The sequence below is a fragment of the Lycium barbarum genome, chromosome 1, assembly GCF_019175385.1.
Source record: "Lycium barbarum isolate Lr01 chromosome 1, ASM1917538v2, whole genome shotgun sequence".
NCBI lineage: Eukaryota > Viridiplantae > Streptophyta > Magnoliopsida > Solanales > Solanaceae > Lycium > Lycium barbarum.
In genome coordinates this window covers 151,225,416-151,297,504 of record NC_083337.1, presented here as the reverse complement: position 1 = coordinate 151,297,504, position 72,089 = coordinate 151,225,416, and the positions used below count along the sequence as shown (strand labels likewise).

The 72,089-nt window shown below is 37.6% G+C and overlaps 3 protein-coding genes across 12 annotated transcripts; 1 reads left to right on the top strand and 2 right to left on the bottom strand.

The window, feature by feature from the left end:
• Nucleotides 1-19,225: 19,225 nt before the first annotated feature.
• Nucleotides 19,226-22,789, bottom strand: LOC132644266 (disease resistance protein Roq1-like). Of its 3 annotated transcripts, none has more exons than XM_060360858.1 (3): nucleotides 22,617-22,789; nucleotides 20,793-22,511; nucleotides 19,226-19,572 (listed from the first exon to the last, which is right to left on the bottom strand). In XM_060360858.1, exons 1-2 carry the CDS (start codon nucleotides 22,656-22,658, stop codon nucleotides 20,841-20,843), a joined length of 1,713 nt encoding a protein of 570 aa, XP_060216841.1. In that variant the 5' UTR covers nucleotides 22,659-22,789; the 3' UTR covers nucleotides 19,226-19,572; nucleotides 20,793-20,840. The 3 variants fall into 3 exon arrangements, with proteins under 3 accessions (XP_060216841.1, XP_060216844.1, XP_060216836.1); XM_060360861.1 differs by having other exon boundaries at nucleotides 19,226-22,305; nucleotides 22,409-22,511; nucleotides 22,617-22,636; XM_060360853.1 differs by having other exon boundaries at nucleotides 19,226-22,511.
• Nucleotides 22,790-27,833: 5,044 nt separating this feature from the next.
• On the bottom strand, nucleotides 27,834-30,113 carry LOC132616237 (disease resistance protein RPP2B-like). Its single transcript, XM_060330860.1, has 2 exons — nucleotides 29,661-30,113; nucleotides 27,834-28,319 (listed from the first exon to the last, which is right to left on the bottom strand). The coding sequence occupies exons 1-2, from the start codon at nucleotides 29,835-29,837 to the stop codon at nucleotides 28,188-28,190; spliced, it is 309 nt and encodes a 102-aa protein (XP_060186843.1). The 5' UTR covers nucleotides 29,838-30,113; the 3' UTR covers nucleotides 27,834-28,187.
• Nucleotides 30,114-38,164: 8,051 nt separating this feature from the next.
• LOC132644236 (TMV resistance protein N-like) lies at nucleotides 38,165-69,468 on the top strand. Of its 8 annotated transcripts, none has more exons than XM_060360833.1 (8): nucleotides 38,165-38,655; nucleotides 50,402-51,476; nucleotides 51,954-52,329; nucleotides 52,743-53,001; nucleotides 54,041-55,127; nucleotides 57,977-58,270; nucleotides 58,364-59,987; nucleotides 69,208-69,468. In XM_060360833.1, the coding sequence occupies exons 1-7, from the start codon at nucleotides 38,204-38,206 to the stop codon at nucleotides 59,966-59,968; spliced, it is 5,148 nt and encodes a 1,715-aa protein (XP_060216816.1). In that variant the 5' UTR covers nucleotides 38,165-38,203; the 3' UTR covers nucleotides 59,969-59,987; nucleotides 69,208-69,468. The 8 variants fall into 8 exon arrangements, with proteins under 8 accessions (XP_060216816.1, XP_060216794.1, XP_060216807.1 ...); XM_060360811.1 differs by having other exon boundaries at nucleotides 52,728-53,001; XM_060360824.1 differs by lacking the exon at nucleotides 69,208-69,468 and adding an exon at nucleotides 64,589-68,977 and having other exon boundaries at nucleotides 52,728-53,001.
• Nucleotides 69,469-72,089: the final 2,621 nt, after the last annotated feature.

The window sequence follows — 72,089 nt, the reverse complement described above, 5'->3', positions numbered from 1 at the left end:
CGCCGCCCTACCGGCAACTGATCCCCTAAGAACTCGCAACTCCGTCACATTGTCTCGGACCCAAAGCCAGAAGGAGCCGGAGGCACCAAATGACGGCATTAATTTGCGTTTGATTTTCGAAATGTTGCAGGAACAAAGAGCGGCAATCGCCGAGCAAGGGATGGCGATTGCCCGGTTGCAGAGCGGGCAGGGGGAGCCTGGGCCGGAAAAGGCCAAGGGAACAGCGGAAATCAAGAGAAGCAGGCCGCGGACAGTCGAGAGCAATGATTCCGGAGTCGGTTCTTCCACCGAGGTACTAAAGATGCTTGAAACCTTGGCGAAACGAGTGGACTCTACCGAAAAAAGGGTAGAGACTTACAATTCTCGGGTAGATCAGATACCGGGGGCTCCCCCTTTGCTGAAGGGGGCTAACTCGAAAAAATATATTCAAAGGCCTTTTCCCCCGAGTGCAGCACCCAAGTTGATCCCGAAGAGATTCAAGATGCCGGACATTCAGAAATACGACGGCACCACGGACCCGCATGAGCACGTGACCTCGTACACCTGTGCTATCAAGGGTAATGATATGGAAGAAGATGAGATAGAGTCAGTACTGTTGAAAAAATTCGGGGAGACTCTGTCAAATGGGGCGTTGACGTGGTACGACCATCTGCCCGAGCATTCGATCACTTCTTTTGAGATGCTCGCCGATGCCTTTGTGAAAGCCCACGCCGGTGCAATAAAGGTGCAGGCCCGTAAGGCTGACATTTTCCGGATAACCCAAAGGGGCGGCGAGTTATTACGGGAATTCGTCACCCGGTTCCAGAGGGAACGAATGGAGCTACCCCCGGTGCCGGAAGAGTGGGCCGCACAGGCCTTCACAAAGGGCCTCAACATGCTAAGTTCGGTGGCCTCGGCAAAATTGAAAGAGAGCTTGCTGGAATACGAGGCCGTAACATGGGCCGACGTCCACAATCGGTATGAGTCAAAGATTCGGGTGGAGGATGATCAATTCGAGTTCTCTCCGGTAAGGACCAAAATAAGTAGAGGTTTCGAGCAGCCAAGGAAGGGATACGAGGCCATGTCTGAATCATCGAAAAAAAGGTTTCGGCCATATCCCTATCCGGATAAGCAAAGTTTCAGGTCGGAAAAGGCAATAGAGAGCCCGAGCCATTTCTCAGGACGGGGCAGCAAACGAGTGGAGCGGCCATCGAACAGTCGGGGACTCTCGTTTAGGAGCGATGCCGGAAGTTCCGCCGGCAATAAAGTTCCTCCAAAAATTTCAGAATACAACTTCAACGTTAGTACTTCAGGACTTCTCTCGGGTATTGGACGTGTCCCCGATGTGAGGTGGCCTAAACTATTGAGGTCGGATTCGGGTCAGCGAGATCCGGGTGTAGTGTGCGACTATCACGGGACCCACGGGCATCGAACCGAAGATTGCCGTCAATTGAGAGACGAGGTAGCCCGGTTATTGAAAAATGGTCACCTCCGAGATCTGCTGAGCGACCGGGCCAAAAATCACTATAAGGAAAGGGATTCTTTTCAAAGGTCCGAGCCTGTCGAACCCCAGCATACGATCAACATGATAGTGGGCGGGACAGACGCCCCTCGAGGGCCGGTAATGAAACGGACGAAGATCTCTATTGTTCGTGAAAAGCGCACCCGAGGCCATTCGGCCGAGGGATCCATCTTCTTTAATGACGAAGACGCAGAGGACATCGTTCAACCCCACAATGACGCATTGGTAATCTCTATACTAGTCTTTAAAACTAAGGTTAAACGTATTCTGATTGACCCAGGTAGCTCGGCCAACATCATCCGATGGAGGGTGGTTGAACAGCTAGGACTGCTCGGCCAGATCGCACCAGTGGCCCGGGTGCTAAGCGGGTTCAATATGGCGAGCGAAACCACAAAGGGGGAAATCTCATTGCCTGTAAATGTGGGTGGCACCATTCAGCAAACGATGTTCTATGTGATCGAGGGGGACATGAAATATAATGCATTATTGGGCAGACCTTGGATACATAGCATGAGGGCGGTGCCCTCAACACTACATCAGCTATTGAAATTCCCCACGCCGGAAGGAGTGAAAACCGTCCGGGGCGAGCAGCCCGCTGCAAGGGAAATGTTTGCAGTAGAAGAAGCGGCACCTCGGCCCGAGGGGCCGGAAAGGAAAAGTGCAACCGGAGGAGAGATTCCCAAATAGCAATCAAAGTGCGCCGGGTTGAACCCGGTACATAAGGAGGAAGATTACGAGGTACCCAGATCGTTCGTCATGCCAGATGACTCGGATGCAACTCAGTCAACTGTGGAGGAATTGGAGCAGATCATCCTGTTCGAATATCTCCCGGACAGAAAGGTATACCTGGGCACGGGGCTCACCCCGGAGCTCAGGCGTCGATTAATTGAATTTCTTCGTGCTAACGCCGATTGCTTTGCATGGTCGCATATAGATATGACAGGTATATCACCAGAAATAGCAACTCACAAGCTCAGCCTGGATGGGAAGTTTACTCCGGTGAAACAGAAAAGGAGACCCATGGCAGAGGCTAAACACGCATTTGTGAAGGACGAGGTAACAAAACTTTTGAAGATAGGATCCATCCGAGAGGTAAAGTACCCGGACTGGCTGGCCAACGTTGTGGTAGTACCCAAAAAAGGTAACAAACTTCGAATGTGTGTCGACTTCAAAGATTTAAACAAGGCATGCCGAAGGACTCGTTTCCGTTGCCTCATATCGACAGAATGATCGATGCGACGGCCGAGCATGAGATGTTGAGTTTTCTCGACGCTTACTCCGGGTATAACCAGATCCGGATGTACCCGGAGGATCAAGAGAAAACATCCTTCATCACCCGGTACGGGACCTACTATTATAACGTCATGCCTTTCGGACTAAAAAATGCCGGTGCAACTTACCAACGCCTAGTTAATGAAATGTTCGAAGAACAGATAGGGAAAACAATGGAGGTTTACGTTGACGATATGGTTGTTAAGTCCCTGGAAACAGAGGACTATTTAAAGCATTTGCAGGAAACCTTCAATGTGCTTCGCAAATACAACATGAAGCTTAACTCGGAGAAGTGTGCATTCCGTGTAAGATCTGGCAGATTCCTAGGTTTCATGGTGTCAAACCGAGGGATCGAAATCAACCCGGACAAGATCAAAGCCATCGAAGATATCGAGGTAGTGAACAGCATAAAGGGGGTTCAGAAACTCACCGGGAGAATCGCAGCACTAAGTCGCTTCATATCGAGATCCTCGGACAGGAGTCACCGGTTCTTCTCCTTGCTCAGAAAGAAGAATGATTTTATCTGGACACCGGAGTGCCAAGAAGCTCTGCAGGATCTGAAGAAGTACTTGTCTAACCCCCCTCTACTGCACACGCCGAAGGCAGGTGAGACACTATTTCTGTACCTAGCGGTCTCCAAAGTTGCGGTAAGCGGCGTTTTGGTCCGAGAAGAAATAGGTACGCAAGTCCCTATCTATTACGTGAGTAGAACATTGGGGGATGCGGAGACCCGTTACCCCCATCTGGAAAAGTTGGCGTTGGCACTAGTAAGCGCCTCCAGAAAGCTTAAGCCTTACTGTCAAAGCCATCCCATATGTGTAGTAACTACTTATCCTTTGAAAAACATCATGCATAAACCCGAGTTGTCGGGTAGGCTAACGAAGTGGGCTGTAGAGGTCAGCGGCTACGACCTCGAATACAGACCCCGAACGGCCATCAAATCCCAAATCTTAGCCGATTTCATAGCAGACTTCGCCCCAGCCATGGTCCCCGAGGTCGAAAAAGAGTTCCTGCTGACCTCGGGAAAGGCCACGGGCATTTGGTCTCTGTATACGGACGGGGCTTCGAACCTTAGAGGTTCCGGGCTTGGTATTGTCCTTAGGGCCCCGGCCGGTGATGTCATTCGACATTCCATCAAAACTATCAAGCTAACTAACAATGAAGCCGAGTATGAGGCTATGATTGCAGGATTAGAATTGGCCCGGAGTATGGGGGCAGAAACTATCGAGGCAAAGTGCGACTCGCTTTTGGTCGCAAACCAGGTGAATGGCACGTTTGAAGTCAAGGATGAACGGATGCAGAGGTATCTCGAGAAAACCAGAGTGATACTTCACCGATTTAAAAAATGGACCCTGCAGCATATACCGAGAGAACAGAACTGTGAGGCCGATGCATTGGCAAATTTGGGATCTGCGGTCGAAGGGGTCGAAATCAACTCCGGAGAAACGGTGCTACTGACAAGAACGACCATAGAAAGCGGACACGCTGAAATATACTCGACAAGTCTGACTTGGGATTGGCGCAACAAATACATTGACTACTTGCGTGATGATAAGCATTCAAGCGACCCGAAGGAGTCGCGTTCGTTACGAACAAAGGCAGCCCGATTTTGCTTAGTGGACGGCCAATTATACCGACGCTCTTTCCACGGACCCTTGGCTAAAGGTTTGGGCCCTGGGGAAACGGAGTATGTGATGAGGGAAGTACATGAAGGGACCTGTGGCAATCACTCTGGTGCGGAAGCTCTGGTCCGGAAGCTGATCAGGGCCGGGTATTACTGGAATCAGATGGATGAAGACACGAGAAACTTCGTCCGAAAATGTGACGGGTGTCAGAGGCATGCCCCGATGGTTCACCGGCCCGGGGAGTCGTTGCATTCAGTGGTCTCACCTTGGCCGTTCATGAAATGGGGAATGGACATCGTGGGTCCGTTACCCCGGGCACCAGGTAAGGCACGCTTTATTTTATTTATGACTGACTACGTTTCTAAATGGGTCGAAGCGCAGGCCTTTGAAAAAATCAGAGAAAAGAAGGTTATCGACTTCGTTTGGGACCACATCGTCTTCCGTTTCGGCATTCCAGCCGAAATAACTTGTGATAACGGTCCTCAGTTCATGGGTAGTAAGGTCAACAGTTTCCTCGAGGGGTTGAAGATCAAGAAGATTGTGTCGACCCCATATCACCCGTGTGCAAACGGACAGGCGGAATCCACTAACAAGACAATAATCCAAAGTCTAAGGAAGCGGCTGGAAGCATCGAAGCACCGTTGGAGAGAAGTGTTGCCCGAGGTATTATGGGCTTACCGAACCACGACCAAGTCCAGCACGGGCGAGACCCCTTTCTCGTTGGTATACGGGACCGAAGCCCTTATCCCCGTCGAGGTTGGCGAGCCGACTCTCCGTTTCAGGTATGCAACCGAGGAGTTAAACGGGGAGGCCATGGTCGTAAGGCTCGACCTGGCAGATGAGATGCGCGAAATAACATTGGTCCGAATTGCGGCTCAAAAGCAGAGGATGGAAAGGTACTACAATCGGAGAGCCAACTTTCGGCATTTCCGGGTTGGGGACTTGGTACTTCGAAAAGTCACTTTGCATACAAAAAACCCAAACGAGGGAAAGCTAGGACCAAACTGGGAAGGGCCGTACAAGGTGACCGGTGTAACAGGCAAAGGATCGTACCAGCTGGAGTCCATGGATAGACAATGCCTACGCAACAACTGGAACATAGCCCATCTGAAAAGATATTACTGCTAAGGTATGATCCTCTCATATACCTTCTGTTAACCGTATTGTCTTTTTGCAGGAAATCGAACACGACACAAAAATAGAAACTTAGGACTGAAAGCACGTGTTGCACTCTTTTCCTTAAGTGCGGTTTTGTCCCAAAATGGGTTTTCCGCCGAGGTTTTTAATGAGGCAACGAGTACAACGTGCTACGCAATAAAGGCCAAGGGCCAGAACTCGGACACCCGAGGTTGCATCTTCCGAGTGAGGGCTTGGTAACACTCACCCGACCTCGAAGCTCGGATCAGTGTTAAGGGGCCACAGTACCCACATCGAGGCATGGCACGATAAAGAGAAACAAGGGAAGAAATTCAGCATTTGCCACGGCAAAAGCATAGGCCGGCCACCGGCCTCCGACTTCGATGTAAGGACCAAACGATCATAATGAATCGTGTCCCATTCAACATTTGCCACGGCAAAAGCATAGGCCGGCCACCGGCCTCCGACTTCGATGTAAGGGCCAAACGATCGCAATGAATCGTGTCCCATTTAGTGTTTGCTATGGCAAAGATACAAGGAATGAAAATTCTCCGATATGTACGAACACTTGTAATACAAAAGTCATTACAAAAACAATATTTTGGCAGTGCTCAAGTTGTACGCCCAAAAAACTGGGCGAAGTGAGGTCATCTCAAATCGGCCATAAAGATAAGTCCCACGGGCAGAATTAATCAACGACCACGGATCATCTTGTCCGAAATTCGGACCAATAGTTCAAGACAGAATAAAAACAAGCAATCAAACGAAGACACAAGAGAAGTGTAACTTTCGTATACGCAAAGGATACTTTTATAAAGAGTACATTTACATCAAAAATAAAAAAGATCCTATGCTACTCAGCACGGCTAGAGTCACAATAATCGGACTCGGTTCGTTCGGAGTCATCCGAGTCGGACCCAAGGGCACGGTTGGCCTCCTCCTCCATCTCCTTGGCCTGGGTAATCAGGGCCGGAAGATCGGATAATCCGCGATCGGCCTCTTCAAGGGTGAGCCACCGAGACTTCCACTTCTCATATTCGGCAACAATGGCAGTATGGGCCTCGGCCGTCTCCACGCTTTTCCAGGCTTCTTCCAAGTCGGCCTCAACCTTAGCCAACTTAGCCTCTAGCTCAGCTCGGCCTGCCACAGCGATAGTCCTCATGTGGACAGCAGCTTCTAGCTCGGCCTTAAGAACGTCGTTGGCACTCACCGCCTCCTCCAGCTCGGCTTTTAAGCCCTCACTCATCCGAGACCGCTCCTCGGCCTTCTCTTCGAAAACTTTCATGCGTTTTTCGTACAGGGCGGTATCAGATTCCAGTTGCCGATTCCTCTCGGCCAAGATAGTCGCATCGGCTTTCACCAAGTCAAGTTCCCCTCGGAGTTGAGAGACAGTGGTCTCCAACTCGTCCAGCCTTGATGAAAACTGAGCTTTGTCTCGGCTGAGGCAAATCTTATCAGCCTCGAGGCTTCGGTTATAATCAGTCATGGCGGCCAACTCATTTTTTAAACGACAACTTTCGTCCTTAGCCGCATCGAGTTCGGGACGAAGGTTGGCGAGAACGGCGGCCTGGCTCAACTCTTCCTCTTTCTCTCGGAGGAGGTGCTTGTATTTCTCCGTTTCTCGGCCCTGGACGTCTAGTTGGCCTCGGAGATCATCCATCTCGTGTTGGGCACGGATGAAGGCTTCGTTCACAAGTACTACACTCTGCAAGGAAAGCAAACATAAGGAATCAAAACCAAAATGAGCGCAAAATCTGATTGATATGCAAAGATGGCTGTAAGTTCTACCCGGTTGCCCGCGTGCATGCCTTCGTTCATGAGGCATTGCCAAGTGACCCCGGTCATTTTGCGCTTATCCGAGTCGGAAACAAGAGGACACAAATAACTTGCCACTCCTACCGGACGTGATAGAAAGCCACAATCCTCGGGGACGGTGACTACGGCCGATCTGGTCTTTCTCGGCTCAACGCTCGGGGCTGGGAAGATGGTCACCAGGTTATCCCTAGAGCCAGATTCTGACTGTCGGTTGGCCGACCTCGTGACCCGAGGAATTGGAAGATGGCCAAAACCCGCAGCTTCACCGGTAGCCGGAGGAGTGGCTGAAAACATATCTTCGAAGTCTGCAACCCTCGGGGCAGGGGTAGACGAACTCGGTATAGACTCAATATTCCTGGCGAGGGCCGGGGGCTCGGAAGTAGAAACCGATTCGTGGCCGGGCGATGGACGAGCCTGAGTGGGGGCTTCGGTCTCCGGAACTGGAACGGTCCCTTGATCGGTTGCAGAAACAGCCGTTTCCCCGACTCCTTTTCTCCTTTGCAGGGGAGTATCTTCCGAAGAAGTTTCACCTGAAATGTCAACGAAGTCAACCGACCGAAGAGGGGCCGGGGAAAGGATTTCTTCCGCGCTTGAAAGAAGAGCGGGAATTAAGATACCTTCATTCATAGAAGGCAAGGGCGGTTCGGAGGCAGTCTCCTCGGGTACTGGGGCCGCTAACGGTGCCGGGTCTACCCTCCGAACAATGATGTCGGACTCTAGCTCCTCCCTCGGTGGCCGGGCAACACTCCTTGCTTTCTTTCGTTTGGACGGTTGGCCCTTTTCGGGGGGTCGTTTCCTTTTGGCGGCTTCGGCGAGAACGCGAGCGGAACCCGCCATGTCGAACGCGGACGCCGGTGCAGGGGAAGCAGCCCCCGACTCCGATCTAGATGCCATCGAACCCTTCGGCAAGCCTGAATGACAAAAGCATAGGCAGGTTAAGGAAATTGACGGCCTCGAATGGCTAAAGAGGCAACGTGATCAAAGGGAAGCCAAATATTACCATGATTTTGAGCGATCCATCGACCGCGTGATAAGTGGGCCCAAGTCCGGTCCTCATAGGGAAGCTGGTTGAGGAGCGCCGTGACCCACTCAGTCAGATCTCGAATAACCGGGGGAACAAATCCATTTGCTGTAAAGTAGCGAAAGGGTGGTGAGAAAACAATACCGTAAGCAACTAAACATATGATGACGATTACTCAAAGGATCGAACTTACGTTTGTCGTTCCATTTCTCCGGAAAAGGTTGATAGGAGGCCGGGATTATGTCCTCGGATTTTACCCGGACGTAGCGTTCCAACCACCCCGTGTCCCGGTCTTCGTCCATCTTCGAGAAGAACGGGTTCCGGCTGCGCTTGGCTAATCTTATGACACCACCCCGGAATATCCTCGGGGAATACAAACGTATTAGGTGGCCCAATGAGAATTCCTTCTCAGCCCTGATGGCCAGCAACCGGAGGCAGGCAACGACCCTCCAAACAGTTGGTCCGATCTGAGCCAAAGTTACGCCATAAGGCCGGCACATATCCAGTATGACCGGATCAACCGGGGGGTGGAGCTTAAGGGTGAAGGGGTAAGTGTACACGTACAAAAACCCCTCCCGGTGGTCGGTTATGGATTCATCTGGCCCGGGTGCGAAAACCCTTACCGGGCGTGTGTCCCACCCGCAGTCTGTCCGGACTGTGTCGAGCCTGTCCTCGGTTATAGAGGAAGGATATCGCCTCACGTCGTATCCCCGGTCTGAAACGACGGAGGGTTTTTCTACCTCCAGGTCTTTGTTGAAGTTAAATTTTGCCGGTATAATATCCGAGGCCGCAGTTTCGGGATTACCCTTTTGTTTGACCGGGGATACGGCCTCGGCCCTCGGGGACGAGATTGAAGGAACGTCTGTAGAAGTGGTTTCAGACATGATTGAAAGAAAAGGAGAAAATGGCGTAAAGGAAACGAAGGAAGTGACGATTTGAAGAAGCAAAGAAGCAATTGACGAGAGTAGTGACAAAGCTAATTCCCTTTCCTTTTTTTTTTTTTTTTTTGTATTGGTAAGAGAAGGTTTGGCAACGAATTTGTGAACGGAAAGGATGGTTTTTGACGCACAGAAGGAAGAAGAAAAGGGAGAGCAAACCAGAAAAGTGAAAAATGAGGAAAAGAGGGGCTTTATATAGGCGTAAGGGAGGAACGGTTATCGAGGGCGGCCAATCGAGGATCGCCACGTGTTGCGACATTAATGCGAAACGACGTGTAAAAGGCGGTTGACAGGAACGAACAAACCAGAATTGGACACGTGGGCGACAAAAAGGAAGTCGAAACGCAGCCGTTCCCGCCAAAATAAAGTGATAAGAATTGGCCGACCGGGTGGCCGGATGTACGATTCATTCACTTCCCATCACTCCGATAGATCGTTGGTCCGGGAAGCGTGGGGCTATCTGTATACGGTGAAAACCGGATGAGGGCCAATCCGGGGTAACCGTGGCTCGGAGGAGGAAAAGGAGGGAAAGTTCGTGTATAAGCATCGGGTTTCCGGATAAGCATTCGGATCAAAGCCGAGCGGAAGCATCATCGGTCCCGGTTTTTAAGCCACCGAAGGTTCGGATCTCTTTCCGGGGGGTTACCGCCGGTGGTCCGGTACCCGTGAGTCCGTTGGTCCGTTATGACCGTTACTGGGGCGCAGCAGTGGTGTCACATCATGGTCGGCTACCAACTATGCGTGTGTCAGACGGCGCCGTCAGTCAGATCCCATCACATCCATACAAGGGCTGTCCTTTTATTATTATTTTATTAATTCATATTGAGGAAGGCCCATGGGTCCATCACTATAAATAGGGCATTCCCTCCTCCCGTTGGGGGTTGGTTGATCTTTTATTCAAAAGAACACTTGTAACACAATACATATATATATATACAGTTCTTGCAATCTCAATATTGATATTTTCCATTGTAAGTTTGTCATCTATATCATATTTCTTCAATCAAATTGGCCATACGCGGAGTCATCTGTCACTTGCGCTCCTTGCACGCTTATCAATAAGCATTCTCATCCACGGTTTGTAATAAACATTGGGACTCAAGCACATATCCTATACTCACACACAAATTCAATTGATTACCGAATCCGGGGTAAACACAGATGATACAATGTGATTTCTGGCCAAACTCTATCAGAACGTGTACGAACACATACTCCCTCGGATCCTAAATATTAATCGTTTTGATAAATTGAATTTGTTTACAGAAATTTAATTTAAAAAAAGCGTTTTTTTTGAAAAAAAAATAAAATCATGTTAACACTTATTCCTCTAATAGTTAGCGGATGGTTACTGTGAGCTAAGTGTGATATGTAAGAGAGATATGGTATATAAAATCTTTAGACGTATACTCTTCAACTTAAAGTCACTAAACATCTTTCTTAAAGGCGTGCAGAAACTTAAATAATGAATTGGCGAGATGCTTAGTTTGTACTAACTACTCCATTTAAATAAAAACTAAAGCCGAAGCTTTGAGAAGGATAATTACGATAATATTTTTTCCTCGTTTCAGATAAACACAATTAAGAGGATCTAATTATTCCACCTTTAGTAATAAAATGGCTACGTACTAAATATCTAACTGTTTGCGTCAAGTTTCAACGTTACCACATTATACGTCTCAGCTTGTATTCATTATATATCGAAAATGTTTCGCTTTTGTTCTTAGAATTTCATAGAAACACAACCAGTTAGTTACCTAAAAACACGATAGTGGTCTTCTTATCATATTATACTATCGGATAAGTAATGTTGACCTTTCCCTATCTTTTTCCCTGTTAACTATTAACAGATCAACCCTTTTAAACAAAATTCAAAAGAGTAAAAAGTGTATTTTAAAAAGAGAACCGTTATTGCTAAACCTGAAATGTTCATATGTGTATGAAGGCGCACAACTAGATCGAGTGAATGAGAACAAGGTTGGTAAAAGGTCACATCATTGTACTGAATTGTTATATACATGATTACTAAAAACTCCCCCATGGCCATGGATTGATATGCTAAGAAAGGATACAACGATTATGGTGAGATGGAAAGTATTCTTTCACCGTTAATTAAAGGTCTAAAATTCTAGTCTTGAGTATGAAATCGTCTTTTTTTATTTTTATTTTTTATAACCGTGATATTCGGGTCAGTTTACACGCACATCGACTGATTGTGTTCTCCGAACTAGTTTGAGCATGAAGTCGTCTTTATGAGAAATATTTTATTTTTAATATGAAACTTCCCCATAAGAATTCAAATTTAATGGAGCCTAAGTATATATCGAATATAGGTGGAAAATAAAAAAAAGAAAAAGATTACTAAGGAAGGGACAAATGAAAAGAGAGAAGACAGACAAATTAAAGGACAGATGGGCAGTGGTTGGTAAGTAAGTGAGCTTACATATTGTACAACAACCTATGGCTCTTCTCATCAATTCCTGGGGTCTACAACCTCTTTAATAAGGGGTTCTCCTTTAATAGTAAGTCCTTCACATCATAATTTTACTTCGACCCTCAAAGGTTTAGATAATGTACAAAATATATATTCTTGTACGTTAGCAAAAGCAAGTTACACTATAGTAATACACTTGTAAGTATACAATAAAAATCTAAGTTCTGACGCTTATTGTGTTTTATTTAACAATAAAAGTATTATGATCCCTATGTTTTATTAAGAAAATAAGATCGGACAACTTAATTCACTTGCTTATTCACGTGTTATATTTATCAATAAAAATCTAAGTTCTGATGCTTGAAACATGTTATGATTACAATAAGATGAGGACTTATATCTTGCTTATTTTATTTGTACTAAATGAAAGTTTGACTCTTAATGATTCAGATCTTAACTATGAAATGTGTTTGTTTTTTTACACGTATATCTTAATCATTCAAATAAATCAGTAAGGCAAATAACAAAGTCTTGATTTACTTTATTGGGAAAATATGAGGGACTAACTCTAAGCAAAACAAAGCATGGAAGATCAAGCTACTCTTTTTCATATACATAAAGGACCAAAACCAAACAAAACAAAATATGTAAGAGCATGGTTGCTTTATAAGACAAACACGCTTAAGGAACTAAATATAGTCTAATATTGTAATTTTCAGTACTATAAAGGTAGATCAATGTAATTATCAAAGACTTCAAGGGGGATAAAGAAAATGTACTAGTATTTTTTTCTCTTTTGAGATTTTATTGATGACAAAGTCAAGAATGGACATGATTATAGTGAATGTCGTTTCTTTGGTTGAGATGAAATAGTGCAATGGATAGAAGACGTTTTCTTCTAGAACATGGCCCATAAAAAGGGCAAAGAGCCCATGTTACTCATACCTACCAACTTGGCTGCTTCTGCTTTCTTCCTCTTTAATGAAAAGGATTGTGAAATTAAATTTGTGTGTGTGTCAACCCTTCTGGATAAGCTTTTTCACCTAAAGTTCCATATGTTTTGTCCTACTATCTTCTAAACCTGTTAACCGGTTTGAACCGGACCGGTAACCGGTTAACAAATCGGCCGGTTTGCCGGTTAAAAATTCGAAACCGGAACCGATCCGGTTCTAACACATCCAAAACTTTTTTTTTTGTTTTTTGTATAGTATATATATATATATTATAGTATTTATTAGTATATTGTAGGTATATTTACATATGTTATATAAGTTTATAAGTAAAATTTATATATTTACTGACTAACAGGCTAACAGCAAGTCAGCAATGCAGCACACATATATATATATATATATATTTAAGTATACTATATATAGCAGCCCAACGGCTACAATTAAAAATATTTTTTTTTTGTTTTTAATTCGACCGGTTTTACCGGTTTAACCGGTTCCGGTTCCAAAAAAAATAGAAACCGGAACCGGTAGTTAATATACGGTTAACCGGAACCGGTTAACCGGTTCAACGGGTTCCGGTTTTTTATATATATATATGTTTAAGTATACTATATATATAGCAGCCCAACGGCTACAATTAATTTTTTTTTTTAATTCGACCGGTTTAACCGGTCCGGTACCGGTTTTACTGGTTCCGGTTCCAAAAAAATAGAAACCGGAACCGGTAGTTAATATACGGTTAACCGGTTCAACGGGTTCCGATTCCAGTTTTACCGGTCCGGTTACCGGTTTGAACCGGTTAACCCAAACCGATTGACGGGTTTACTATCTTCCATTGGATAATGAAACTAAAAGGGGTTGATGGGTTGGTTGTTATATCTTCCGTCCCATTTTATGTAAAGGTCTTACCGTGCATTAAAACCCTTTTTTTCTTTAATTACGATTTTATAAAAAAAAAGTATTTTAAATTATTAGTTATGTTGAATTGTAGTATTTATTCATGTAATTTTCAAATATGTAAATTTTGTTTTAAATTCTTTTAAAGAATTTATAATCAAAATTAAGTACTTTGACCCTCGTATTCCTAATCCCCGCATATAAATTGGGATAGAGAGAATGAATAATTTAAGATAGGAAAAGAAGAAAAATAGTTTTTTCTTTTCTTGTGGAATTGATTTTACATTGAAATTTGTTAAGTCGATGAGTGATTGACATGTACACAAGTAGGTCCGTTAGTTTTGTTTGTCTTGTAATGTCCATAATTGGTTGGGCCTGATTGAAAAAAGAAAAAAGAAATCTACAAGATATTGTTGGGGTTGATGCATTTTTGAAAAGTTTGGGGAGTCATTTTTTTTTTAAATTTTGTTTTTTCCCTCCCAATTTAATTATGTATGCACTATTAAATGAAGTGGACAAGCTACCAATATTTAGTGGAAGCTTAAATAGTTTTACACTTTTGGAGAAATTTTAGACTCTAGTTAACGTCGGATGAACTGGCCATGTATGGGGAAATATAGGGATTTATTATTTAATTTGATGCAACCGTTTACCAAATTAATTAATTTATATTATTAATCATGTATAGAAATTTAACATCTTCCATATTTATAGCTCACTGATGCAATTTCACTGCATACAGTTATGTATATTTAGAATTTGAAATTTATGGGTTTTGAAATTTATTTTATGTACATATTTAGTGGGTTTCTCAACAAATATACAAAATTTGAACCAAAAGTATTAAGTTATGCTGAATCAAAACTTCCCATGTTGGCTCCCTACTTATACCTAAATGAGTGAGTTTTGTTAAATCCGTACTTCTCACGGTAGTTCTCTACTTATAGTTAATTTGTGAGTAACAAATTTTGTCAATGTTATAGAGATAAAAAAAAAAGGTGAAATGTAGTTGAAGAAACTTTACTGAATACACTCTTTAAAGTGGACCGTCCTACTAAGTGCATATAATTTTTTATTTGTTGTTCAATTATATAAGTTGTTATTGTTTTATTCCCAAACCACAAGCTAGGCCATCTTGGTCTATTGATATGATCTCGAGCAGAGCACTTATCTATAGCTTCATTCAGTTATCTTTAATTTTTGCCCTTTGCCTAATACCCCAAGATTTTTGGGTTCCAACACCAGCTCAGTAAAAAAAAATAAAAAAAATCGAAAGGCAGAGATTGGTATGCCTCAGGTAGAGTTTTGCATTCAAAACTATGCGAGGCCTAACTTTGGTTTGCAAAACTATGCCCGGGGCCTAACTTTGGCTTGCAAAACTCTGTCTTGCGAATCTAAACTCTATCTTGCGATTTTTTTTTTTGACTAACCGAGGGTTTGAACCCGAAACCAGGGATTTTTAGCGAAGGCAAAAAGTTAAAGATTTCAAATTTGTGGGGCAAAAATTAAAGACCACCCCAAAATAAGGGCATTCGTGTGAATTGCCCGTTATTTTCATCCGGTGTTTCGGTAGCTGGATTGAATTTCCCGATTAATTCGATTTCGAGACCGCAAGGCCAGTTAAAGAGGGAAGCACTCCCTAACTAGCAAGATCGTTTTGTTTTGAGGCTTGAACCCAAATATCTAGTTAAGGGAGGATGATGCCTAATTTTTACCTATAATAAATTTATAGGTTAATTTTTTTTAAGAAAAATATTGAGCAGAAAAAATAAAGCCTCCCGTTAAAGTTGGCTTTAGGTCACCGATCTTATTGAGCCGCACCTGGCTTCATTAAACATAGGGTTGCCTTCTTTTGGAGTATCTTGAATATCATATAATCCATATTTTAAAATACATTAGTTGTGTGGATATTACAAGACACTTTTGTTTATAGATGCAAAGTAAATTGAAGGATAACTAATATCAAGAAATTCAAATTCTTGTGACATAATTTAATGAGTAGGTACAATTTTGAGCTACCAATGAAGTTTCCATTTATCAGTAGCTTCCATAATGCATCAAAATATTTATGAGAAGAATATTTTTATGTGGTGTTTAAGAGATATGTCTGGAAAGGATGGAACAATGAAATGACAGGATTTGTCTTTTTTTGGTTAACTAATTTTTGTTAGATTGAAGAAGGTAAGCGTCCAATGTCCTCTAATAAATATTCTTCTTACCTTCTATTATTGATTTATTTGAGTTTGAAGAGCTTTCATTTTCTAGATATGCGTTTTCTTACTATGTCGTGTATGAATTATTCACGTGACGTTCTAGATCTTTTGAGGTTTGTTATTTAAGTAGCATTAGAATATAACATAAAATGCATTTACCTCTACTATATCAAAAGCAAATCGCATAAAAATTGTGATTAATTCTTATGTAATGAAATTACCGAGGATGAATATCATATGTCAGTTAATGTCACTACTCACTATGTCGAATAATTAAGTACGTAGTACTTAGGTTTTCTTAAATCGAGATTATTGATCATTGGAGAGTCGAAGTTATACTAAAATTCTTTCTTTCTTTTGTTCTTTTTCGAATAATCAGTTGTTTGTATATAATGGAAGAGAGAAGAAGAATCTCTTCCATGTGAAAGAGAATTTCATCATAATTTTTGTTTTATAAAGAAGAAAATAAATTAAATTATCAGCTTTCAATTTTATGGCATATAGGTCAAGAAATTAGTTTCGCCGCATGTTCACTTTAAGGGCAATTTTTGGCCTTGTTTAATATTTTGAAGCAAATACAGATAATCGTCAGAATTTGTGCTCTTGATCCGTGAATAATTGAACTCCGACTTCTGGCGTGGAAATTATTTTTGCACAACAATTTTTAATGGAATCAAAAGTTAAATAACGGCTTAAAATGATCCTATTTGTATAACCCACCCATAGTTCAGCTTAGATATGATCCGATCTGGCCCAAATGCAAGCCATTTTTTTGCACGGATTGACGTTCAAAGGGGTTGGTCTTTAATTTTTAACCTTCGCTTAAAAAAGTGGTCGAAAATGTCCGTAGGTTTTAGGTTCGAACCTTCACTCAGTTAAAAAAAAAATAAAAAAAAATCGCAAGATAAGGCTTTGCAAAAATTCTGCCTGAAGGCAAAAGTAATTTCGCAAGGCATAATTTTTTTTTTAAATTTTGCTGGAATTCTACAAAAGTTATTTCTGCCCGAATAGGCCTAATTTTGCTACGAAATTCTGCCTTGCAAATTTTTTTTTTTTTAATTTTACGCGAAGGAGAAAAATTTAATACCACCAATTTGAGGGGCAAAAATTAAAGACCACCCAAGAATAAGGACAATCATGCAAATTATCCATTTGAAGCAACATATATTGTGAAACTTTGGCCGACTGGCCTGTTCTGGCAAATGACTCTCTTTTTATTTCTCTTGCAACATATGTATCTTTTAGATACGCCCTAAAGATTCCTTTTGACAAAATTGAAAATCTTATAAGAAAATGTTAAACCATGATCTTAAATTTTGTAAGAAAATGCTCTGTCTGTATTTGATACAAAAATGCTGTTGCTGAGGTTCAGATTTGAGTCGAAAATTGATGGGGAAAGTAGTTATCCAAGTCAGTTGGCAAGAGCATTGCTTTCACATTTCGTTTTCATTCATATGTGGTACTATGCGCGTGAATCAGATAAATCACGATGCAATAAAGCTCTCTACTACTGCATTGTAATTTCATAGAGTAAAGACCAGGGGTATTCGAACGAAATCGTAAAACTGAATTAAACCAATAAATTAAGTCAAACCGGCAAGAAAAAAGAAACCAATTTAGTTTAGTTTGGTGATAAGTTTTAAAAACTCCGTTATATTTGGTTTGATATTGAAGAGAAAACAAACGGACCAAACCGACAAATATACAATTTTTTGGCACACATCCTCATAAATGATTAATAAAAACACGGTATTAGCAAATGATTAGTTTTATAAACCGAATTATCCAGATGCTGCGTAATTTAGAATAAGAAAATTTGGTTGCTGTAGAAATACTTTTTGCTACATCAGGAGATCAGAGAAAAGGGAAGGTAAAAATTAAACTGATACCTAATTGTGTGAAAAACTTGTTCCACTACCAGTAGGCTTTATGCACTGGCAAACCATGAAAGAAAAGAAAAAAGATTCCTCACACTGGAGACACTATTATTAATATCAACCACAGAATCCTAGCATCATAATTGAAACATATATAGAGAGTGAAACAAAGACTGGGGATTACACCACCAAAAGTACATGTTCTGCAAATGTTTTTCAGATTAAACTCATAACTCTTTAGAGAAATATGGCTATGTACTTCATCTCAACTATCACCACACGTTGCTAATTAATGTCTTAAGCCATATGGATGTTGAGAACATACAAAAAAACCTCTATGACAGAGAAGACATAAAATCTGTTACTGCTCATCCACTTTCCAGCAAATAACATGGCATGGCATGTATTGTAAATGATAACTCTAAGTCTCTAGTCTCTACCGCATTTACCCACACAACTACACAAGGCTACTGCCTAAATTCTAAAAAGGTCCAAGACGCCCCCGAGAAATGCTTACAACAAATTCACCCAGACTCTGATGCAAGCTTTCATCCATTTTCTTATCAATATGTAAAAACCATGTAGAGGAAAAGAAGAATAGTGAAGCTAAGAGCATATGGCTTGCCTAGTGCGGGTTATCTCTCTTGTGTGGTTTGCAGGCTGTTACACAGGAGCGGGGTTTACCATGTGCGCACCCAAAGGGTAGCGGCTGCGGGTTCCCTTGTCATTAAAAAAAAAAAAAAAAAAAAAAGATAGTGAAGCTAAGAGGGAAGTGGACCAAACTGAAGACGGCTAACAGTAAACAATTTTGTAATTTTCAGTAATAACTTATTACAAACTTCTTCCTTCTCTTTTTCCCTTCTTAAATTGCTAGCTGTGACATTCTCTAAACAAAGGTCTTTGAACTCCCAGAAATTGCTTGAAATAAATATCACAAGATTTTCCCCGTACCAAATATTTCTTCACATTATCCATAGACACAACAGACTCCCCAATCATTTGCAATGCCTCAAACAACTAAAACAGATTTGGATTTGTGATTTTCCACATCTCAGAACCCTGCCACACACTATAAAATGGAATATACGCAATGCACATATAGAAACTGTGAATGCATGAAGCTGTGCCCATTTTACATTTTTTCTCCGTGACTAATTTAGTTCCATGTGATCTTTGCATATCAATTTAGTTTTGAGGAAATTCATGTTTAAGTGTGTGTATAATTGTTTGTGCAACCGGCAACTTCTTTTGACAAAGAGAGACAGAGAGAATGATGTGAGCTATAGATAGAACCTAGCGATGATTCTAGATTCTTCTGTTTTCCTCTCACTTGATGTTATGTCAATCCTCTAGAATCCTAGCCTTAAATGCTAGCTATGGTCATGGTTTCCTTCAGAACTACAGATGGTGCAATATCAATCTTATAGTGGCTTCTTAAACAGTGAAAAATCCAATCATATTACTGCACGGAGATGTTACTTAGTCTTTAAGTTAACAATCTGCCGAAACAAACAATATAATCATCATATACTTGTCTTAAAATGAATTAAAAATATACATAAAATATACTCTGTAAACATCAGCACTATGTTAGTGCTATTTAATTGATTAAAAAACTTAAGTTTCGGATCAAAATAAGCATGCAAAGTTTTACAGCTAAAGCTAATTCTTTTTTGATGACCAAGAAATCCTCCAGGGCCAGCCACACACGATCCCAAACTTCGTGGATAATAGGCCTACAACTCTACCAGTGTCCACTTAAATGCCAGGTTTTATGTTTGCAGCAGAGATCAAATCCATGAGATGCGTCTAACACACACATCACTTGTTGCACTCTTACCACTAGACCAATGCACTAGGCGCAGAACTGATGCTAATTCACGTGATAACTATATAACATCAAAACAAATAAGCAAATTCAGGCAGAATATTGTACTATTTAAAATCCTTAATTTCCAAATGGAATTAACGCGTTTATCAATTTCTTCTTGAGATAAGTGATACGAGACGCAAACTGGGACACCAATCAGACAGCAAAATTAGAACCAAAAATGCCCAATACTCGGTGCCAGTGTAAGTTGCACTGTACAATCAATCTGCTAACCAGGAATCTAAACCCCTAGCAGAAGCAAAATCAGGCAGCGATTAAGAGATGATCGGGGAAAAAATCACGATTAAGAGATGATCGGCATTCCACGAACGATGATAAAAGGTAGACAAATGGTAGCATAACTTGCTTTGGCTTCAAAGGAAGTACACAATGAAAAGTGATTCTTGCACTGAATAGGGAAAAGAACCTATTCTTCGTCACCAAAGGAGGTATGGTGTTGTAAATCTCCCGGACATCATCAACAAAACTTTATCGGCAAAACAAGGACAAAAAAAAATTAAGGTATAGAGGAGGGCTCCGATGTCATAGAGGAATGGTTGCGGGAGAGAGAAGTGGCACCTGCCACCCGAACGAGGAAAGAAAGAAGAAAAACAGTGGTTGGGAAGGCTGTGTAGGGCCTCCTGCTAGCAGGCGGAAGCTACTTAAGTCTCTACTAAGATCGTAAAGACTCTGGTACCACATAAAACTAGGAACCCTTTTTATTTTTGCCAATGAATAGTATAGAAGCAGAACTCCTTATATAGGAGTCTTAGGCTATTTATGACATGATAGATAATCACTCTCTGTGCTTAAAATGAAAAGTAAATTTTCTATTAATTAAAAGCAATATATCCTAAGATATCCTATAGAATATATAATATTTTTCCATACGTGATTCTAGACAGTAGACACATCTCTTAACATTCAACGGATACTTTCTAGTTTCCCTTAACACAGATAGCAACTATGGCACATTGAACATCCTTTTATCACTAAGATGTCTTGTGCAAGGCAGACTTTATTTAATGCTTTCCCTACGGGCACCTTAGTTTTCCACAACATTTTCCATATTCAACTTTAATTTTTAGTTTATGCTACTTATATTTCTATTAACCTTTTAATTTTCACATAATAATATCTTTTAATACTTAATTTAACCTAATTCTTCATCGCATTCAAAGTCTAATGTACTCGAAAAACTTGCTTTACATTAGAAATAATAAGCGTTTATCATGTTACCTTAAATTTGAACTCTTGGTAATCCCTTGAAGACACCGGCTTGTGGAGCTACTTCAGTCGGGCCTCAAGCGCAGGTGCCATAGGGTCATCGCTTAGATAGGGGTCGAAAGTTGTGCAACCGGTATAAGCTTGAACCATTTCTCTAAATGATAGCCTATCTTCAACTGTCACTGTTATTGTTTCTGATCGACCAATTCTCGTTTTGACTTGACTCAACTTCTTGTAAATCAAATGAACTCCCCATTGTCTCGTCAATTTCCCTTGGATAGATGCCTCGTATAGGCCATACTGGTTAAAATCTCTAACTTCTGTGTCAGACAACTGCAGCAAAGAATGCAATGGTATGTAGACAAAGCAAATACACCAGCTATAATCTCTACTCGTGGTACTGACTTTACATTCTCTCTCCAGCACTTTAAGCTCTTCAGGATGATTATTGCATATCAATTTGGCTTTGATTAAAGTATGGTCATACTTCCCTAATAGCCCTAAATTAGGATCGTGGACACCTGCCCCCATGCGAGTGACACAGCATATAGCAAAGCCCTCGAACCTATTATCATACCAATCCTGAGGCAGTTTAAGCAAGATTTTTTCCTCAATACTCTGATGTTTAAACCATGTCGGAATTGCACATTCAGGAAAGATAATAGAGTAAGTCATCCAATCACCTATACTATTTGAAAGAAACAACCTGAGAATCTGATCCAAAGCTGAGTTATCAGTGCTCTTCTCTGTATAATGTTGTTGGTTATAACTATAGTTGGTGAATGAGACCAAATGCAACGACGGGTATATCGACAAAGCTAGAATACTTTCTTTGGCCAGAAAATCTTCTGCATACAATTCCTTTATTCTTCGAGGAAGTTTCTTAAGTTCATGACAGTGAGTAATGTTGAGACATTGAAGTCGATGAAGTAGACTAATGCTATCAGGTAGATAAATAAACTTGTTTCTGCTCAGGTTAAGTTCCAATAAAGAAGTCAAGCACAAAAGAGCATTAACCTCGTCACCAGATAAATTGCATCCACTGAGATCCAAACTTTTCAATCCCTTCAAACCATGAAATGCACAATAGAATATCATACCTGTAGCAAATTGAGACTTTATCTCCCGTCTGCTTTGTAATGAAAGGATTTTAAGTTTGCTTAAATTTTCCATAGAATCCGGTAGCCGCCAAATGGCAGTGTTTCCAGCATAGAGCTCCTCCAACTCTTCTAGGTCGCCTAGGCTTTCTGGAAAAGTTGCCAGATTTGAGCAGCCTTTAAGAATCAAAACTTTCAGTTTTCTCATCTTGCTAATACTGGCTGGAAGTCTTACAAGATTTTTACATGAATGCAAATCAAGCAAGCTGATGCCAAATAGCCGTCCTATTGATGATGGAAGTTCCCGAATTGCAGTACATCCCAAAAGAAGCTCTGATAGCAATTCCATATTCCCCTGAATTTCTGGAAGAGCTTCTAATTTCTCGCAACTAGACAGGTTGAGGCTCTCAAGAGATTCCATTTGAATACTGCACAGTAAGAACTTGAGATTTTTACAGTTCTTCATATTCAGAGAAATAAGCTTTTTGAGATTGCCAATGGATGGATGAACCTCAACCAAACTTAAACAACCTTTCAGTACAATCCTCTGCAGATTTGGAATATCAGAAAAATTGGGTGTTCGGAGTAAATGCTCTGAAAAACTTAAATTGAGAACTGTCAACTTGTCAAATTCCTGCACACAAAAAGGTAGAAGAATAAAAACATCAGCTTTAACTAACTCTTTCAGTAAAAGAAAATTCAATGCTTGAACACTCTCAAGAAAGAGATCAAGGAATACCTTTGGTTCTTTGCAAATTTCAACAAGAGAACTAAAAGTCATGTTGAGCCCAACAAGGTTTCGTGGTTGAAAACTTGCTGGTAAAGATTCAAAATTGTAGTAAGACCAATCAAGCCATTTCAAGCCACTTGGGAGATATTCAATAGTGTCAGAAACTGATTCATAACGTCAGACCTCCTTGTGGGGTCCAGTCCCCTATCCCATATTTTTAAGGATTTTTCTTCTTTTGACAAAATCACATTGGTAGCAATTGTGGAATTGGACAACAAGCTAATTCTTTTGTTCACATTTTTGTGATGTAAGCGCTTACCTCATCATAGGCGTGATGTAAGCGCTTACCTCATCATAGTCGTGATGTAAGCGCTTATCTCATCATAGGAAATTCATTCCTATAAATAGGCAGCTTATAGTTCATTTGTAACACACCAAAATCTCAGACAGTACATCTGAGTGAGAGCAAAGTGAGGTATTCCATAGACTGTAAGAAAATAGTCTGTGAAGAAAAATAGAGTGTGAGTGATATTGTAGTGAGGTGGGAAAAATCAAATGAGTGTTTTTCTTTTTTGAGTGTGTAGTAGTCTTTGGAGTATTTATACTCGTGACTACACAGTGTAAAATTCCTTACTATAGTGATATCAGCTGCTCCTCTTGGCCGTGGTTTTTCCCTTATTCAGAAGGGTTTCCACGTAAAATTTTGGTGTCATTATTGCTGCATTTTATTCTTGCTGATTTAACCATAACTTAGTGTTCCGCGTTTATCACTAATACCGTGAATATTATTTTTGCGGGTCTATTTTATTCCCAACAAGTGGTATCAGAGCCAAGGTTCTGTCTGCGTATGCTCTGTGGTTGCAGCACAGTCTGAACTTCCAAATCAGAAAAAAATTACTTTGGTCTTCGAATAAAATAGTATTTGTATTTGTGATAAACAATGGAAGCCAACACTAGTAGAATGGTTATTTTGAGTGACGTAAATTATGCCATTTGGAAGGGCAAAATGGAAGATTTGCTCTATGTCAAGAATTTTCATCAACCTGTCTTTGGAAATAAAAAGCCTGATAATAAATCAGATGAAGAGTGGAATTTGTTGCATCGGCAGGTTTGCGGCTTTATTAGACAGTGGGTTGACGATAATGTGTTGAACCATATTTCTGGAGAGACACATGCTCGGACCCTATGGGAGCATCTTGAAAGTTTGTATGCTCGAAAAACTGGTAACAACAAGATGTTTCTGATAAAGCAAATGTTGAGTTTAAAATACCACGATGGTTCCGCAATGACAGATCATCTGAATATTTTTCAGGGGATCATGAACCAGTTATCTGCTATGGGCATTAATTTTGATGAAGAAATTCAAGGCTTGTTTCTACTTGGTTCCCTACCAGATTCTTGGGAAATTATTAGAACTTCATTATCAAATTCTGCTCCGGATGGTGTGATCTCTATGGATCTTGCCAAGAGCAGTCTTTTAAATGAAGAGATGAGAAAAAATCTCAAGGTTCCTCCTCATCAGATGTCTTGGTGACTGACACTAGGGGGAGAGGCAAGAATCGTGGTTCTCAAAATAGAGAACATCATAGAAGCAAATCCAGAAGCAGACTTAAAGATATTGATTGCTATCATTGCGGGAAAAAAGGGCACACAAAGAAGTTCTGCCAGATTTTGAAAAAGGAAAATAGAGATAAGGAGGAAAAGAAAGAAGATGGCAATCGTGTTGCCGCTGTCACTACAGAAGATCTTGTTACTGTCCTTGATGCGGATCTGATAAACATTGCTTGTGATGAGTCAAGCTGGGTTGTGGACAGTGGTGCCGCATCTCATGTGACATCAAGGAAGGAATTTTTCTCATCCTATACTCCGGGTGACTTTGGAACTTTGAGTATGGGTAATGAGACTATATCTAGGGTGGCTGGTGTTGGAACGATTTGTTTGAAAACTAGTACTGGAACTAAACTAGTTTTAAACAATGTAAAGCATGCACCTGATGTTCGTTTGCACTTGATCTCTGTTGGTGTTTTGGATGATGAGGGATATGTCAGTACCAATGGTGCTGGAAAGTGGAAGCTTACTAAAGGTTCCATGATTGTGGCTCGTGGCGAAAAGCGTCGTGGTCTATACTGGACTACGGCCTCTACCTGTGTTGATATGGCGAATGCAGTTGAGAGCAATAGCTCTTCAACGTTATGGCATAAGAGGCTTAGCCACATTAGCGAGAAAGGACTAAATGTTCTGGCCAAAAATAAATTATTGTCAAATTTCGAAAGTGCTAAATTAGAAAAGTGTGAGCACTGCTTGACTGGAAAACAAAATAGAGTTTCTTTCAAGTCTCATCCTCCTTCAAGAAAGACAGAGTTGCTTGAGTTGGTGCATTCAGATTTATGTGGTCCAATGAAGACAAGGACTTTGGGTGATGCACTTTATTTTACTACCTTTATTGATGATTGCTCAAGGAAACTTTGGGTCTACGTCTTAAAGACTAAAGACCAAGTGTTGGGTGTCTTTAAGCAGTTTCAGGCCTCAGTTGAAAGAGAAACTGGAAAGAAGCTGAAGTGTATTCGTACTGATAACGGTGGTGAATATTGTGGATCGTTTGACGAATACTGCAAGCAACAGGATATCAGACACCATAAGACTCCTCCTAAGACTCCTCAGCTTAATGGTTTAGCAGAGAGGATGAACAGGACCTTGATGGAAAGAGTCAGATGTTTGCTTTCTAAAGCAAAGTTGCCGAATTCCTTTTGGGGTGAGGCATTGTTGACCGCCGCACATGTTATTAATCTATCCCCTGCGGTTGCTTTGCAAAGTGATGTTCCAAACAGAGTCTGGTATGGCAAGGATGTTTCCTATGACCACTTAAAAGTGTTTGGTTGCAAAGCTTTTGTACATGTGCCTAAAGATGAGAGGTCAAAATTAACTGCCAAGACAAGGCAGTGCATCTTCATTGGTTATGGCCTTGATGAGTTTGGTTACAGGCTATATGATCCAACTGAGAAGAAGGTCGTGAGAAGCCGTGATGTTATCTTCATGGAGGATCAAACCATTGAAGATATTAACAAAGCGGAGAAGATAAAATCTTCAAGTTCTGAAGGTTTAGTTAATCTTGATCAAGTTCTTCATACAAATGTTGATGACGTTGGTGGGCTCGATGACGATGGTGATGCCCAGAATCATGTTCCAGATCAGCATGTTGATGATGATAACGATGCTGCTATTGATAAGGTAGATGCTCATACTCATGAAGTCGTGGATGAGTCAGATATTCCACTTAGAAGGTCTACTAGACAGTATGTTCCTTCTTCCCGTTATTCACCTAATGAGTATGTATTACTCACTGATGGGGGAGAACCTGAATGTTATGAGGAGGCCATGAAAGATGAGCACAAGGATCAATGGATTGAAGCCATGCAAGATGAGATGAAATCTCTGCGTGAGAACCATACTTATGAGTTGGTAAAATTGCCTAAGGGCATGAGAGCTTTGAAGAACAAGTGGGTGCTCAAAGTTAAAGCCGAAGAACACAGTTTGAAGCCCAGATACAAAGCTAGATTGGTTGTTAAGGGATTTGGTCAAAGGAAAGGTATTGAATTTGACGAAATCTTTTCTCCTGTCGTGAAAATGTCCTCCATTCGAACAGTTCTTGGTTTGACTGCTAGTCTTGATTTGGAGATTGAGCAGATGGATGTGAAGACTGATTTTCTTCACGGTGACTTAGAAGAGGAGATTTATATGGAACAACCTGAGGGCTTCAAGGCAAAAGGTAAAGAAAATCTTGTATGCAAACTCAAGAAGAGTCTATATGGATTGAAGCAAGCTCCCAGACAGTGGTACAAGAAGTTTGAGTCTGTTATGGGGGAGCAAGGCTACAAGAAGACTTCTTCAAATCACTGTGTGTTTGTACAAAGATTTTCTGATGATGACTTTATCATCCTTCTGCTATATGTGGATGATATGTTGATTGTAGGCAAAAATGCTTCCAGGATTGATGAGTTGAAGAAACAATTGAGTAAGTCTTTTGCAATGAAAGACTTGGGTCATGCTAAGCAGATTTTGGGCATGAGAATTACTCGTTCGAGAGATGAAAATAAGCTTTATTTGTCGCAGAAAAAATACATAGAACGTGTACTAGAGCGCTTCAATATGAAGAGTGCTAAGTGGGTTAGCACACCTCTTCCTGGTCATCTGAAATTGAGCAAAAAGATGTGTCCTACAACAACAGAGGAAAAAGAGAGAATGGCCAAGATTCCTTATTCCTCTACCGTCGGAAGTTTAATGTATGCAATGGTATGCACTCGACCAGATATTGCTCATGCAGTCGGTGTTGTTAGCAGATTTCTCGAAAATCCAGGGAAAGAGCATTGGGAAGCTGTGAAGTGGATACTCAGGTATCTAAGAGGAAGCTCAGATGAATGCTTGTGTTTTGGAGGATCAAATCCAATTTTGAAGGGATATACAGATTCTGATATGGCAGGTGACCTTGATAACAGAAAATCCACTACTGGATATTTGTTTACTTTTTCAAGGGGAGCTATATCATGGCAGTCGAAGTTGCAGAAGTGTGTCGCACTGTCTACAACGGAAGCAAAGTATATTGCGGCTACTGAAGCTGGCAAAGAGATGATATGGCTCAAGAGATTCCTTCAAGAACTCGGATTGCAGCAAATGGAGTATGTTGTCTATTGTGACAGTCAAAGTGCAATAGACTTGAGCAAGAACTCCATGTACCATGCGAGAACAAAACACATCGATGTCAGATATCATTGGATTCGTGAGCAATTGGAAAGCGAATTGTTCCAAGTCAAGAAGATTCACACGAATGAAAATCCTGCAGATATGCTGACCAAGGCGGTACCGAGAGACAAGTTCGAATCGTGCAAAGAACTTGTCGGCATGCACTCAAATTAGAAGCCAGTGTACCCTCCTTCAGGTGAATGGGACTGGAGGGGGAGATTTGTGGGGTCCAGTCCCCTATCCCATATTTTTAAGGAAGGAAGATTTTTCTTCCTTTGACAAAATCACATTGGTAGCAATTGTGGAATTGGACAACAAACTAATTCTTTTGTTCACATTTTCGTGATGTAAGCGCTTACCTCATCATAGGCGTGATGTAAGCGCTTACCTCATCATAGTCGTGATGTAAGCGCTTATCTCATCATAGGAAATTCATTCCTATAAATAGGCAGCTTATAGTTCATTTGTAACACACCAAAATCTCAGACAATACATCTGAGTGAGAGCAAAGTGAGGTATTCCATAGACTGTAAGAAAATAGTCTGTGAAGAAAAATAGAGTGTGAGTGATATTGTAGTGAGGTGGGAAAAATCAAAGGAGTGTTTTTCTTTTTTGAGTGTGTAGTGGTCTTTGGAGTATTTATACTCGTAACTACACAGTGTAAAATTCCTTACTATAGTGATATCAGCTGCTCCTCTTGGCCGTGGTTTTTCCCTTATTCAGAAGAGTTTCCACGTAAAATCTTGGTGTCATTATTGCTGCATTTATTCTTGCTGATTTAACCATAACTTAGTGTTCCGCGTTTATCACTAATACCGTGAATATTATTTTTGCGGGTTTATTTTATTCCCAACACTCCTCCCCTTTGACAATGAGTAACCTAAGACAAGGCATATTTCTGAAAGCTTTGCTCCACTTGCATATAAATTGGTCTGAGCCAATTGGAACCATTATGCCTCTAACCGACTCTGTCCACTGAAAAGAAAAGAAAAGAACGAAAAGAAAAGAAAAGAAATATGTAAACTGGAATTCACATCAAAGAGCAAGACCCTATTCTTCTTTGACAAAGCATTATGGCGTCAGGGAAACACCAACTGATTTTGATCGGGCTTCCATTCGAAATTCAATCAAATTGTTGTTGTTGTTGTTGCTTTCTATTATCATATTACTCAGTTATTTCCTAACCAAAGATGCACTCCAATGAACTTAAGATTCTATGCCCCTACATTTGAAAAAGCCCTTTCCTAAATACCTAAAATTTTCATGCTTCCTCAACTTGAAACCAGTAGCAGAAAATGCTAAGTGCATACATGCAAACTTTAAAGGAAAATTCATTCAAAAGTTCTCCATGTAGTAGCATCTAAGAATTGTTCAACCACAAAAAACCAAAGCTATAGTGAAACTTATCAAAGGATATTTTTCCATTCTATTTAAAATATAGTACATCAAATTCTAGAAATCCTATATTATGCTTCAACTATTAGTTCCTCATTAATTTCTCTTCTAAAAGGGATAAAACTTTGCAATAATCTAATTAACAAGAAAAGTGTTCTTCTCAAAATAGTACCAAATGACATCAGTCAAATTAGTTCTCAGACAAATAACAATATTACTGAACAAGACGCGGCGCCAAATTACTTGGAATGTAAAAGTTAATTGACATCACTATTTACAAATATTAAAGAAAGTGCTCACTAAACTGTACTTCCATTGAGACAAATTAATAAAATGAACAGACATCTACAAAGCGATATGAGAAATAACCATATGACTAAAATCACTAAAAGTTTGTGGAGTTGAATTGTGTTAACACAGAAAATGCACGTTAATTTTACTTTGTTCATTTTATTGGCACTGCTTTGAATTTCCTGTCCTTGTCTGACCTTTTTTGTCATGCTTTCTCTTGAGCCGAGGGTCTTTCGGAAATAGTCTCTCTACCTTCCAAGGTAGGGGTAAGGTTTGCATACACTTTACCCTCGCAAAATCCCACAATGTGGGATTTCACTGGGTATTTTGTGTTGTTGTATTTATTCTATTGGCAGGAGATGTTAATACTCAAACAAATGAGAGATCCATGTGTGCAAAATAGCAGGAACATGCACATTTAGAGTTACAAGAGCATGCTTGTTGCCAAGATGTTGCAATTGATTCAATAAGAAAACACCCCGTAACATGAAGCTTACGTGAAGAAAATGTTCTAGCCCTAAAATGTTGTACATTTCGATGTCTCTTGCCTAGTTTTTAGGATCCCCGAAAGAATGCAAAAGAAAATGACAAATCTCAAGCATCCTCAAAATGATTAGAGGAAATACATACCTGATTTGTGGAAAAAACAGTTTCTATATCTTTTTCATGCCATATTCGACTATGATTCCATGGTCTGTCCTGATCAACATCACGTGCCACTTGCTGACCCATTTGTTCTATCAAATCATGCATCTCAACCCTTCCTTCCGAGATATAAACAAGTGACTTTTTAGTAAGGACATCCATTCCAATCTCTGATTTGAAACCAAAACTATTTAGTATTGTTATCACGTCATCTCTCCGTTTCCCCCTGAAGAAGCATGCAATATCAAGAAATATATTCTTGTCTTCATAGGCCAATCCATCTACACTTAAGCTGAGCTGCGTAATGACTTCTTCGTATCCAGTATCTTTGAGTCTATCCAATGCGCTTCTCCACTCAGTTATGCCTCGTTTGTAGAGAAAAGAACCCAAGATCGTAAGAGCTAAGGGTAAGCCTTTAGTATAATCTACTACAGACTTAGAGAGCCCGTTTGGATTGGCTTATAAGTTGCTTATAAGTTGTTTTCAGCTTTTTTTAGTGTTTGGCTGGCCAGCTTAAAATCATTTTGTGCTTAAAATAAGCTCAAAAAAATAATTGGGCCCATTTGACTTAACTTATCTAAAGCAGCTTATAAGCTGAAAACAGCTTATAAGCCAAAAAAAATAAGTTAGACTACCCCAACTTATTTTTTTTATAGGCATAAGCCCATCCAAACAGGCTATTAGAGAGTTTTAAAAACTCTTTATCCGGAGTCCTTTTCTGAAAGGCGTGCCAACTAAAAAGTTCAAGAGCCTCACATTTAGCCAATTCAGGGACAGAATATTCTTCCATTTGGTCCGGTCCACTTGCTATCAAATCTTTAATCTCTTCCTCTTCGCCTTCCTCCGCTTCTAAGTTTTGGTTGCGTCGCTCCGATCTAATCCAATCGTGAATGCACACTAGTACTTGTAAGCTAAAGCCGGATAATGAGTATCTATGATCTTCAATTTATTGTCTTCCTTGGCTAAATGCACTCTGAAGCCACGGTTGATACTTGAACCGTAAGAATATCTCAAGCCATTCTTGAGAGTATCAGATGACTTGCCTTGTATTTCTTCCACCATGCTAAGATGTCCAACTCATCTAGTTCCTTGATATTCACATTTGGCTGCATCAAATAAATGTGATATTCATCAAAGTTTACACTACAAGAAGGAATTGGATGTGAATGTAAAACTTTTAAACCCGACAAGCCCTTTTTGCTACTTTGAGAAGTAGTAGGGCGTGGAGCAACGAGTGTAGCACGTTCTTCCAAATTAGAATAATGAGTAAAAACTTTTCTAAACTCGTCATCAATAGCGAGTTCGGCTTCAGCTAAAGATGGTTGAACTCCCTCTTTAATTTCTAAAAATGTATAAATTTGATCAACTAATGTTTTAGTATAAGTCACTTTTAAACAAGGATTTAAAAGAGAACCCAATATAAATAAAGTTGGGATGGAAAAAAATACTTCTTAAATTTTGTTGTCATATCAAAAATAGCCGCTTGATAATCGGGTTTATATTTATACTCTTGTAAAACTTTAGCTATTTCTGCTAAGTAGGCTAAAATTCTGGTTACCGTGGGATAGAATTGTTTAGAAAAAACAGAGTTGCAGTATAAAAAATTTCTAAGAGTTCAACACATTCCTTAACATCTTCCCAATCCGTAAAATTTAACCAATCATCACTATTAATATTATATTTGTTGTGAACTTGTTGTATGAGAATCCTATACTCAAATGATTGTTGTAGCATAATGTAAGTGTAGTTTCACCTAATATCAATTTCTACTTGACTTTTTCTAGGTCTAGGTTATTTTCCACACAACAATTCTTAAAATCTCTAAGTCTTCCCCTATTAGCATTACAAAAAAGAAACGCAACCGCCTCTCTAACTTTTTGAATAGAATCGTCAAAACGCACAAGACCATCTTTAACAATTAAATTTAAAATGTGACAACTACATCTTACATGAAAAATATTTTTTAGTTGAGGGTTTAATTCTCTTTTTAAAAGACCAATCGCCTTTGTATTATTAGAAGCATTATCTAAAGCAATACAAAGTGTTTTTCTATAAATGTTAAAACATCTCATAATAGTAGACATTGAATCCGCTAAAAAATTTCCATCGTGACGACCTTTTCCTTCATCATATAAAAAAGATATAACTCCTTTTTGCGTAACCCAATTGTCATCAACCCAATGACATGTAATAGCAAAAAAAATTAACTTGTTAAGACTAAGACCCAAATCAGCGGTAAGAGAAACATTACAATTTAAAGAATTAAATACATGGCGCAAATAAAATCTATATTTTTTATACAAATCTATAACATCCGCTCTACAAGTACTTCTAGGAATACCCTCAAATAACGGATTATAACAATGTTGAATGTAAGTAACAAACCCCAAACCTGAAGGAAAGGAAAATGGTAAACAATCATAAGCTACCATTTTAGCTATTTCTACACGCTCTTTTTTCTTATCATACTTAAAAATTTTACCGGTTCGTGGGTCTATCGTCATTTGAATACCCCCCACATTTGAACCCATTTTATCTCCCCAAACATCCATATGTTTCTTTTTCATATGAGCATTTAGTGTACCCGTTCCACCATCCTTACTAGTTTTTTACTTAAAAGTAAATACTTGCCCACATAGGGTACATTTAGCTGTTTGGCTTTCCCTATCCTTAGTCATAAATTTTTAAATTTTAGCGGTTGGCTTACGAGTTCTACGCGGTTTGTCTTGTGTATGTGATTGTGCAGGACATGTATCTCCTATGGGATTTTCGAGGGCTTGTGTTTCATCATCATCATCAATTTCATTAAAAGTGTCGATATAATATTGTTGCATTGCCTCATGACCTAAAAGTGGATTATTTCCACCAACATCAATACCTAAATTAGGTGTTTCTTCCACAAATGTTTCCTCATTAAGCCCACGCCTAACAATACCACTACTATCGACACCACGTTTAAATCTCTTCGCCATTATTAAATAGAATTAATTTAAATCACACTCAAATAAATCACAAGAAAATAAATTGCAACAAATTAAATTGCGTAAATTAAATTGCGAAAAATAAAGATAGAGTTGGAACGAATGTACCAAATTGCCGGACTAATTTCCAACAAAGTGAAGGCGGCTAGAATTGCAAATCTACCAAAGCTACTTCGAATTGTTGCAAAATCACCAACTCCACCAACAATATTATAATTGCAAAATTAATAATTGAAACTATAATAAGACTTTATAATATTTATTTGAGAGAAATTTAAAGTGGATAATTGTTGCAAAGTAACTATAATTGAGAGATTGAGATTTGAGAGAAAGAGAAGAGTGAATTGGTGTGGATTAAAATGGAAATGGAGAGGGGTTTATATAGGGGTGAGGGATGAGTTAAAGTGTTAAAAAAAAGTTTGGGGGGTTGGGGGGCAAAAAATGGGTTTGGGACCGTTTGGCAACGGCCATTTTTGCAAATGGACCGTTGCCCAACTGTCCATTGGGCTGCCCCAACGGCTCTATTTAAAAAAAAAAAATCCACTGGTTTTACCGGTTCCGATTTTACGGATTTAACTGGTTCTGGTTCCAAAAAAATTAAAACCGGACCGGTATATAATAAACGATTAACCGATTCCGGTTCCGGTTTTACCAACCGGTTGACGGGTTTAACAACTGCATACAGTTCTTCTATTTTTCTTATAATAATCTTTTGTCATGTTGACCCTTCAGATGTGAGGGACCAAAGAAGCAACACCTGGCAAATCTAAAGGGCACTGCTGATTTGCAAAAGGTAAAGATGTGGAGGGAGGGTCTCACTCAATCAGCAAGTATATCAGGATGGGATGTGCTTAATACAGCTAATGAGTAAGTAGAAAGCTAAATTATTCGTTCTTCGATGGACTTGCTCTGCAACTTTTTTATTCATTTCTGAAATAGATTGATTTATTCGATAATTCGGCGTTGGCACATGGTCAATGTGATCAAAAGAATTCAATAGTAGGTGCAAATCGTGTTCTTCATTTACTTCAATGAAGATGTCTCTTTTAAAAAAAATCAAGAATGAGGATGTCACTTAGGGAATATAAAGTTAGTATTGAATCTGTGTGGATATGCTTATACGCATAGCTGAATTATGCCAATTGCAAAATATGACTAGAGCAAGACATCACTAAGTAATAAACATTGTGAGAAATACTACGTCCGCTCATTTTTACTTGTCATGTATTGACTTGACAAGCCTATTAAGGAGCAAAAAAAAAAAAAAAAAAAAGAATGACAGTTTTACTATATCGCCTCTAATTATTGTTAAGTAACCTAATGATTGAAATTGATAAAACATACTTTAAAAGTTGTGTAGCCAGTAAGAATTTCATGAACTTGCCAACCCAATAATTAATAATAAGGGTAAAATAGGTATGAAATAGTAAATTATCTCTTGATTTTCTTAACTGGACAAGTTAAAATGGATAACTATTTTTAGTATACATGACAAGTAAAAATGGAGTAATAATTTTCCCCAACAACTTGAATACATGAAAGCAGAGAGTCCTACCGAGTCTATTTTTGGTGTTTGGTCCCTTCACAACAACCCTTTTGTTTTGCAATACAGACTCTCATCAGATACTTGTAAATCTCTCTTGCCTCAAGTTTCGGTTTTCTTGTAATGTCTAAAATGTTTAACTCTTTTTATTCATCACAGGAATGAACCAGAACACACTGAGCTAACGGTCTATCAGATTTTTAATAGTCTAGACCATCCAGTTTCAGCCGTCCGAAAACTACAGGGATTGTATGTACATGTCAATATCATTATTCCTAAAGGTTATGCCATTAAGTTGTTTTGATATTCAGATTCAACAGCGTCAAGCTACTTTGCTTTCTAATTTGAATTGCTTGTGATTCTAAGGACACCCCAATAGGTAAAAATTAAAGTTATAATTCAAATTGCATTGTGAGTTCCATTTCCAACGTCCTCTAGCAAAAAGTAAACATGATGTTGCATCATATATTATCATATATTATACTAAAAGTGGAAAGCTTTTACCTTTAAAGTTAAATTACGATTTTGCCCCTATAATAAAATAATAAAACATCTAATTAAATATTAGATAGTAATATTTTAGTTACATGAAGATTGATTACACGTTTATTAGTAGTAATTCCAGCAATTTGTTATGTTCAAAGAATATGGAGAAGCTAAGGAGTTGCAAAAAGTAATTTAATATTGACCAAATTCATATGATTGTATATGAATGGTCATTTCTTCATTAATTATGAATTAAAATTTCTAAGAACATGTAGGATTAATTGGATAAATTGTGTCAACTTCAAATAATTTCATGGGGGTTTTATCATATCATATCATCATACTATTCTAAGTTCTCAATGTGAAAAAATCCTAAGTTGAAAAGTTGAATTATCAAAATGTCCACTGAAATTGAGGGATGCTTTTAACCTTTAGTCATGAACTATTCCTTCATTACTCACGAAGAAAATTGTAAAAACACTTCTTAAAAAAATACCATTAAATTATATTTAATTCTTATTAATTATCATAGAAATTGCAGATCAACTTTAAAATTTTAACCAAATTCAATGAAAGCATTTAATCTGGCACATGTTTAAATAATTACGTTGCTGTCAAAGAACTCAAAGGCCATAGGCCATAATCAATACAGAAATTGGACATCAAATGAAAAATAAATGAATGTCCTTGTATGTTATCTTAATCCTCTTTTTTTTATTATTTTTTTTTATTTTTTTTTAATATATTACCATCCTCATATTTTCTTGAATTGTCCATTCTTTCTATAAAAAAAAAAATCCATTCATCCGAATTTTAAAAAAACGTTTATGACAATCAATGCACTTGATACTAATTTATTATAATACTTTTTCTCTTTCTATTAATTTACTCATAAGTTACAAATTATTGCTTCCTATAAATACTAAAGCATAATACATCATTGCATACTAAAGTTACCTTTTCTCTCCTCATTCTAAACTCTCTGCATGTAAGGTTTTCTCTCCTTTTTTTTTTGTGCCTTTTTACGTTGTTGGTATTTTTTCTCTATTACACAATTTATCTTTTGTATTTTCATCTTTGACTCTTCTCTAACTAATCCTATGGTGAGGCTTTTGACGTAATGATTAATCGAGTTTGTCTTTAAAAATACAGTTTTTTTGCATTTTAAAATGTGAACAAAAATACGTGTAGGTTGAGTCGGAAGGTAAATCATACAAGACAGTGAAAAATTATAAAATGAAGGTAAGTATCTTTTGAGGTATTTTTTTATGCATGTTGTGGTAAAATCTCTTTTATTTCCTTTGTTATGTTTGTTCTTAAATGATTTTGACTTTCTGGTAGGTGATGGCAGCATAATACGGAAAGAAATTAACTTTTGTAGAGCTTGGAAAGAAAAAGAACATGTGTATATATTGTCACTCTTTTCGTATGTTGCAGGCTTATAATTATAATAGTAAATCAAATAATTTTCTCTTTTGTTAGAGATAAATTGACTGTTTTAGGTTGTAGGGGGTGATTGTACTATATTACTACATTGGATTTCATCTATTTACCAAAAAAAAAAAAGAGAGAGAGAATTGAGAAAGTATAATTATCTCTACTTGCTCACAAAACAAATGACTAAGTTGAAAAAATGTGATTATTTATCTCATCACAAAATCATCGATATTGCTAACCTTTCATATCCCTTATCGTAAATCATTAATATCAATTACTTAATTTCTTCAATGATACTAATTTGCATCATTGAATATAATGGAGAATGAAGATTGATTTCAAGTATATTAAATCATATTTTCTCGAAACCAATTAGCGATTCTTAAATTTTCGAAATCATTTCTTATCCTTTCGGTTGGTAGTACGTCAGTCGGATTTTTCTAGGTTGGAAATAGGGAAATGCGGTAGAATGAAGATAGACCTACAGTTATAGATAGTGAGTTCCTAGGTTGAAAAATATGGAAGTGTGATGAATTGAAGCTTCAAACATCTACAGCAAAACACACTATTGTACTACTAATACATACTTTTTTATACAATATTTAAAATTATTAACTTAAAATACACGTGCAACCAGCACTACTCTAACACAAAATGATAAAAGAGAACTTCATCTATTGGTAAATAGGAGATTGACAAGCTCTTGGAATTGCTTTTTTCTCTTCCGCTCCTTCATTTTTCATACATTTGTTGCAAACTTTTAATTAAGGAGCTTGAATCTCAATATTTTATTTGGTGGAGAATTTGAGGTTGTTTGAGTTGAAATATGAGCTATGATTCTAAAGAAGAAGATGAATTTTCTGCATATATAACTATGTATTCCCGTTTATTCCTTGTGTATCTCCTTTATATCTTTGTTAGAAAATTTTCAACTCGATTTTAAATAGATTATTGACTCCAAACAAGTCCAAATCACTTCCAATCTTCCTCAGAATTTGTATATTGCACGTCTCTGTGTCTTTTAACGGATCCAACTATACCAATTAAAAAACATCATTTTTAAATGTTGTATGTCATTAGTAATTTTTTAGTGGAAAAATGGTTAAATGATAAAAATGGTTTTTAAACTTTTTGTACCGTTCTTATTAACTAACAGAAAATTGTTTTACCAAAAAAAAAAAATTGTTAAAGATTAATTAATTGATACAAGAAATTGCCACATGTTTATCCTTTTATTCGTTCGTCCCAAAAAAACTCGTCATTTTTTTCTCGAGATCAAACTAAATGAATTTTAATCAATGTTTTAATTTTTTTTTACCATACTGATATGAGAAAAATTGCAACTTATGATAATTCTCGTATAGTTTTCAAAAATTTAAATTTTAAATATATTAAATTAATCTAATTTAATTTTGCTCTAAAAATTAGTTAATGAACTTTTAACTTTCAAAAAACAAAGCTCATACGTACTTTGGGACGGAGGGAGTTATAATTTAGTCCGCCTCCATTTTCTCTTCATAAGAAAAAAATATTTTCCATCCCTTTTTCTTTTCTCTTTGTTTTTCTCCTCTCTTTCTTTTTTTGGTAAACCATTTTTGCTTTCCCCTTTTTAATTCTTAGCAGCCATTATAATTACACATGTTTTACCGCGCAACGAGAAGGGCAAAGCTTCCTTAATTTCGAGGTTACAAAAGTCAGCCTGTACCAATTTCCCCCTAATTTGTTATGACCCATCATTATGTACTTATTCATCCTTTCTTCTAAATGCAAGTTAACATAAAAGAGATGGTAAATCATGAGAATCAATTGGCAAAATTCTACTAGATACGTCAAAGATGTCTGCTGCATTAGGATAGGAATTGTATTACAGGGACTAAAACTAGAATAAATCAAAAGGACTAAAATTGTTACTTGCCCCAAACGAAAAATAAAAAATAGGGGTAAAGTTGACCCATCGGGTCTTCTGCGTTTACTTTCACTCAATAGATAAATGATTGTCAGAGAGTTACACTTTCCTGGAGATTTCCAAATTGCAACATCTTCTTCTTTCACATATTTTCGCAGATAACCAACATTTCCCCATGGCTTCCCAAATTCAATCAGTCAAAAGATGGAAATATGATGCATTCCTGAATTTTAGACAGGAAGACTTCGAGGGAAGCTTTGTTACCGATCTTTACAAACGTTTGGAAGACATGAGAATCCATGCATTCAAACACGATGGAAAACAATCTTCAACAGAAATCTTAGAAGCCATCAAGGAATCAAGAATTGCCATTACTATATTCTCTAGGAACTATGCTGAATCCAGCTGGTGCTTGGAAGAACTCGCTACGATCATGGAGTACGTTGACAACGAGGGACAGGAATCCTTCTTGCTCTTCTATAAAGTTGAACCATCATATGTATTGCGGCAAATACGCACCTTTCCAGCCACTATTGATTGGAAGAAGCGGCTCAAGTGGATGGAGGCAGCCCACAAGGCGGGATTAAAAGTAGATTGTTACCCTCCCCAACTCCAACTTATCCATTGGTGAGTACTAGCTCAAATAAATTAGTTCAGTTAGATAGCCTCTGAGTAGTGGCGTAGTGGTCAAAAAATTGGACGGACAACTTTTGGAACCATAGTTCCAACTATAGCAGAGATGTCACTAGGTAGATGAATTCGTTCCATCTACCTAAGTTTGGATGGGCCTACGGGTGTCAAATGGGCGTGTTGGGCTGAATTTGGGCGGGTTAACATGGGTAATAAATGGATCAGTTACTCACCCAAAAATTACTTGGGCTAGTTCTCCAAACAATTTCTTTTTCTTTTTTGATAAGCGGGTCATGACCCAAACCGTTCAATTCTGAATAAATTTTAATTTCTTCATTTGTTTTTTTATATAAGGCATCATTACCCCCTTGAACTATATCCGAAGTTGTTATGACACACTTTTTCTTTTCCTGAATCCTATTACCCCTAATTTTTTTTTTAAAATGAAATAATTACCCCCTAACGCTGATGTGGCAAGAAAGAACACTAACGTGGCAAGGATGGTGTGTTCCACTCTCTTTGGGAGAGTAACAAGCATAAAAATGTGGAAAAGTTATTTTTTTTCTTAAAAATCTATATTTTCTTTAAATATGAAAAACTGAATTGTTTTTGATAAATATGAAAAATCCGTTTTTTTTAGAAATCTGGTTTTCCAAATTTAGTTTAAAAAACAGGTTTTCCACATTTTTAAAAAATAATTTATTTTTCAAAATTTTTATAAAATTCAGTCTTTTCACATTTTGATAAGAAAAACGCTTTTTCAGTTTTTTTTTTAATAATCTATATTTTATTTGAAAAATAAAAGTGTCCTAAGAAAATGAAATCACGAAAATCAAGATTTTTTAAGACATTTTAAAAAAATAATCAAGTTTTCCATATTTTAAAAAAATCCATTTTTCCATATTTTAAAAAAATCCATGTTTTCAATTTTGTTTTTTTAAAAAAATCAAATTTTCAGATCTTTTAAATATGCATTTTTTATTTTTTTAAAAAATAAATTATGTTTTTCATTTTTTTTAAAAAAAAACAATAAATATATGTGTGGCAAGGAGAGTGTATGTCAATCTCCTATATGAGAGTGGACATTAGCGTTTAGGGGGGGTAATTATTTCATTTTTAAAAAGTTTAGAGGGGTAATAGCACCCAAAAAAAGGTAAAGTGTGTCCTAGCAACTTCGGGTATAGTTCAGAGGGGTAATGATGCCTTATCCATCTTTTAGTACCAAATAAATTGTTTCTTTTAGTACCAAATAAATTGTTTTCTTTCTTTATTATTATTAAATTGTGTGATCATCTCATCTAAAAGCTTAAACTATTAGAGAGAACATTATTTAATTATATTCTCAACACGCCCCTCACATGTAAGCCTGATTCTTTTTTCATGGGTCAAGCACATGAAAATTCCTTTTGATAATGGGTGGCAGTGAGATTCGATGCTAGGACCTCTACCTGCTCTGTTACCATGAGAAATTAGGAGAAGAGAAGAGAATTTGAGAATTAGTTGCTTGATTATCCCCTCAAGCTAATTGGATTATATAGCTGTTACAAAGAATGTAAATAATGAAAGAAATTAATAAAAATGTTACACAATCTCCTAATTGCCTAATTATAGGGATTTGGGAATATTCCATATACATCTAATTATACGATATATTCTCATATTTTGCCATATCTATCTAATTATATACCATATTTGACGCTCCCCCTCACGCTGGAGCGTCTAAGTCATATGCCCCTAGGTTGCCATATCTATCTAATTATATACCATATTTGACGCTCCCCCTCACGCTGGAGCGTATAAGTCATATGCCCCTAGGTTGCCACATATGTAGTTAATTCTGGATCCTCGGAGAAAATATTTGCCAATTGGTCTTTTGAGTTGACAAAACTCGTGGCGATGTATCCAAACTCAATCTTCTTTCGAATGAAGTGACAATCTATCTCAATGTGTTTCATTCTTTCGTGAAAGACGACATTAGAAGTGATATGTAGTGCAACTTGGTTATCACAAATTATCGGTTCAACTCCTCCCATCTTGAATTCCGGGAGAAGTTGTGTCAACCATATTTCTCGTGGTTTAATTTGGGCTGCATATCAGCCCGACTTTTTATGGGCTAAAATCGTTTGGGCTGAACTAACAGCCCAAACTTGAACGGGTTGGGCGGGTCATGCTTTTATGGGGTGATTTTGCCACCCCTAAGTGGGCCTACAATAAATCCAACTGTTATATTGGGAATATTTCAAGATCTCCGTTCTATTTTACCACCTCTTAACACCACTCAGCCAATTATGCTATTTTTTATCAGTAAAATTATGGATATGGCATTAAAGTCTTCTTTTTTATCAGTAATACAAAGGATATGTGCTATTGAAGGCTTTGGACCAAAACACCCTTTAGATGAATCCCCTGACTGGTTATGGGGTGGGGACAGATGCAGATCCATGATTTGAATTTTATACGTTCAAGTTTGAGATTCTATCACAAGTATTTGATTTACTGGGGTCAAAATCAATTATTTACATGGTATACTCAACTATTACCTTCTCAAAAGAGAATACATGGTATACTCAATAATAAAGCAGGCATCCAACAAAAACTAATTCCTACATTCAATTTCTTTACTACTAATCTCTAGATTGGAATCCCTGCATTACGACTCCCTACATAACTTGCCTTTGAACCAAAAGACCCCTTAGTTAATGATTCATATCTCATAAGCTAATAATTTATTTTACCCATGTATATGTTTGTATTCATGTCATGCCGCAAAACCACATGACCGGCATTTCATACATTACCCGCACCAAGCGAACCAATTACATATCATATATCTCGACCACATGCATTTAGAATTATAATCATTACAATTTCGAAAATTATGCATGAAACCACTCATTCAGATTAAATCCATCCGTTCATATAGGAATGCAAATATTCAAAAATAATAAAGTTCCATTCATGCATGCCATATGAGTAACCATAAATATAATCTAAAAGAATAACTGTCTATGAAACCTCTACACATGGAACGAAATAGTCAACCGAGACATATCTTAGTGATCCAAAAGAATAACTAACTATCCTCCATGAAAGCAAAATGGGCCTCACCAACGGTCAACTGTGGAGTGTGGAGCTATCCCAATCCGCCTGCTCGTCATGAGTCACACCAGTGCTTCAAATAAAAAATGGGATGGTGACCGAAATGAAGCTCCACATGCCTTATATTCATCATAGACTTTTTCTCCAAGAAGTAGGACAAGTATTGACGAAAGCATAAATAATGCAATAACATTTGATATAAAACAGTAAACATTTATATTGAATCACAATTTCAATATTAGAATGAAAAGTCAAGTGAATTCATTTCAAAATCACCATTAATTCATAGGCTTCAAAACATAAACATTCAAGCTTATACATTAACCCGGAGTGCTATATAGACACCAACATCTGAGTAGTCACACCATAACAACATCATCATAACTGGCAAAGGGAGTCGGTAGTCCAGCAAATAAGGGGGACACAACGGGAAGAAACGTTTTGGGATTTCCAGAATTGGGAGGTGAATGAGTTTCAAAGGATGCTAGCTCTACTCCATTAGCTTTGTGAGCCAGTAGATAGACCGAGATGTTGAGATGGAAATAGGGGAACTGTAGATTTTTAGCAAGAACAAAAAGCTTCTTGTATTTCTGAATAATTATACAACCCATAAGAATGGCTACTTATACATGAGTTCTAAGACTAAATAAGAAAAGACAATATTACACAATCAATTCCTAATCAATTACATTAATACAATATATTCCTAAAATTAAGCTATCAATCTTAATCATCAATTTCAAATCAACATCTCAGTCTTAATCATTAATATCAAATCAACACTCCCCCTCAAGTTGGTGCAAAGATGTCTCACATGCCCAACTTGCAAACCAGTGTATGAAAAGTCCGTTTGTTGAGGCCTTTGGTAAACACATTAGCTAGTTGTTTTTCCGATGACACGTGGAACAAACTCAAGACACCACTCGTGACATTTTCTTTGATGAAGTGTCGATCAATTTCAACATGCTTGGTTCAGTCATGCTGGACTGGATTTCGAGCTATACTGATTGCAGCCTTGTTGTCACAATACAAGGAAAGTTTCTTTTTTTTTTAGACAATCTCAATTCTTCTAGAGTCTTTTGTAACCACAAAAGTTCACAAACACCCTGGGCCATAGCTCTATATTCTGCCTCTGCACTTGATTTAGCAACTACACTTTGCTTCTTGTTTCTCCAAGTGACCAAGTTTCCTGTTACGAGTGTGCAGTAACCGGATATACACCTTCTGTCATCTAGAGATCCAGCCCAATCTGCATCTGTAAAGGCTTCTATTTGGAGGTGACCATGCCTAGAGTAAAGTAGACCTTTTCCTGGAGCATACTTCAGATACCACAACATGTGAAAGACAGCTTGCATATGAGGATCTCTGGGATCATGCATAAACTGGCTCACCAGGCTGACTGAATAGGCTATGTCTGGTCTAGTGTGAGAGAAATAAATGAGTCTTCCAACCAGTCTCTGATATCTCTCTTTATCAACTGACTTTCGAACTCCGCTTTGTAGTTTGTGATTGCTTTCAGTGGGTGATTCTGCTGGTTTGCAACCTGTCATACATTTTTCTTTCAAGAGATCCAGAATATACTTTCTTTGAGAAATAAAGATTCCTCTTTTTGATCTAGCAACTTCAATTCCCAAGAAGTATTGCAATTTTCCTAGATCCTTGATCTCAAATTCCTATGCCAACAACTTCTTCAATCGGGTCACCTCCTCTTTGTCGTCTCCTGTCATTATTATGTCATCAATATAAACTATAAGAAGAGTGAGTTTACCCTTCTGATGTCTTATAAAGAGGGTGTGATCCGCATTACTTTGTTCGTAACCAAAGGAGATCATTGCTTTATAGATACTGTCAAAACAAGCTGTAGGAGATTGCTTCAATCCGTACAAGGCTTTCTTCAGTCTGCATACCTTTTCTTGACTTTGTTCAGTACCAAAACCAGGAGGAATCTCCATGTACACCTTTTCTTCTAAGTCTCCATGAAGAAATGTATTCTTTACATCAAACTGGTGTAAGTCCCAGTCAAGATTAGCTGCACAAGACAGAAGAATTCTAATAGTGTTCATTTTTGCAACAGAAGCAAACGTCTCTTGATAATCCACTCCATAAGTCTGTGTGAATCCTTTAGCCACCAATCTTGCTTTGAACCTTTCAATGGAACCATCAACTTTATGTTATAAAGTGAAGACCCATTTGCAATCAACTAACTTCTTGTCTGGTGGTAATGCGACAAGTACCCAAGTCTCATTCTTTAATAAGGCCTTCATTTCTTCCATCATAGCTTGCTTCCATTTAGAATTTGCAAAAGCTTCCCTCCAATTTTGGGGAATAGACACAGAAGAAAGACAAGGCAAAGGCTCTATAGGAGGGCCACAAAGAATTATAGGAAATAAAGTTAGATAAAGGGTGTTTAGTGCAAGATCTGACTTTTTTCCTGTGAGCAACAGGCAAATCTAACTCATTAGGAAGTATAGATAACTCACCAGAAGAAGAAGGTTCGGCTTCGGCAGGTTGCATGATGGCTTCTTCTGCTCTATTTCTCCTTGAGTAAGTTATCAAATCAACCCTATCCAAACGCCCAACAGTCTTCCCTTGAATTTTTTCTCTAATTTCACTTTCCCTTGTGGCAGTAGTTTCAACAATGGAACTAGGAAAAACCATCTTTTCTTCCTTATAATTCTCCCCTTGAAGAGGTGATGGTGTAATATTGAAATAGGGCTCAGATTCTCGAAAGGTAACATCCATACTGACAAAGAATCTCCTAGAATTTCCCTTGTGGCAGTAGTTTCAACAATGGAACTAGGAAAAACCATCTTTTCTTCCTTATAATTCTCCCCTTGAAGAGGTGATGGTGTAATATTGAAATAGGGCTCAGATTCCCGAAAGGTAACATCCATACTGACAAAGAATCTCCTAGAAGGAGGGTGATAACATTTGTACCCTTTCTGTGTTGGAGAATACCCAATAAAGACACATTTAAGAGCTCTAGGTTTAAGTTTCCCAGAGTTCCTAGCGTGAATAAAGCAAATAAAACCCAAATATATTTGGAGGAACAGTATAGTCATTTTTACCCTTTAAAGCTTAACAAATGTCTATTTTTCTTTCAGCAACCCCATCTTGTGCACTAGTATAAGGACAACTAGTTTGATGGATTATCCCAAAAGACTCCAAGTAAGCTCCAAAAGTTTTATCTATGTATTCTGTGCCATTGTCAATTTGAAATATCTTTATCTGAGCCTCAAACTGAGTACAAATCATCTTTTGAAATGACTGAAAACGGGAGAAAACTTCACTTTTGACTTTTAACAGACATACCCATGTCATTCTAGTGCAACAATCGATAAAAGTAACAAACCATCGACTGTCAGACAAAGAAAGTGTTTGAGTAGGACCCCAGACATCAGAATGAATAGTCGAAAAGGGAATTGTATTTTATTGTCACTCAGAGGGAAGAGTTTTTAGTGTGCTTGGCATATTCACATGCATCACAAGATGGAGATTCGAACTCAGTTCTAAAAAATAAACTAGGGTATAACTTTTTTAAAGCAAAAAAAGATGGGTGTCCCAACCGTCTATGCCACTGTATTATTTCTCGGTTGACATCCTTATTTCCTACAAAAAAGGCCTGACCAGAGTCTCGAGTTCCATCGATCAAATATAAGCCATCATGCAATCTACTACTGCCAATCTTCTTTCCTGTATGAAGGTCTTTAAAAACACAATAATCAGGAAAGAATCTGACATTACAGTTTAGTTCTTTTGTGATAGCGCTAACAAATAATAGGTTAATAGGAAAATCAGGCACATGAAGAATGGATGATAGGGTAATATCAGGAGTACAAATGATTGAACCTGTTCCAAAGACAAGGGTTAGGGAGCCATTGGCTATTCTGACATAATCCCCGTTGGGACTAAGAGAGTAATTTTGAAGGCCTTTAGAAGATCCTGTCATGTGTCTATTCGCACCAGAATCAATAATCCAATAATTAGGCTGAGTATTAAAAGCAATACCTGACTGCACATAATTGGGGCTAGCAGCACTAGAAGAGTCAAGTTTGTTCAGAAGACGGCGAAGATGTTAACTTCATCCTGAGACAAAGTCTCTCCAGAAGTAGTGTCACCCATATTATCTATCATTTTTGTGTCACCCATAATTTTAACAGATAATAACCTAAACAGAATTTAGAATCTGAAAAAAGCAACTTTAGAACCTGGATGGGAAGGGTTAAAATAGGCCTATGACCCAAGATCTGGAAAAAAAAAATTGCCCGAAAGTTGGCTGCCATGTCGGAATCCTAATTTCGGTGATCGGAAAAAATCAAAACTGGTAGGGATAGGATCAGAATATTGCAGCGATCACAACAGAGAAAAACAATCTAGAAACGAACTTAACGGAAGGAGATTTTTGTGCGAACAGCCACAAAGAGAGAGAAAAACTCGACCTCTTTGATAAAACACGGAACCCTAGTGTTGCGATGGAGAAAACTCACCTCAAAAAGACAGCCATGTCTCTGATACCATGTAGATTTTTAGCAAGAAGAAAAAGGCTTCTTGTATTTCTGAATAGTTATACAACCCATAAGAATGGGTACTTATACATGAGTTCTAAGACTAAATAAGGAAAGACAATATTACACAATCAATTCCTAATCAATCACATTAATACAATATATTCCTAAAATTAAGCTATCCACCTTAATCACAATCTTAATCATTAATACCAAATCAACCGGAACAATTGTGTATTCTCTGTCAAATCCTTTTATGAGAAGCTTTTGGTGAGGACGGAGGAGGATCTTCCTGTAAAGTCAATTTGGATTCCTGAGGTGCCAAGGAAAGTGTAGTTTTTCACATGGTTAGCTGCTAAAGGGGTGATCTTGACCACGAGTAATCTTAGGAAAATAAAGATTGTTTGCGTCAGCTGGTGTTACTTATGGAAGGAGGCAGGTGAAGATGTAGATCATCTTCTTCTACATTGCAGCCTGGCTACGAGATTGTGGTGGGATATGTTTAGCTGGTTTGGTATGTCTTGGGTGTTGCCTAAATCTGTGAAGGAACTATTGTTTTGCTGGAAAGCTGGAAGACGCAGGAGAAAGTGCAGGGTATGGAATGTTGTTCATATGGCATTGATGAGAATCATTTAGAGAGGGAGAAACATAAGGGCTTTTGAAGGGCAGACATGAGTTTTGGGCGATTGAGGAGTAGTCCTCGATCCCTTATTTATTTTTTGTGCACCCATGTTGTGAGGACCCACAGTATGGATGCGACCAAACGACTGTGAAACCCCTGGGCCGGAGCCCCATGAACATGCTTGACATGACATGACATACTCAGGTATTGTACGTGAGAGGGTGCTTAGCCAGTTCGATATATGCTGCAGCGGTTGGGATCGAACCCGCGACCTTGCAGTCACCTTACATTCCCTAAAGGGAATCGTCTCTTACCAGTTGAGCTGTCGTCCTGTATATCAGTACCTGCATCGTGAAATGCAGGCCCCCGGGCAATAGCACATTGAATGTACTGGTATGTAAAACAACTGAATGAAATAACATGATAAGAACTGAAACTGAAAACCTGGACATGAACATGAGCATGAGTACATAAACATGAAATTGAAACAGAAACTGAGTACTGGAACTGAACATGAACATGAGTACTGTAAGCATGAGATAATCTGTAATACCGACATGATCCACCACGGGGAGAAACGTGGAGTCTGATCTCTGCCCGATCAGCTAAGCTATCTCGTACCTTGCCGGGGCACGAGACATGAATCTGACATAAATGGATCCAAATCCCTCAATGGGGAAAATATGAAGAAATCGTCCTATCTGGGCGGAGCGATCCTTATCCTACGTTGGCATACGTAGTTTCAGGCTATCTGAGCCTTCTCGGTATTAATACAACTCCCGAACATGAAAATAATATAGTTGGCTAAGAAGCCCATGACTTTCGTGAATTAACTTGTACTTGTCTTATAATCATGATTTCACGAAATAACTTGTAAACATGGTTTCATGAAATAGTTTGTAAACATGTTCTTGATTTATGGGTAATACAATAGTTCATAATCATATATTTGTAATTGACTTAAAAACATGCTTGTAACTTGCAAAATAAAATCATAAAGTTTCATATGAATGATGAGAACGCATGAGGAAGAATTCATGATTCATGGATTAAGCTAGGGTTCCTAATAACCGTAATGGAAGATTAGGAATACAACAACAATATAGATACAAAATTCATGTACATAAATACTTAAATACGAGCTACCAATATGTTGGGTTTAATGCCCTAAGATTTGAACTTCATGGATATCAAGGAAACGAAGCATGGGGAAGAACATAGAGATTCCCTCATGTGGATGGAAGTTCTACATACCTTAGTTGTTCCAAAACTTGAATTAAAGACTTGGATTTTGAAGAAGATTTCCTAAATCTTGATTCTTGAATCTTGAGATGGGTTTTCTTGAAAACCCTAGATTAGGAATGATGATTTCTTGTTTAGATTACAAGGATATATGTTAGAATTGAGTTGGAATAATTAGAATGGACTTACTTGGTGTTCTTGATGTTGAAGAAGAGTAGGAGGTCATTCTAGGGTTTGAGGGAGTGAAAAATAATGGGTTGAACTGATATGGACGGATATATAGTGTTCTGTGAAAGTGCAAATTACGACCTGAACAGTGCTGGTCGTAAATTCAGTTTACGGGCCGTAAATTGATTTACGGTCCGTATTTTGAATTACGGACTGCACTGCCTCTCTTCAGTAAAATGGCCATAACTCTTTGCACAGATGTCCGTTTGACCCCCGTAAGATACCGTTGGAAAGGTATTTTAATGCTCTACAACTTTCATCAAGGAAGTTTTCCCAAATTCCAAATACGGTTTGAAATACGGGCCGTAAAGTGAAATACGGTCCGTATTTAACCCTATGACCTAAAAATGTCAAATTCCAGAATGTTCAGAAATTCTTGTTTTCAGTTCACGACTTGGTTTACGGCCCGTAAACTGAAATACGACCACTGTTCATGGACGTAAACCACCATATCACAACTGAACGGAAAAATTTCAATTCCCACATTCTTTATCTGATTTTCTAAGTCTAGGATCGTGGTCAAAACTTTCGTTAAAGGTATGCTGGGGGCCTTGTCCCAGTAAGTATGTTTTCCAGTCAGATCATGATAGAGGTTTCATAGACTAGACAAGTCAGTTATGTCATGTCAGACATTTGGAGTCGTATAGCCATTTTGGCTCACTCATGTTTAAACAACTATTTTATTAAGTATTATGACTTACCATGTTTTATAAAGGCTCATTATGCATTCACGTTATATTTCCGCTCATGTATGCCTCATGATAGTTCAGCAAGCCATGTGGTTCGCTCGGTCACATGCAGTCAGGCATCGAGTGCCGTGTTACGTCCAGACCATGGTTCGGGGCGTAACAAGTTCGGGGATGTGTAGAGGATTGTCCTTTGTAAAGAACCATATCTTTTTGTAGGTTCTTTACTTTTTAATATGCTCCTTGTACGGCCGATTTTGGCCTTGTGATTAATGAAATTGTTTACCTGATTAAAAAAATCATAGCTGGTAATTACTCTTCCCACTTGCTTGGCGTAGTCTAATCATAATCCCGTACAAATCGAGAATCATCCTAAGAATAGCATAGGTGCCATCACTTGGGGAACTTTAACCCCCTGGTTTGGCCTTCGTCCCTACACTGGCATGTGTAGAGGCAGACCTTGCCGGTTGGCATCTATATACCCAACAATTTTCTCATGTCCTTGATCCTCATAAAGTAGCCCTTTTCATGGAGCAAATTTGATATACTGAAGAATGCGGACTATTGCATCCTAATGAGCTTCACATGGAGAATCTAGAAATTGACTGCTGATACTCATTGAAAAGGCGATGTTAGGGTATGTTGCGGTGAGATAATTCAGTTTTCCAACTAATATCCTGTATCTCCCGAGCCCCGAGGTCACTGGGAGGTTCCCTTTGACCTGTTAGAAGCTGGACATTCGGATCCATGCTGATATTTCCAGGAAATATGGAATTGATTTGTCTTAGATCATTGAGCTTGTGTTTTCGTCTTTGGTTGACTCAAATCATTGAACGTTCTAGCCCAAATTGGTAAATCTAGAGCAAAAATGAGAAACAAACCTCTCACTGATCTGCAAATAAGCTTACAACTGAGTTCATGCTTGAGCTTTGAAAGAATTGACTCAAATATGCTCGCTCAAGCTCTTAAGGATTGTACAAGCTTGGCTTGTATGATTTTACCGCTGCAGCCAAACACCCAATACTTTGCAGTTATATCGTATGTGGGTCAATTAAGGTCCTTTTAATGGGATACACTGGTGTTTATTTGGTGAGGATGTGAGGAATGGGTGCCATAGAGAAGACAACTATTACAACAAAAAATATTTGACAAGATCTTTGATAATGAAAAAGTATGTTACCATCATCAAAAAAGTAAAAGTATTTTACATGAGATGTTGTCAATTTGAGATGTTCTTTTCCTGCAACTGTTAGAGAAGTTCCAATGTTTCATTTGCTGCAACTCGGGTTTTATTTTTCGCTTCCTCATCATTGATTATGTTCCAAACATTTTATTGTTCTGATATTTTTTATTTGTCACAGGAATGAAGAATTTATTCAGGAAATTGTTGACAAGATTTTTCAGGTCCCAATTATTGCAAAATATCACGTGGGAATCAGATCTCGTGTAGAGGAAGTAAAATCATTGTTGAATATTGAATCTGGCGGTGTTCATTACATAGGGTTATGGGGGATGGCTGGTGTAGGGAAGACAACCATTGCCAGAGCACTTTTTAATGAGATCTCTTGTCAATTTGAAGGGTCTTGTTTTCTTGCAAATGTTAGGAGAGCCTTGGAAAAACATGGGCCGGAAGGCGGCCTACAACATTTGCAACAGAAGCTTCTTTCTAAGATCTTGAAATACTCTGTGAAAGTGGCAAATTTTGCCAGAGGAGGCAAAATGATAAGCGAAATGCTTAGCTTCAAGAAGGTTCTAGTTGTTATTGATGATATGGATGACTGCCACCTGTTGGAATATTTAGCTGGAAAACGTGATTGGTTTGGTGATGGCAGTAGGATCATTACAACAGCTATAAACTTTGACTTACTTAGCAAGCATGATGTGTTATATCGTGTCCCAGAACTGACTAACCATGAGGCATTAGAACTTTTTAGTTGGTACGCCTTTCATCAAGGAACTCCGGTTAAAGACTTTGAAGAATTCTCGTGTTGTGTAGTAGATTATGCTGAAGGCTTACCCTTATCTCTGGAGGTCTTGGGTAATTTTCTATACAATCAAGGGATGGAAGAACAGAGAAGTGCATTAGATAGACTCAAAGATTTCAGAGATGGCAAACTTGTTAGGCTACTCAGCTTAAGTCTGGATGCATTGGGTGATGAATACAAGAATATGTTTCTTCATATTGCATGCTTCCTTAGAGGAAAAAGAAAAGAAGATGTGATTACAGTACTGGATAGACTTGGCTTCAAGTCAGTAAATGGAATAGATGTCCTTAAAAGATCATTTTTATATATCTCAGAAGGAAAGATTGAGATGCATGATTTGATAGCACAAATGGGTCAGCAAGTGGCACGTGATGCTGAGCAGGGAAAGCCATGGAATTGCAGTAGACTATGGCATGAAAAAGATGTGAAAACTGTTCTTTCTGCTAATCAGGTGCGTATTTCGTCTAATGGTTGAGAATTCTGGTGATATTCTATATTCTCTTGTCCATTATTTTGCCTTTAAAAAAAAAGTAGATGTCAATTTGAATACACGAACTAGTTAGGCTAAGGTATAGTCGTGTTGATACTCCTACATTATGTCCAGTATCTGCTGGAAGTCTTTTTAGCTTGTTCAGAAATTTGTACCTGAGTAGAAAAATGTAGAGATCCACCTCACCATTTCAGAAAAAAAGAATATAGAGACCGCAATTAGTTTGGGATTGGAACTAATTAAACATGTTGTCATCTACTTCATTTCGCAGAGAGGGCAAAATAGACATGCAAGCCTCTTTATTTATTGTGTTAATGTATGAATCATTGTTTTAAGTCAACCTTCCTGGAGATTCATTTGTCTTCTTTATATTATTAATTATTTTCAAGCCTGGGCTCTAACTCCAGTGTTTACCTCGTCCTGCTCATATATTTGCAGATTACCAGAACTCTTACATTTCCCATGGCTCCCCAGAATGAAACGATTAAAAAATGGAAATATGATGCCTTTTTGAGCTTTAGAGGGGATGACACTCGCAATAACTTTGTTGCCCATCTTTATAAACGTCTGGAAGACATAGGAATCAACGTATTCAAAGATGATGTGAAACTTGAAAGAGGTAAGTTCATTTCAACAGAACTCTTGAAAGCCATTGAGGAATCTAGAACTGCCATTATTATCTTCTCCGAGGACTATGCTTCATCCACCTGGTGCTTGGAGGAGCTCACAATGATCATGGACTGTGTTGACAAGAAGGAACAGAAAGCATATCCTGTCTTCTATAATGTCGAGCCATCAGATATACACATAAAAGGTAGTCATCAGATGTATTCATTGAAAGTAACACATCCACTAATATTATTATTTATTATTCTGACTTATTTATCATATCAAACTTAAAATCTCTTTCAAGCTATTTTGTAGGTTTCTCCTTGGGTGTCTCTCTATGTTGCTCAGACTCTTTAAAACTGCCGCTAGGTGCGTGTCGGATCCTCCAGAAGTAGTGCATCTTTGGAGGATCCGACACGAGTGCAGAAGCATTTTTGGAGAGTCCGAGCAACATAGGTGTTTGTTGTATGCAGCCACCTCGCCCTTGTTTTTATTAATGAAATACTTTAGTTGATCAAAAAAAAAAATCTCTTTCAAGCTAAATCATTGTTTTAATATTTTATCTTCTATAACTACTAGTATATTCATAACTGAAATAAACAGTTTTTATGTGTGAAGGTGAGAGCAGCAGCTTTTTTAAAGCGTTGGAAAAACGCGAGGAAGATTTCAAGGCTAGTTTTGAGAAGTTGGTAACCAAACACGAGGCAGATTTCAAGTGTGGTCTGCAGAAGGTATTAGCCAACAAGACAGATCGTGCACTCAGAAAAAAAGACAAGACAAATCTCAAGGATAATTTGGAGAAGGTGCAGAGGTGGAAGGATGCTCTACGTAGAGCTGCTGGTATAGCAGGACTGGATGTTCGTAAAACTGCTAACGGGTGAGTAGTAAAAGAACCTTGAGTGTTCACTTAATTATTGCGACACCTTTTCATCATATTCTGGGAAATGCTATGCCAAGTTCCAATGGTTTCCACAGCCTTTGAAATAAACAAGCTTTCAAGAATAGCATGAAAACATTTGTAGGTTTTCTACCTTATGGTATACTTCTCGCATTTGACCCCACTTGTGGGATTATACTGGGTATGTTGTTGTTGTTGGTATACTTCTCACATACGGGCCCCTTTGCCCAATTTTTTATATAAATTTATTACTTTATTAAAGAAGAACAGCATGAAAACACGGGGTTTAGGTTATTATATATGTTCTGACAAGTAACCAAAAAACTCTACTCTAATTGAGAGTATTTTAAGATCACTCTTCTTCTTTTACTTAAAAAAAAAAAAGTTCTCTTCTGTACATTAAAAGGTCAAATTACCTTCTGAAAATACTACCATTCAGTTGGATGTTCACATAAAGCTTTTGGGATAAATTACACTTCAGATGAACTCGTTAACATGGGACCTGGGCAGTACGGGACGGCCCGGCCCACTTGATTAGTAGTGATCTACTGATGTCGAATTGTTTTATGGTTTCTTCTTTCTTTTAGAAATCAATAGCCCGCCGAACAATATTTTGATTACATTAAAAAAGGATTTCGTTTGAATTCATGGGTCTGAATTCGATCCTGTTTACTTATAAAGAACATGAGAACGTGTGACCATGATTGGGTACCATAATATCTGACACTTAAAAAAACTAGTTGCAATTGCATCTTGTTTGGGCGAATTGTGATTTTTGCTGCAAATTTAAATGGAAGTGTTTATGTGGATGTGATAACGGAAATGGATTGCATAGAGAAGGCAACTATTGAAAGAGGAACTTTTAACAAGATTTCTTGTGAATTTGTAGATCCTCTTCCCTTGCACATATTGGACAAGTTCTGGAGAAGTAATGGAATATGGGCTGCTTTTAGCTACTTCAACATTTCTTGTGTTTCAAATGATCCATTTCTTATCATTATATTTTTACCAAATGCAGGAATGAAGCAGAATCTATTGACATGATTATAAATGATAACTTCCGAAATATGCACCATAGCGTTTCAGCAACTGAAAAATATCTAGTGGGAATCGAATCTCGTACAGGTGAAGTAGAATCATTATTGAAGTTTCGATCAGATGACGTCTGTTTTGTTGGAATATGGGGGATCGGTGGCGTCGGGAAGACAACTGTTGCAAGAAAACTTTTTGACCAGATTTCTCATCAATTTCAAGGGTCTTGTTTTCTTGCTAATGTTAGAGAAGAATCAAAGAAACATGGGATGATGTACTTGCAGAAGACACTTCTTTCAAGACTCTTAAACGAAAAATCAATGAATATAGCGAGTTTTTATGAAGGAGCCGACATGATAAAAAGAAGGCTTTGCCACTGGAAAGTTCTAATTGTTTTTGATGATGTAGATGATGGCCACCAATTGGAATATTTAGTTGGAATGCATGACTGGTTTGGTAATGGTAGTAGAGTCATTACAACAACCAGAAATGCAGATTTACTTCGTTGCCACGACAAGTTATATTCTGTCCCTGAATTGGCTAAACATGAAGCTCTTGAACTTTTTAGTTGGCACGCCTTTCAGAAAAGGACTCCGGATATAGAGTTTTTTAAGCTCTCTAAGCTTGTAGTAGATTACGCTAAAGGCTTACCCTTAGCTCTTAAGGTTTTGGGTTCTTTTCTCAACAAAAAAGGCATAATTGAGTGGAGAAGTGCATTAGATAGACTCAGAGATACTGGATATGAGAAAATTGTTGAGCAGCTTAGTTTAAGTCTAGATGGATTGAACCATGAAGAGAAGAATATATTCCTTGATATTGCATGCTTCTTTAGAGGAAGAAAGAGAGATGATGTGACAACAATATTAAACAGTTTTGGATTCCGATCAGAGATTGGAATAGATGCCCTCATCCAAAAATCGCTCGTATATATTTCAGAAGGAATGGTTGAGATGCATGATTTGATAGAACAAATGGGTCAGCAAGTGGCACGTAATGTTGACCAGGACAAGCCATGGGATCACAGTAGACTATGGCATGAACAAGATATAAAAACTGTTTTTTCCGTAAATCAGGTAAGCATGTCCTCTGCTGGAGATTTCCATTTTCTCTTTGCATTTTTTGGCCTTCACTGTATGTAGACACCTGAGTCTTACAGCTTACTTTAGCACTAGTACATTTTTCTCCATCTAAACTGCAAGTCATGTGATTATTTCTTAATTAATCCAATTGCAATATCTTGGCAACAAGCATACCTTTGTAGCCTAGAATTGTACTTCCACATTACTTTGCACACTAGGATGTCTCAAGTAGCCACCAATTAGGACAGGTTAGTTGCATATTCTGATATGCCTTCTGAAAATTTTAACTTGAGTAGCTTGCTCAACATCCATTTACTAGAGTTCTAGTTCTAATTACTCCCTCGGTCCCAATTTACGTGGCACTGTTTGACTTGGTACAAATTCTAAGAAAGAAAAGAAAACTTTTGAAATTTGTGGTCTAAAACAAACCTTAGACATTTGTGTGGCTTTAAATCATTTCATTAAGGGTAAGAAGGAGATTTTAAAGTTAAGTTGTTTCTAATTATATAGAAAGGTGACATTCCTTTTGGGACAGACTAAAAAGGAAAGGGTACCACAGAAATTAGGACAAAGGGAGTATGATTTTGGGTTGTTGGATTTTTATGCTCATGATTCATTTATTGTTGGACTGCAGAATTTGGTAAAAGAACAAAAGGCTTATATCCCATGAGAAGGGGTATTTATACAAGTGAATCCTAACTGATTATCTGTTGCTTTCTTTGTCCTTTGATTTATGTTATTATTTGTTGCTTCTTTGAGACAAGGGCTATCGGAAACAGTCTCTCTACCTCTCAAGGTAGGGGTAAGGTCTGCATACACTCTACCCTCCCCAGACCCCACTTGTGGTATTATTCTGCGTATATTGTTGTTGTTGTTGCTGCTGTAAACCTAACTGATTAAGGAAAGACAATTAATTAGAATAAAAGGAAATATTCTATTTCTATACTTACGCTAGGAAAAGGAAAAAAATAAAGTCTGCTAAAAGCATACTGATTAATTAAAACAATCAACACTTATTTTCCCTTGTGATGGACTTCTACGTCCAATGGAAAATTTCAGGGACCAATTATTTGCAAATAAATTTTTTGGTATTGATGTTGTCCGAAAATCCGTACACTTTCCTCAGTGCTCTAGGAATCGAAATCGCATCATGGGTGAAAGTACATTCCTCTCTCACAAGTAGCTTCTTATTAAAAGAGCTCACCCTGAAAATCCCATCTCCACTCTCTTGCTGGTGCGACTAGCCCATACAAAAACTTAATCAAATTATGAAACTCTTCCATCTCCCAGTCTTGAAGGTTCCTTCTGAAGTCCCAATGAAAAACCCCCTCATGAGACCTACAAATTTGTCGGACTGTCCGTTCTCTTTGGTTGGACACACGATATAAATTAGGGAACATTAAGCTCATGTTCCTTCTCTTCAAAAGCTCTCCTTGTCCCTTCCCTCTAAAGTACTCGTATGAGGGCTGAAGAACAACATGCCATGCTCTTCTTCTCCTTCTCCTCTTCCTCTTCCTCTTGTAATGATTTTATTACCTTCTAAATAATTTTCTATAGCTTTTTTCTAGCACTGTTACTCACTGCCCCCCCCCCCCCCCATAAAAAAGGTACTTTGACTGATGACAGTTTGGTATTGGTTTAGAATAACATTTTTTTTGTAAAAGAGTTTCTCAGAAATTTCTCCCTCTGACAAAAGAAATTTATGACGAACTACTGTTTAGGAACATCTTTTTGAACACCCCCCCCCCCCCCCCCCGCCCTCCCCACACACACAAAAAATTTTGGAGGATCTATAGTGTTTCCACACTTGCCCTCCAGCGTGACCCGAACCCTAGAACTACCGGTCATGGGTGGAGGTGCTTTACCAACTGAGCAACCCTCACTTGTCTACTACTTAAGAACGTGATATATGAATTTCTAGAATTATAAAGTACAGTTTCTAAAGTACAGATGTTTGTGGTTTTTGGCACTATGAATTTCTAGAATTATAAAGTACAGTTTCTAAAGTACAGATGTTTGTGGTTTTTGGCACTATGATGCAACATTTAAGAGGTAAATGATCCCTTCTTTTTTGTTTATGTATTGGGGGATCTGAGATCTTGTAACTCACAAGCACAGTCTTAGTGCTTGCCTATTGACATTTATAACCATCTTCAGGAAAAAAATCTAGAATTATAAAGAGCTTTCTTTCAAAAGATATAACAACATACCCAGTGTAATCGCACTAGTAGGGTCTGGGGAGGCTAGTGTGTATGCAGGCCTTACCTCTACCTCAGGAGGTAGAGAGGCTGTTCCCGATAGACCCTCGGCTCTAGGAAAAGCATATCAAAGCAGTGTGGAAAATTATAGAAGTTTAAATCTTAGCTTCTTTTTTTCCATAAATTTAAAGCAGCGTAGGGAAAATTCGTTGATGATGCACTATTTTCAAAGAAATTGTGTTATTACTCTTGAAAACTTCCATGGATCAATTTGTCTGTTTCGCCTGCTGGTGATCAAGCTACTACATTTTAGTGTCTCAAGAGAAGCAACTTGTAACGTAAACATATGTGATAGAACCTTAAATTGATCGGATTGTGAAATTCTAATTAAGATATAATGGAAAGGAAGTGGAAATAAGGATATATAAAATTCTCAATCGTTCCGTGAAATGATTTGATTGAACTCATTTAGTTATAATGTAAAGCCAGATATAAATCTTTTACCAGTATTATTTTTTTCTAACCTCATTACACCCTGTTAACTCCAACAAAAAATGATATAGATTAAGATTTGTACATTAAGGAGAATAGGTTCTATGCTTGGAAGTGTGTTCTGTTTAACAGAGTACTTCATTTTCTTTCCAGAGGACAGAGTCAATTAAAGGCATAATGGTACCGATTGGCTCAGACCGACATATATGCAAATGGAGCAAAGCATTCAGAAACATGCCTTGTCTTAGGTTACTCATTGTCAAAGGGGAGGAGGTCCGGCATCATGACCCGATATGTGACCGTATTGATTGTGTCCCCAGTAACTTGAAATGGCTGGATTGGTCATACTACAGTTTTGAATCTTTACCAGCAGATTTTGAACCAGGAAACCTTGTTGGGCTCAATATGACTTTTAGTTCTCTCGTTGAAATTTTCAAGGAGCCAAAGGTATTATTGATCTCCTTTAGTAAAGAATCATATTTAAAGAAAAGAAAATGAATGTTAAAGCTGACATCTCTATTCGTCTCTTTTTATGAACAGGCATTTGACAAGTTGACAATCCTCAATTTAAGTTTTTCAGGAAATTTACTCCGAACACCCAATTTTTCGGAGACTCCAAATCTGCAGAGGATTATCCTGAAAAGTTGTGTAAGCTTGGTAGAAATTCATCCATCCATTGGAAATCTCAAAAAGCTTACCTTTTTTAATATGGAGAACTGCAAAAATATCAAGTCTTTACCAAGCAGTATTCAAATGGAATCTCTTGAAAGCTTCAACCTCTCGGGTTGTGAGAAATTAGAAAAATTTCCCGAAATTCGGGGGAATATGGAATTGCTATCAGAGCTCCTTCTGGCACGTACTGCAATTTGGGAATTGCCCTCATCAATAGGACAGCTCAGTGGTATCAGCTTGCTTGATTTGCGTTCATGTCAAAACCTTGTAAGACTCCCAGCCAGTGTCTCTGAGATGAGAAAACTGAAATTTTTGACTCTGAAAGGCTGCTCAAGACTTGCAAACTTTCCTGAAAATCTAGGTGATCTAAACCAGTTGGAGGAGCTCTATGCTGGTAACACTGCCGTTTGGCAACTACCAGATTCTATTGGAAACTTAAGCAAACTTAAAGTCCTATCATTAAGAAGAGGGCGGAAGGTAAAGCGTCAATCTGCTCACAGTTTGATATTACCCTGGGTGTTTCATGGTTTGAGGGAATTGAAAAGCTTAGATCTCAGTGGATGCCATTTATGTGATAACCAAGCTCCTTCTCTTCTTAACTTTCCTTCTTTATTGGAGCTGAATCTGAGCAGAAATAAGTTTATTTCTTTACCTGACATATTCAGCCGACTTTCTCACCTTCGATATCTCAACATAACACACTGTCATGAACTTAAGAAGCTTCCCAAACTTCCGCTGAGTATAGAGGAATTATATGCAGAAGATTTTTTGGCCAAACAAAGTATTGCAAAGCTGCCAATGTACCCTCGGTTGAATTTGGTGTCATTCACCAATTATAGTTTTGATCAACAATCTTATAGAGAGGAGAGCAATGGTAGCTCAGTTTTGGATGAGATCTTCAGTTTGTTTCTCTCAAACAATATGGATGATGTGATCCGCCCCTCTCTGAACTCTGATCACAAGGTGACTTGTTCCATTGTCTTTCCTGAACGTGCAATTCCCACTTGGTTCAAGCATCAGAGTGTGGAAGAAAGGTTCTTGTTCAAACTGCCCGTTAATTGGCACAGTGATAAGTTCAAGGGTTTTGCTATATGCTGTGTGACTCTCATGGGAGCAGGTGTCTGCAATCCTGATTCAGGGCTATCTGAGAAGTATGACTATGCTTTCATCAAAGCCAAATTGATATGCAATGATCATTTGAAAGACCTAAAAGCGATAGAGAAAGAATGTAAAGTGGGCACGGCATCTAGAACGTATGGCTGGTGTGTTTGTTTTGCCTACATACCATTGTATGCTTCACTGCAGGTGTCCGGCACAGATTTTGGGAACATTAACCAGTATGACTTATTTGAGGCATCTATCCATGGGCGCATTGTGAGACAGTGGGGAGTTCATTTGATCTATGAGGATGAAAGGAATTTTTTGAGAGCAAACTGCAAGAGTAGTTTGTTTGAGGCCATGACAGCTGAATAGATACTAAATTGAGGTTAAGGTAACTCGAAATACTTCTTATTTATTACTGAAGATTAATAATTTGATTAAGGTTAGTTAACAGTTTTATTTCAATGTGATTTTAGTGTTAGGTTAATAAAGTTGGAAAAAATTAGGCAAAAAATTAATGATTTACTTAGAATTATTGAATTAATAAGGCAAATTAAAATTAAAAGTACACGACAATTAATAGGTTTAAATTTTTTAAGTCAATCTGATAAATTATAGTTAAAATTAAATGAAATTATACCAATGTAATAGTAAAAATGCAAATCATATATTATTCTTGAGAGGGTGGAAATCATTTTCACCCCCCAATTTTGCATTAAATCAAACTCCCCACTCAACTTTAAACAATAGTCATTATCCGCCTTTATTCTAATTGACTTTTTAAAATTCCTATTTTACCCTTATATTATCAACTTGTCTTTTTTTTCTTTTACTTATTTAAAGTTATGATTTTTTTATCTCTTTAATCTATGTAACAAATTTCCTATAAAATATAAATATTATTTTTGAGACAGAAAAAGAATATTGAGAAATACTTGTTGACTATATAACTTAATGTCGTTCTATAATGAAATAAATGAGAAGAATAATATTTTTTTTTATTAATAATAATCAAAACTCTGATATCTATTTATACAAGTACAAAAAACAGGTAATAATAACTTTATAAATATATTTCATTGTAGGTAATACAAATAATTATAAAAATAGAAGTATATTCTATAACAAATTCCTAAAAGATTTTCTTTATTATAAATTAATTTTAGATTATAATATAAAATATTCCATTAATGACAATCAAAACTCATGTATATATTGACAATAAATAATAGAAGAAAAGTGAAACTTAAATATACGTATACATATATATATGTAAAAATATACGTATATATACACACACACACACACACACACATACATACAATATAATACATACAATATATTGACAATAAATAATAAAAGAAAAGTGAAACTTAAATATACGTATACATATATATGTAAAAATACATACATACAATATATATATATATACACACACACACTAGTTGCAGTAGGCCCGGGCTCAAAATATAAAAATAGTACGTAACTTTTATTAAATAAGTATAATTTGTGTGGGAGCCTTAGCGTAACTGGTAAAGTTACTGCCATGTGACCAGGAGGTCACGGGTTCGAGCCGTGAAAATAGCCTCTTGCAGAAATGTAAGGTAAGGCTGCGTACAAAAGACCCTTGTGGTCCGACCCTTCCCCGGACCCAGCGCATAGCGGGAGCTTTAGTGCACCGGGCTACCCTGCCTTAATTTGTGTCACATATGTTTACTACATAATTAATTTAATGTAATTGCAGCTTAAACATATTTTCAAAATTATTAAATTTTCTTCGTCATATGATTGAATAATTTTTAACAAATATCAAAGGGACGTACATAATTTATTTTATGCTTAAAAGGATTACTTGTTAAGATCCTCTATATATTTTTAAAAAGGCATATGATAGAAAAACTTATTCTACAAAATTAAAAAGATCCTCTATATAAATGCTTGACTATTTGTTTTTTAAAAAAAAGATACTTTATATGCCATTGTGAAAGAGTGAAAATAAATCCTAAAGACACAAGCATAACGAATTAGTACTTCATATATATTGAAAGGAATATGGTTATAAAAAAGTTACGTCAATGTTGGTTGTTTTCCGAAATACTTTGTTAATGGTCATTGAGGCAGAAGAAGTTCATCGTATAGGAAGCATTTTTTTTTGTTGTTTCATTCTCTTTATTTTCCCGTTATTTGTAGTGAAATTCCCACATCTTTAATTATAACATATGTTCAACACAAATATGTGTGAAAAAAGAGAAATCGTAGGCTGGAGTAAATAAAACTCAATTAGTTCGAAATCATCTCAAGATTAGCACAATGTGGCAGAAAAATTTCTTTTCAACGTCAATTTTTTTTTTGCTGCGTAAAAGTGAACTTATAAGTTGATTTTTCCGGGGACATATATTACAGACCATTTAGGTGGGAGAATAGAGGGGCGTAACAGCAAGGGCGCCGAAAATCTGTTGATAATTTAGAAGTGTTTAAAATAATGTAATAAAGATGACAGAGGAAAGAAGATAGCAATTTTTATTGAAGAACTGGTAAGATCCATTCTGAAGACTACACAAGAAGTTCAAAAGAGAGGGAGTTTTTATGGAGAAGAAAACGAATTGGTGGCACCTTTTCAAAGAACCAGTATGTTTGTGGCAACGTTTCATAGAGGCTTATGGCTTTTGTGCCTCTTCTTCGTTGAGTTTTTTTTTTTAAAATAAATATATTATTTAAGTAAATAGGGTATTTAATTCAGTTAAAAGGGAAGTTTTAGTAATTTACCTTTTAGGTTAGGGGGTTCATGCTTTTAATATAGTACTAGTCTCTACGAATGTGCGTTGCACATTATTCCCTATCACTTTATCACACACAAAAAAAAAAGTTAGATAATATTACTTGTAATTACATTATATTACAAAAATGTTATTAGACATTAATTTTAATAGTGAGGTAAAAGATTTTATTAGACAATTTAAAATTCCCAATTTTATAACAATACTAACTTTTCAAGTTTATAATATATAGTGAGAAATATTTAACTCTTACAAACTATTAAAATAGAAATAATACACATTCGATAACTTATCAAACTATCATGCCTCTTACCTTTAGATGCACCTTCAAGGATCCTAATATAATCCAAACCATTGTGTTTTAGAAACGCTTAATAGGTAAATATATTTAGTGTACGTACATGTGTAGCTCTTTTTATACATAATTTGTGTACTATAGGTAGAGATTAAAAATAAAAATATTTTTTAATTATCGCACGAGAAAAAAGAACTAAGAGATATAAGTTTGATTATGAATAGAATTGAAATTATTAAGAAAAAAAATACTGTTAAAAAATGAAGTAAGTCCAAGAAGTTGAATATTATTAGGATTGGAATTGTTATGTTAGATTTTTTAAAGATAAGAATACACCTTTTTACATTTTGATTTGGACTATACAACAATGAAGTATTTTACATTTTTGTACATTGATATTGTAAAAAAGAAATAGGATTAGAACTTATTAAGGCATTCAATATTTAAAGGATATAAAACATTTATATTCATGCTTTTAAAATAATATAGATAGATATTGCACTATTTTTTGGTAACTGAAATTTTCTATTACCAATTACAAAGATGTACATTTTCTGGTTTAGCCTATGAAGTGGACACTCCCCACCTTCAGGCCAAGTGCATATTGTAATCTAGTTACTACTCACAATCAAAAACTAGCTGCATTAACGATAAGAATTCAGGGACTGCATCAGTGTATTTAGTCTTGGGTACATAGCTCCACGACAGTGTATATCTTGTATAACCTTCCTTATCAACACCTCCGTGCTCCTTTGTTTTTGCTGGAAAATCCTCATGTTTCTTTCCAGCCAAATATGATAAATAGCTCCTGCCAGGGCCATTCTATACAGGACTGCTTTGTTGCTTCTTCCCTTGGCATATCTGATTACCCATTCAATTTCTTCATCCCATCCTCTTGCTCTTCTTGGACAGCCTTGTCATGCTAACAACTTTTGCCATACCTGAGTTGAGTAGGAACACTGGAAGAATAGATGTTAGTGTCTCTCATCTTCCACCTCATATAAAGGGCATAGTAAACAAGTGTGTATCCCCCATTTGTCCAGCCTGTCTCTGGTGTACAATCTCTTTTTAATGGCTAAATACGTGATGAAGACCCATTTTGGACAGCTTTGGTTATTGCATACGACTCTGCTCCACTCTACCTTGGGGTAATCACCTCTGATCTGTTTGTATATGTCTCTAATGGAGAAACTGTCAGCCGTGAGAATCCCCTCTACATTCATCTGTGTATTTGTGATGCATTTGGATGCCTGCAGGATTTTTTGTATTATCCAGGATGCCTGTTTGGCAGTAGCATTCCAAGGATCTTGCCCTTTTAAATAGTAAGTATGAACCCAATGTATCCATAAGGTATCATTTTTCTTGCTTAGATTCCAAAGTTGCTTCAAAATTGCCACCTTATTCCACATTTATATATCAGTAATATTCATTCCTCCTGCTGTTTTGGGCCAACACAGAGTTTCCCATGATACCAGTGCCTTTTTTTTTGCTTCTACCTCTCCTGTCCAAAGGAATCTTTTGCACAGTGTTTCAATTTTTTGAATGATCTTCTTTGGGATTGGATACATTTGGGACCAAAAGGCTTGTATTGCTATCAGTACACTCTTGAGTAATTGAAGTCTTCCTGCATATGATAGGAACTTAGTGGTCCAAGAAGTCACTCTGCCTAGCATTTTCTCCAGAAGTGGCTGGCACTGTGCTATAGATATTCTCTTGGAGCTTAAGGGTACTCCAAGGTACCTAAAAGGCAGCTGTCCCACAGTAAAACCAAGCACTTGCAAGATTTCAGCTTGTACTCTTTCTTGTACTCCACCAAAGTATACACAGCTTTTGCTTTGGTTTGCTATTAACCCAGAGGCATTAGAGAATTGTTGAAAGGACTGGTACAATAACTCAGCTGATCTTACTTCTCCTTTGCAGAATAGTAAGAGATCATCTGCAAATCTGAGCTGAATGATATTCAGCTTCTTACACCTGGCGTGATACTGAAATTCTGGGTTGTTCTTCAGTAGCTTAAGTATTCTAGCAAGGCATTCCATTGCTAAAATAAACAAATAAGGAGAGAGTGGGTCTCCTTGTCTTACTCCTCTCTTTGCATTAAAAGGTATAGTAGGGGATCCATTGACTAGTATAGAGTATGAAACTGTCTTTACACAAGTCATTATCCAGGAGACAAATTTAGCAGGAACGGTTAAACCTTGTAGTACTTGTTCCAGGAAAATCCACTCTATGGAGTCGTATGCTTTCTGCATGTCTATTTTTATCATACACCTGGGAGATATTGCACTATTATATACTATATATAATATGATTTGTTATATACCTTGTACTTTTTTAGGTATATTTTCATGTACTTTTCTTATATCATATACCATATTTCTATTTACCATACACCATATATTTTCATGTACTTTTCTTATATCATATACCATATTTCTATTTACCATACACCATATATTTTATTCAATAATTTCTTTCAGTCAAAAAAAAAATTGCAGTAGTCATCAATTGAAAATAAAAAAAGAAGAATAAAGAGGAGGAAATGAAAGATTTTTTTTAAATGGTAGATAGAATATGGGATTTGAAGTTGATTTTGTTTTGTTTATTTGGAAAATTACATTCTCTCTCATGCCCTTTTCATAGATTTTGGGAGAGGGGGATATGATTTTGAAAGAAAAAGAAAGTAAAAAGTGGATATGCATTAATGGCAGTAAGTAGTAACTCCTAAAATTAAGTTGTATAGATATTTTAGGAATGTAAACGTTGTCCTTTTGTAATTAAAAAGTTAAAACTTTGAATAAGTAGTATTTATATAATTTTTAGAAAGTAGTTGTCATTTTTTCAATTACCATTTTAAAAAATTGTATTTGTGTGTTTTTTCAATAATAATAACTAATAGAGCAGCCCAAACGCTTTAGCTGTGCTCCAGTCTGTTGACTGGTTCATGCATCAATCACACTTCAAATTTGATTATTATGCTTATAAAATTGATTGTTTTACATAGCCAACCCTCTTGTGCATAATTAGACCGAGTACTTGAGAGCTAAGGCTTCTAATTTGTGAGAAAATCTCTCTGGTTGTAGTGAGAGCCACAGCTTAGATGTTCATTTATCCATCCAAATCCCAACCACCGATGTTTGTTTAAAGAAATTGGTGGTTGGATTTATTTACTTGGTTGGATTTATTTACTAAATTTTGAGGAAGTTGCATCTCAAATTTGAGCTCATTTGATTGAGAATTGAAGGAGATAGCCTCAAATTTTTTTAGCATTCTTCTCGGAGAAGAAGATGAAATTGGGGCTGGGTCCAGGCGGGTTGGGTCATGGAAGGAATTGGGTAATTTTTTTAAAATCGGGTAATTTAATTTGATTTGAGATTTCTATCCAAATAGGGGTACAGGTGTAAACTTTGTTGACTACAGAAGTATATTTGTTGACTTTCACTAATGGAGGATAACGTTGGCTAATAAAATAAAATAAAATAAAATAGAGGGGTATATTTGACTCTTTTCCTTAAAATAAATTTAACCTTAAAGTCTACCTGATAGAAACTAAACGTCCACCAAAATAGATAAGGGACCAGGTACCTTATCTGTTCCCTTAAGTAAAAACAAAAATTAAAAAAGACAAGATGCTTATGTGGAAAACTCCTTACTCAAGGGATTAAAAACCCTCGACCTACACTGGTAGGATTTCCAACTTCACTAACTGAGCAACGTTTTTCATATTACAAGCCTTTTGCAACCAAGGAATTAGGCCACTAATCTCTTCCCTTACAATAACTTTATTGCAAGCACTCACTTGCCTAACTCTAGCCAAGAACCAAACTAATTCAACTACCTCTAGCTGAACTTCAACTCACCATAACTAACCATAATTAGGCGTCTACACAAAAAGCTTAATAAACCAAACACCTACAAAAGCCCTTCTTAAAAGAAGTGTAAATTTACAATATTTAGATCAAAAGATAAAGACTAAAACAACCTAGGACTTAAGACATCTTCAGTGTTGGGATCTGGTCTTTGGAGTTATAGTCTTGATCTTGAAAGCTCTGAGAAAACAGTGGCGACTACTCTTTTCAACAATGAGAATAATATGTTTTTAAGTGCTAGGTCAAACAAATGCTGACATGTTGTTTATGTAGGGGACCAATGAGAGCATATGAGTGGCATGTGATATAGATAGAGACGTTGCAATGAACCGTTTTTCTCGTTGTGGCTCTGCAAGTCGGAACAGTGCCACAGCTTTACAGTTGTCACATTCATACAGTGCCCAGGGGAACTGATAAGTGACCTGGTCCCTGATGCATATGTCGATCATCAAAACTCATAACTCATCAATTTCTCCCTTTTTGATGATGAAAAACTCGTCAGAGATGTTTCCTCGAAGAACCAGGTCCCCCGTGCAGATTTGACCCCATCAATATGCAGCATATAATATTCTCAGTCCTTTTGCGTATACCAATACATCACATTACACATTTTCCCCCTTTTGGCATCATTGAAAAAAGACAAACACAAGCATTGAGAAGTTCAGAGACATTAACTCAGGCCACTTGGGCAACTCAGTATGAGTACTAACAGAAATAGCAAAGCAACATGGAGGAAAACATATGCAGAAATCAGAGAATTGCCAATCAAACGAAATTTAAGGACAAAACACAGTAATCAATTCAACACACACATACTAAATTAATTGTCAAAGCACCAATATCAAAGAAAGAAGTTTAGGAATTTGGGCGAGAAAAAAAACTAGGGTTTGGCAGGGTTTGATGGGTTGACAGGGTTGAAAGCTTTGAACACCATGTCTAGTCTAGCATCTGCAGCTTAGTGATTAGCCAAGAGTTGCTCCTGGAGCTCGGCAACTTTCTTCGTGAGACTAGAATTAACCTTTCACAACTCTGCAATGTCTTTCGCTGTATCATCACTGTGACCAGGTCTCTCCACCATCATTCTGGTGATTTCAGCCTTCAACAAGGTGTTCTCAACCTGCAACCTCTCAACATCAGCCAAGATTTTCTCATTTGCTTCAATCTGACCCAATATAGTGGATGTGGTCCCTGCTCCTCCCTTCTTTGGGACACATTCACACTCCTCTGAGGTGGACATAGAGAACATTTGCTTCTTAGTCCCTTTGGAAGCTTTATGTAACGACCCTTCCGGTCGTTATGGAAAATATAGGATCACCCCACCAAATAGAGTCTTTCCAAGGCTAGAATGAGCCAGTAGAACTCGATTTTGTAAGCTTAAGAGCTGAAACTTGACTTGCTTATAATTGTTGTTTAATTTTGATTGAGTCTGTCAGGGGGTGACGTAGGAAATTAGAACTCCATTGGGAATTCCGAAGCCATAGGTGGATTTGTATGATGTTTTTATGTCTATGTGCATGTTTTGTTTGTGTTTGTGAGGCCTCGGATGAAATGTTGAGTGAAAGGGGGGAAAACTGGACAAAAAATCGAGCTCACTGGCCAAATGGCACCGCTGTGGCAGTGGGAGTACCACTGCAGCGGTACCGCTGTAGCGGTGGGTGGACCGTTGCCAGCGGCCATCCATAGCGGTGAGCGGATTCCTTTGGGTCCGGTATAGCTGTCACTTGGCCGCTATAGCGGGACCGCTATAGCGGGACCGCTGTAGCGGTCGACGGAAAACAGTAGCTCGTGTTTTAAACACTTAGTCTCACATTCTTTATTCATAAAACACCAACATAGTTTCCCACAAGCACCTAGGGTGAAATTCCAAGTTAGGGCAAGAAAACTCTTGAGAGATAAGTCTCATCTATCCCTTTCTGTCATTCCATTTCGCCTTCACGATTGTCATCCCTTTTATGGGTCTTCCATGGTGAAATTTGTAATAGTAACCCTAGAATTAAAAAAAAAACCTTCTAAACTTGTTGGGTTTTAGTGGTTATCACTTATTTATCATCTAATGGCTTGGGTTAACTGCTCTTAATCATGAATTGAGTCCTTAGAGCCATAAACTAAGTGAATTGAGACCTAGGTTCTATAAAAATGGTAACTTGACCATGAAAACTGCTTGTTGTGGGAATGTTGATATAATATTATTATAATTTGATGATTAATGATTACTAAGGCCCTTCATAGGTCGCTTTACACCTAGGAAATCATTCACCCATTGGAATGGGGGATAAAGGGAAGGGTAATCTTGAATTGGTAACTGTGACTAGAGTATGTGTGACTCATTGAGCCTTCTATTTCTAGACTTTGAGCGTTCCGAGGCTTTGAGGAAGAGAAAAGCTGTAGCGGAAAGTCTAGTGGTCCGAGGTTGGAGTCTTATCTAGGGCTCTTTTTTTTTTGGGAGGGGGGGGGGGGGGGGGGGGGGGGCAAAGGGGTGTTCTACAACTTCTTAATTAAAAGAAACTCAACCAATCCAGTGCTTCACTAACATGGCAATTAAAGACTCAACTAAGGTTAATTTAATTCCCATTTAGTTAAACACGGTTGGGAGTCAAGCCAAGCCCAATGGCAACAGCATACAGTTCTTATATTTTCTTATAATAATTTTTTGTCATGTTGACCCTTCAGATGTGAGGAACCAAAGAAATAGCACCTGGCAAATCTAAAGGACACTGCTGATTTGCAAAAGGTCAAGTTGTGGAGGGAGGCCCTTTAGATACAGCTAATGGGTAAAGTTGAAAGCTGATTTATTCGTTCTTCGATGGACTTGCTCGGCAACTTTTTATTTATTCATTTCTGGAATAGATTGATTAATTGATAATTCGATGTTTGGCACATGGTCAATGTGTTAAAGAATTCAATAGTAGATGCAAATTTTGTTCTTTATCATTTACTCCAATGAAGATGTCTCTTTAAAAAAAAATCAAGAATGAGGATGTCTTTACTAAGTATAAAGTTAGTATCGAACTAGTGAATATGTCTGCGCTTTGCGCGATTGGAAAGAAAAATTACTCATATTGTTAATTAATCTATGTAGTGAAGCAACTTTAATTAAAAAAAAATCTTTTGATAAGACTTATTATTACACAAAATGGTGAGTAACACCACTTTTTTTTCTTGGCGACATAACTGATCAGTAATCAAATAAGCAATCAATCGAAAAAGTATACTAATTTGTATATTCATGGTCCTGCGATAGAACATGTAAAAGCACAACTTTCTAGCAATTGAAAACTATAAACAGTAAAGCTACCTTAATTCTTGTAAAGAAGAGAGAAGTTATATTTAACCTCTTAACTCTCCCACTTTCATAGACAAACAAAGTGATAAAGGATATTGAGAAAAAGAGAATATCATACAAATAAAGATCCAATAATGTTCATATTTAGCAGGTGAATCCGCAGATTCCATGACAAAGTAAAGATATCTGTATTTGTAAGCTAATTGAATTACATCTTAAATTGTCTAGATATTAAATGCGAAGTATTAAGCAAGCAAAAATGAATAAGGGAATAATGGAAAATAAAACCCTATAAAATTCTAAAAGCTTTTATAGGTGGATAGCAAATATAACCCTATAAAAATAGGGGGACTATATTACGGAAAAGCTATTATTATGAAAAGTATATTTAATTTAAAAATCTATAAATGATTAGTTTAGCAAGTTACAATTTTATATAAAATATAAAATACGATGTGACAATTTGAGTAATTAAAATGTAAAGCTATTTAAGTCACTGCTAATATAAAATGAAATTCAACTTCATATACATTTTTTATACCTTATCTTTTCATTTTTTTCTAATCTCAAAAGATAATTATCACTTAATAACTAAAGACAAAATTCATGGTATTTATCAATATGATTTTCTTTAGATAATACGGAATAAAATAATAGTACAATGGTATAATAGGTTATAACATTAGTAGATGATGGAATTGAGTAAATCTTATATTCCTTTTAAGTCTTACTGAATAATCTTTTGATTTGATCAGAGGTTATATTGGTTTTCATATGAACTCCCCAAAAAAATATTTATTGATATGAAAATTCATCAAAATAAAACAATGAAAATATAAAGATAAAAAGCACATCAAACTATCAAGCTCTTCGTTTCTCAATTCAAAGTTATACCGAATTGAAATCCAATTTCATTGTTTGTCTCTTTCATTGTCATTGGAAGATATTTGGCGGTAACTTAAAGGATGTGTGGTGGTAGAATTTCCTACCTTCATCTCCTCCATCCTCCTCTTTGTATTATATATTGAAAGCTATTAGCACAAATACATAAATTCATTAGCATCCATCGTCAAGTTTTACATACATTTCGAGAGCTTCTAAGGAGGGTCATGCTATAGCCTTTGCAACACCTAGAAGTGAAGCTCTGCCTTCATAGAAATGGGTGATCGAAACTTGAAGAGCGACTCCATCTATCTTGCGAATAATCATTCACAAACGGTTGGCCCAATGTTTTTATAGAGTGTTGATATATAATTTACCAATACCTTCAAATTCAAACCAAAATAATCCAAATCCAACAAATTTACACACCAATCAATCTGCAAAAAATAAAAACCTAAAATCAATAAAATATGAAAAAATTTAAACCATAAAGGGAAGAAAGAAACACCAGAATCTAACACTGTAAGCACCTTTGATTTTCACTTTTCAGTAATTCAAACTGGAAAGCCTCAAACAAAAATTAAAGCACAACATTTTCAATTAAGATAGGTAAGAGAAACAGGAAAGAGTGATAACTAGAATTCTCATGTTAAGTATTTATAGTTGGAAAAGGTCTCAAATTGTCACACCCGACCCCATATCCGGAGCCGAGCGAACCCACAGACTCTTATTACACACATAATTTCTTCGGACTCTGAAATCAAATAAACGTGAAATACATAGTAAGCTTTCAAATCTTTCTTTTATCGATTTTTCAAATCAGACAAATCTGTAATCATATAGAGTTTATCACATAACACAAATGACATATCGGCTGATGGAGCCGCTTACAAAACTGAAAACCAATACCCACGACTCTGTCTGCAAAGTCTCTAACATCAATCCAGAAATCGGAACATACACATACTCTGACTCGGCAACACTCCAGAAGCAAATGGAGCTCGCCAATCCTGCTGAAACATCTTCTGACAAATCTTCTACTCATCTGTATGTACCTGCGTGGCATGAAACGCAGCCCCCGAAGAAAGGGGGTCAGTACGGAAAATGTACTGAGCATGTAAGACAAGAATCACAATAAAAGAATCATAACCAACATAAGGAGTACAGAAACATATACAATGTCCAGAATACCAAAGTTCTTGCCTCTAGAACATAAATCGTGCATATCATTACCACATACCGTACCCGACCCGTTATGGGACTCGGTGAATGAAATCATGTGTGCGAACATCATAACTCATATACATACCGTACCCGGCCCATTAAGGGACTCGGTGATCAAATCATGTCATCCTGCTTTCATATCATCGTGCATACATATACATAT

Bases quoted from the DNA above. Each gene is read 5' to 3' on its own strand.
- LOC132644236 (XM_060360811.1), top strand. From the start codon at position 38,204: ATGGCTTCCCAAATTCAATCAGTCAAAAGATGGAAATATGATGCATTC. The intron at 52,330-52,727 runs GTAGTCATCAGA...TGAAATAAACAG, and splicing joins ATCAGATATACACATAAAAG to TTTTTATGTGTGAAGGTGAG. The intron at 58,271-58,363 runs GTATTATTGATC...TTTTATGAACAG, and splicing joins AAATTTTCAAGGAGCCAAAG to GCATTTGACAAGTTGACAAT.
- LOC132616237 (XM_060330860.1), bottom strand. From the start codon at position 29,837: ATGGATGTCCTTACTAAAAAGTCACTTGTTTATATCTCGGAAGGAAGG. The intron at 28,320-29,660 runs GTATGTATTTCC...TTTTCTTTTCAG, and splicing joins CTGTTTTTTCCACAAATCAG to TGGACAGAGTCGGTTAGAGG.
- LOC132644266 (XM_060360853.1), bottom strand. From the start codon at position 22,658: ATGACTTTTAGTTCTCTTGTTGAAATTTGCAAAGAACCAAAG. The intron at 22,512-22,616 runs GTATTCCTTGAT...TTTTGTGTGCAG, and splicing joins AAATTTGCAAAGAACCAAAG to GAATTTGACAAGTTGACAGT.